The sequence below is a fragment of the Agelaius phoeniceus genome, chromosome 1, assembly GCF_051311805.1.
Source record: "Agelaius phoeniceus isolate bAgePho1 chromosome 1, bAgePho1.hap1, whole genome shotgun sequence".
NCBI lineage: Eukaryota > Metazoa > Chordata > Aves > Passeriformes > Icteridae > Agelaius > Agelaius phoeniceus.
In genome coordinates this window covers 85,624,135-85,696,223 of record NC_135265.1, presented here as the reverse complement: position 1 = coordinate 85,696,223, position 72,089 = coordinate 85,624,135, and the positions used below count along the sequence as shown (strand labels likewise).

Genomic DNA, 72,089 nt, shown 5'->3' with positions numbered 1-72,089 from the left:
CTTAGCAAAGAGGTTAAAAAAGTGAAGAAATGGTTTGGAATTTTAAGGGAGAGGTTGCTGAGTTCATGGGTTTTTTTGTGGTTTGTGTTTGTCTTTATTTTTAATTTGCTGCAGAGATATGAATTTACATAGCTCAAGCCTATTGGACATGACACCCTCCATGATGGAAAGATGGAGGAAGGAAAAGTTAATACTAAACACAAAGTCTCATGTAGTCCTAATCCAATTCTTGTCAGGACTATATGGTAACAAGGAAATATTGTTTTTCAGGTTCTGTCAGAGGATAGTGTATTAATCTATTGCTCTTTCTTTAAAATATAAGAGCCTATAGTTATTCAATAAAATAATCTGTTTGAGTATGTTACTATGTTAATGTTTTTCATGCAGTGTTCACCTGGATAATTTACAATACTAATACTTTAATTGCTGAATAAATGAGGCTGGGAAGTCTAGTCTAACCCCTCAGCTCAAGGTCAGCTAGAGAAGGGTGCCCAGGACCATGTTAAGTTGTGCTTTAAATGTTATTGAACATAAGACTAAAACCTCTCCAGGCTACTTGTTCCATGTTTTTTTTGAATATCAGCACATATTATATATAGCCTAACTGATTAAAATCTGTACTCCTGAAAATGTGACTGAGATGGATCTGTGCCTGAACCCCCTTTTTTTCATTTCGGTACTGGACACCTACTTTAAAGAACACTAAGAAATTTCAGGAAAATACCTTATACCTCAGTTAATAGTGAGACAACAACAAAAGAAAAGCATTTACTAGCATAGTAGAAAAACTGAGGACATTCTAAATTTTATTTTTATAAAATAAAAAAATTACTACTACAATGCTCTATGTGCATATATATATATCTGTATTGGTGTTTCTTTTTTGCAGAAAAAAACAAACCAAAACACAATACACAGTAATAGATAGCAGAGAACTAGCTTACAAGTCACTTGCATTTGTTGTTGCACAAAAATGAACATAGTTGATCAGAATAACTTTAGGGAAAATGTTTTAAAATATTATCCTTTTGACTTCTTGTGTCCTGGTTTGACCTTTTTGGATGTGGAACGTGAATAATGGGATGTGAATAATTCATAGTATCACAGGATTGTAGAATGTCTTGTATTGGAAGGGATCTTAAAAAATTTTAGTTCAAACCCCTCTTCCATGGGCAGGGATATCTTACACTAGATCAGGTAGGTGGTGCAGGGCTCCATCCAACCTGGCCTTAAAGACTTCCAGGAATGGGCATTCACAGTTTCTCTGTTGCAGTGCCTCACCACCCTCACAGTAAAAATTTCCTCCTGATATCTAACATAAACCTACCCCCGGTTTGGTTCAAAACCTCCATCACTTGTCCTATCACTACATGACCTTGCAAAAAGTCCCTCTCCACTTTTTTATAGCTCTTCATTAGGTACTGGAAGGTGCTTTAAGGTCTCCCTGGAGCCTTCTCTTCTTCAGGCCAAACAGCCCCAATACTCTCAGCCTGTCTTTATAGGTAAGGTAATTGCACTAAGCATTCTGAGAGGAGTAAGTTGAAACGTAAAAAAAAAACAACTTCTGAGCAACATTCTGTGATTTCTACCCAATTATTCTCTGCTGAATTCATAAAAATATTCTCCTGTGCATCATTGAACCTATTTGTTTGAGGAAGAAGCAATAAGAAACAGTAAGAATTACAGATTTTGAATATTGGTTTTAAGAGAAAATGCAGAGATTAAAAAAACCTAATGAATTCTCTGGAGACTCCACTGTACACTTTTTCTTTACTTAATCTTCCATAGCCAAGAAAATTGACAGAAATAGCAACCCAAGACTACTTTTGTATAAAATAGACCTCATCAATAACATTTCTATTATAAATTTTCACTTAAAATGGCATAAATAACATGAACACACACTGTACATTACACAGAATTGGTATGCAATTTCTTATTCTCCTTACTATATCATATAGAGAAAAAATCCTCACCTTAGAAAATAATATAAAGCTTTTAGCACTCAAAAGTCAGAGTGGTTTCTCACTTCTGTGAGCAAAATAATTCTGAAATGTTTAACACTCTAGACATACGTTTTTACTTTATGATGATAGTACTTTAAAACAAGAAAGAGGGAGTGGGGAAGGCATGAACTTGATTCCAGACACGTTTGTCATAATTTAGAGGAGTTGCACGTAAATCCAAAGACTGCATGCAAATCAAAAAATCATGAAGGATTTGGGATTTTTCTTTTCCTGAGTCTGTGGTCTTGGGAAAAAAAAAAAAAACAAAAACAAATAAACAAGTCCTTATTTCTTTGGCCTGTTATTCATAGTACAGGAAAGTAAAGAGCTAAACCATCTCCTGCAAGGCACTTTTATTCAGTCTGAGACATTTATAGCAGGTAGTTCCTGTCTGTACAAACAAAGAAGAAAGTTCTATTTAAAGCACTAACTGTTCTCATGATCCCAGTTTTCAATCTCTCAATTCACACTGGAGACAGACAAATTTTTGTATCCTAATAATAATAATTCTGCAGAATGTCATAAGGATTTTTTGGTTCAGACCCTGCTAACTTTTACATGCACAAGCTCATTCAATCAGAAAGATCTCTTCCTGTCCTACTACACAATGTGTTCTTGATCATAAATGAGCAATCACTGAAAGCATTGAACAAAATCTTCCCAGGGAGGGTGTACTTCAGTGTTGCCAATGAACCATGCTAGAGAATCACTATTATATTTTTTGAAACCTTTATGGCTGCTGCTAGAGAAATCAGAGCTGTAAGGCATCATTGAGTTAAGTTAAAACATCCATCCTTATGAAAGGAAAAGAATGGGGGAAAAAAGGCCTGGCCAGTGTGTACCACAGAAACAACTCTGCATCCTTTGAAGTTGAAGCATCTCTGAGACTGACTAACCCTGGTTCTCAGTGATAATGTCTACCACAATCATACCAAGGTTCAAAGGAACACAGAGAATGGAATACTATTTGATTATTCAGAACATTATACGCCTTGTTTTTCTGTATGTGGGATGTGGGATTAGCCAGCACTGTAGGCTTTTTCTGTCCTTTAGCATAAACACACATCATTTATCAGTGTGGGCACTGCAAAATGTAACACAGCTGCACCATCCCCTCCCTTAGCAGGATTAATGGCCAACCCTGAACAACTGGAATGTACAGGCAACCTGACTGCAAACTGACTACATTTGTAAACAGTTTATACACAAGGTAAATTACAGGATTCTCAAATTGTCTCTGAGAACCTTGTATTGTGCCTCCAAAAGACACTATTGAAACTTCTTCAACTATTCTGTACCCTATCCATGTTCTCCAGGTGACCATTTATTTTTCTTGTCTTTTCAAAATCTTTTCCTCCTATGTTCTTCATACCAGTAGTAAAGAGTGAAGGTGAAGGATGATGTCTGAATTAATGCCACTGTTGAAGACTATTCTTTAAAAAACCTGTGAAAGAGACTTGCTCAAAGTATGAAATACAAAACCTAGAAGGTAATTTAAGTGACAGGCTCCAACTTTTATGGAGACAAATGGTCTCCCCAGCTTTTCATATAATGAAATGGTCTTTCACTAAAAACAAAAGATACATAATCTTCAAATGTTTTTCTAATTGGGCCATGCAGTCTAGACAGTTGCTTTGATTTCCTTCTTTAAATGCAGGGAATAGGCTGAAAGAGGTGTCAGATTAATTTAGGTCTATTACATAATATGATTCATTTGACATAAGTTCTGTTTACAGCCTTTTTTTCTCCTAAGAACTCAAATTTTTCTCCATAAGATTAAAAGATCTGTACTGGGACAAGTACAGTTTAATGTCTTCATCAATGATAAAGATAATGGAATCAAGTGCATACTTAGCAATTTGTCAGATGACTCCAAACTGAGTGGGGCAGTTGACACACCTAAGTCATGGGATGCCATCCAGAGGGATTTGGACAAAATCAAGAAGTGGATTGAAAGGGAATTTTATGTGGTTTAACAAGACCAAGTGCAAGGTGCCACACCTGGGTCAAGGTATTCCCTACTATCAACACAGGCGTGGGGTTGAATGGATCAGAACAGAAAATAATTGAGTTTGATAAACGTTGGACTACTAAGTCTCACCTGGTTTTGTCTTTGTTCTAGAAGTTCTATTTATTAAAAATAAAGCCATACATAGAACATACAATGTCTTTTTCTCCTGACTCCCACATTAATCTAAACAGGACTCAAGCTGACTTTTTCTTTTTTTTTTTTTTTAAGGGTAATCCCTTTAAATGAGCATTGTTAGCTTCCCAACATTGTCCAACTGAAGATTCTCAAGCAACCTTGGTGGCTCAGTTTAAGGAAGTTTAAGCTACAGTGCTTGCACTATAGATCTGGAACAGATAAAGGGATTTATAGCAATAAAGATTTTTCTGATATCCTCATCCTGAATCTTTGTAAGCACAAAAACTTACTTTTTATTTTAAAAAGAAAAAAAAAGATGTCTGAAGACACAAAAGATGTATTACGCTTGCAGTGTCCTGTAAGCTGCAGTTTCTTATCACAAAAAGATTTATATCCCATGATCTCAAAGATGCATTGCTTTTTACAGATGCTATTGCAGCCAGGGAGAAGGGAATGGTAAATGGTTTTCCACTTCTAAGAGAGATAACTGGTTTGTAAGTATTTTTGTGTGCAAAGTAAGGGGTCATATTAATCACAGCCACACTCAAAGTAGAAATTTAAGAGGGCTTTCACCTAATATTTCATCAATTGTACTTTGTCATTGAGTGGTAGGACATACATGAGTTTGTGTGTGTGTGTGTCTAAGTCTAAGTCTGTATGTGTTGACACACACATATTCACATATGGATTTGAAAGCGAGACGGTAAGGGAAAGAGGAAAGTAACTGAGGCATCTCTTCCAAGCTTTTTTATTCTATTCTCTAAGAAAATGTTCACCTGCTCATTGCTCTCTGAAAACACTGAATCATTTTAACTGGAACAGTCTTGCAATATATTAACTACATGCTTAGCATCAAACCTCATTCAACCTCAGAATAATATAGGGTTATTATGAAATCCTTCCTTTCAGCACTGTGCAAGCTTTCTGTGGTAATTTTTTTTCCCTGAAAACAGAATTTCCAAATTGTAATGAGTTATAGTTTGATAATAATTATATGATAATGCTGTCATGATTTTAAAGGGTTTAAGCCTAACAAAACCTTCCTCTGCAGAGGGAAAGGGCTTTCTGCAACTACCAGTGGAGCCTGCATAAAAATTGGGAGAGTGGCATACTGTCATTCAGCTCTAAATTCTGATGCTGGCAGTTTTCTCAGCTTTTTGGGGAGTCAGTCTTATTCGTGGCTGTACTGCAGAAATTCATCTTAAAAGTAGTAAATAGCTAAGATCAAGACTGAGAGGCAAGAGGAGGACACGATGGACATATGCCAGACTCAATGTAAATGGAAAGGTGATTTTTACTTAATATCACTATCCAGATATCTGCAAGAGAGATGGGTCAGATGAGCGAACTGAGGTTTTAAACTACTTTGACAGTGCAGATGTCCCTGCAAGATAGAAATTCTCTTTCTGCTAAAACCTCAGAGTGTTTTACTAAGCCTCAAAAAAACCTGTCTGACAATAATTTCAAACACTTCCTTCTCAATTAGCTGCAAAGGTGTTTTGGCTGGGTTTTGTCTGGTTGGGATGGTTTTGGTTTTTTAATTGCAGTTTTGAAGTAATTAAGGAAGAGGTTCAGATGTGTTCACCTGATTATCTGAAAGTAAAGAAGAGTTGTCCTGCTGTCACTGTAACTTCCAAGAAGATTCAAGAATAGAAAGAGATATAGGATCTTTGGAGAAACACATAAACATTTAAGCTATGAGACTTCATTTATTCCACTTCCATCCTATGACAAAATAGGTCTCTTCTGTGGTGTTAGCAGAAAAAATGCATCTATTCGCACCAACTGAGCAATCTTTAAGTCATCTTAGATTAAGGAACACTGCTTCAAACTGCTTTTAGAAAGTGAGATTTGTAGCACCTAGTTGAAATCTTCAAGGGACACTTGACTAGAATAATGCTTTTTCAGGCAGTACATCACGTATTTCACATTTCTCACATATTTCTCATTTTCACATTTTTCATATATAGAGAACCACATTTTATCCTAAAATACAAAGGATTGCTTTGAAAGTGGCTTGATTTAACTTTTGTAGGAAACTAAGTATGAAGCCTGCTGCTACTAGTTTTGCTTATTTTTTGTCTTCTCTTCCCTTCAGACCCACATTGGAGTTCTGTAAATTTATATGGCTATATATTTGTATTGTGCTTTGATGGGTGATTTTTTTTTCTCTTCCTCCATGTCCAGTCACTAACTTTTGGATTAAAAAAGCACAAATATATGCATAGAAACTGTGAGTCAGAGCTTTGCCTAAGTACAGCTGAAAACTAATGTTCTCAAAACTGCCCCTAAACAGAAACAGAGAAAGTAAGATTCTGTTAAAAATACTTGGTTTTAAAATAGCTCTTTATGTTTCAGGAGACTAGAGTGGGGGAATATTTATTACTTTTTTTCTTTCCAGAAGTATAATTTATATTTCTATAGAGACAATACAGCAAAGACCTGTGGAAGATAAATGACATTTCAAAATAAGGAATAGATTTGAATGAAGGGGAAAAAATATAAATAATAGGGATTTAGCCTTTTAAAACAGTTTGACTTACTAAGAAAAGAATATAAAATACGTTGGAGTAAATGTCAAAAACCAAGTTGAACCAGAGATATCTTATGTGAGCTTGATAGTATGGCCCTCTCAGTTGTTAAAGTCCCTCTTAGGAACAATATCATACCTTATTGTAATGATATAGCCAAGTGAGAACCAATCAAATGTACAGTATTAGTGTAAAAGGATGATTAAACTGTGTCTAAAGTTTGTGATCTATTTCTATATGCAGAATTTGAAACCTACATTCCTCATAGTAATGTTGTTGCTTCCAATTAGACATTTACAAACCGTCTTTAACAAAGTTACATGATGAAAAGCAACAGAATGGTGTTTGAATACATCATACACCATGTCATGCTACTGAACCATCCCTGTGCTATCACAGTATTAAAGTTATTGTTTTAATTATTAATTATTGATCACATTAACAGCTTCTGCTTGCTGATATAAATCTTCTGCTTACTGAAATAAATCCCTAATATAGTAAAAGTTTTAAAATTGGCTGTCTTAAGAGGTTTCCTTTACACATTTTGTTGTTTTTACAACCTTTGCCTGTGTCAGAGACCAGACACACTAGTTACACCTTCCACTTTGAATATAAATAGTATTCAGTCATAAATAATATTATGGATTTCTGTCTATTATTAAGAGCCTTTTACAGCTACATCTAAAATTACACATGTTCTGAGGCTGGTTGTTTTGCTTGGACTGTTTCTTTCTATGTTTTTTGTTTGTTTCTTTGTTGATTTTTTTGGGGGTGTTTTTTATCTTTGTGGGGTTTTTTGGGAGGGTAATGGGGTAGCATAGTCTTTGCATAATTTTATCATTATTACTTACTGAAATAATTTGGACTGTAGAGTTATATATTCAACATTAAGTTTACAGGAATATCACCCATACAGTTGAATTCTGCTTTTGCAGATACAAATACTTGCAAGTGTACTTTGTTCTAGGCACGAAAGTCATCCGAGGAACCAAACAGAGGTTTGAGTTAAGCACATCCATTGTATTTCCCATTCTATATATATGTATACATATGGAAGATACTTGCATACAATTTCAGAAACAAACTTAGATACAATTTTATACAAAATGTTTTGATTTGAACTGTGACTTTATACACTTAGTACAATGTGTTTAGCAAGAAAATGCTACCATGTGTCATGAAAACATTGCAAAAACATTTTCATGTTAAAATTGGGTTTTTCTTGCTCATAACTTACTGAAACATTCCATTTTTTCAGTTAAATTTATGCATTGTTCAAAGGAAATGAAGGAAATGGTTGAGATGCTGTATATTTAATAAGGATTAAAAAAAACATATTCTCTATGCATGCCATGCAATAAGCATAAATTCAGGAGTGGGGCTTTTAGTACTTTTGACCCCAGGTTACCTGAAGAAACTGATGTTTAAAGATCAGACAGATTTTGGGCTTTAAAAAAATTTTATTCTGACTCATGTCATGAGAATGCACAGTTGATTATGCATACTGATTAATTATATTGACTATTTAAAACATAATCAAGAATTATGTTTTAATACTTTTTTATTGTAGGTAGCTTGTGATACAGGTTATCTGTGGTTCTTAGACAGAATCCAAACAAGTGCTCACATTCCTTCTGAGACAAAATGTACCTTTCTAAAACATTTTCCAATCTTTATATATTTTTACAAAGAAATATCTGCCAGTGTTTATGTCTGCTGAGAATCAAGAATAACTTTAGGGCTTCATACTCCACAGATTTTATTTTACTGCCACTTGGTATCCTAACTAAATTCAGTATAGCAAATTGCAAGCATCTTCCTCTCTTTATACCTTAGTTTTTCTCACCTGTGAAGAACAGACATTAAAGCCTTTCTACAAGACATGTGAAAGTACTACCTGTGATAGCACTCATGGAACTACTTAGATGTCTGAATGCTGTTTATTCAAATCACACTCCTCTAGATGAAAAAAAAAATCCATAAATTTAACTGGAAATCTTTAAGCAAAATAATTAAGTGTTTAGATAGATGATTTCAGAATACATAGAATGCACTAAAAAGCCACAAATTAGTAGATATAACCTACAGTCAAAATACTTCACAAATCAGAGTTCACAACACAAAGATAATTTTTGTTTAAGGAACTCTTGGAGCAAAACTGTCTTCTCCCCAACAATAAGGGAAATCACAAGGCAAGATGGTGAAAAGGGAAGATGTCCATATAGCTGGAAATGTAATAGTGGACTACTAAAAGAATGGACTGAAAGAAATTTTTTAGGAAACCAGTCCTAACACTATCACTAACAGGATAAATACTTGTTGATCAGCAAGAGCTAATTAATCTGTGGAAAAAAACAAACCTTCAATTGGAGTATATAGCATAATCTCCATGACTCTTTAGGATCAGGTAGATATGTTTAGCAGAGACATCTCTTAATTTTTTTAAGATTATCTGTGTCTGATTTCCACTGGTCCCTTCTGGTGGCATATTTATGATGTTTTTATGTGTTTGGCCTTTTGTTCTAAAGATATTTAAGTACATTGGTGAAGAGAGGATTTCTCTGTGGTTTTAGTGAGTGAAGGTTTTCTGATCCCAAGGGCAAGATTTATCTCCCCTAAAATGCCTAAAAGCCTCTGAAGCTTAGTATTTAATGCAAGTCAGTCATTAAGGCTTCTTCTGTCATCAGAGATGGGAGATTTACCCGATTTTAGACAAGGTTTGGAAACTGGATAGGTAACTTCGATTCCGGAGATCTTACTTGCCCATTGACTGAAGAGGATTGTGATTAGATGGCATTTTAGAGTAGATGCTTAATTTACCAGTGTTTGATATTATGGCATTATGAATTTGGATTGAAATTATGAAATCCCTTCTGTGGAGCTGTCTGAATAGCTGTTTGGGATCACAAAGGAACAGACTGAGTGTCAACATCCATACCGAGAAGCTAAATGTGTCATGAAATGGCTTCTCTTTCTGAAGTCTTCTAATACAGAAGAATCTGTACTCATATGAGGGACTAACAAAAAGGGGCTAACACAGAGAGAGATTTTATGCCAGAATTAGTGCTCAAAAACCCACCAGCCCACGTTTCTCTAACTCTTCCCATAACCTTGTCATTTGCTGCTGACAGGAGACATCATGACACTGCATCAGTAGTAGCACTCAACACAGACATAGTGTTGCAGAGGAATTATAATCAAGTTGAACTTGGAAGGAAGCTCATGTGATGGAAAGTGTCTCCACAGCTAAGAGTATAGCCTTAGTTTCCAGCTTGAAAGGTCAGCTGGTTGAACCATGTCATGGTTTAACACTGGCACAATGCCAGTGCCTCCATGAGAATACTCTCTCCCTGGTTTCTGCTTATTCAGGAATAAGCAAAGCAGGCTCCTACTTAGGAAAAAAAAAAATATTAACTAAACTAAAAGGGAAAGGGGAAAAAAAAGAAACACACAAGGAAAATGAAAACTTCACAAATACATCTCCTCCTCCTCCCCACCAAATTCCCCATACAATACATCCCCCAAACCATTGACTCTCAGTCCAGCACCACCCTTCAGAATACTCAATCCTTAGTTCATCAAGAGGAGAAGGAGTCCTTCTTGTGCCCATGGTGACCTCTTCCTTTCATGTCCATCACTCTTACCACTGAACATGGACCAGAGCGGCTTCCAGGGTTGACTTTAAAGGATGCTTCATCCCACTCCAAAAAGGCACAGTCTCAACTTTGGGACATCTGTCCCTCCCATGTTTTTCACCCCCTGGGGCCGAGGGGTACCCACACTGAACCGTCTTGGTTCTGAGGCATTGCCTCCCCCTAGAATGCAGTCCCTGTATCACAAGGAAACATGGCTCTGTCCATGGCTACACAAAGAGAGTCCAGCATAAGCTACTCCATCATCTCTTCCAACAGAGTTCTTCTCTATTTCTCTCATGGCCCATTTCCTCTTATCTCATCTATATATCTCTTCTCATTCAGCTCCAGGAGGATCAGCATTTGTAAAGTTTCCATCATCCAAGAAAAGGGTTAAAAAATCTGAGGCTCTGTCTGTCCAGAACTCCCATGGCTGCCCAGCCGAGCACCTTCTCGCCGCCCCCCCCCTTCTCCTTCTCGGCCAGCCACTATTAAATTTCAAGGTGGCACAAGCACAGGCACAGGCTCTGTCTCTGTCTCACCTGGGCGGAGGGGGTGGCTGCCCGATGCCTCTCAGCGCTCCTCCTCCACCCTTCCATCCTGCAGGGGCCTTCCCCTCACTTCTGCCCAGGCCCTGGCCTACCTCACCCGGCCCCATGGCTGCCCCTGGGCCTACCTCACCCGGCCCCATGGCTGCCCCTGCCCCGCCCAGCCCGCAGCCCGGCAGGGGAGCTCTGAGCCTTTCCCTGACCGGAACCCAGGAGAGGCTGCCAGGGCAAGAGCCCTGCTTTAACCCCGTGCTCTCAGAGGCGGACCCAATGTCCCAATGGCCACATTAGGTGCCAATATTAAAATCTGAGCATCCATTGGCCTAACCACAGCATCCCAGAAAACATATTTCCTGTCAAACCACCACAACCCCCTGTTCAAGCAGGGCCAGGTAGAGCAGGACCGTGCCCAGATGGTTTTTGTAGATAACTAAAGAGGGAGACTCTACATCCTCTCTGGTCAACTTTTGCTGGTGCTCTGTCACCATCACAGTGAAAAAGTATTTCCTTGTACTCAGAGACATCCTCTTGTTTCTGGTTCAAGACCTTTGCAAATGGTTCTGTCACTAGGCACCCCTGAAAAGAGTCTGGATCTGTCTTCTTTGAACCATCTTTTTAGGTATTTATAAGCATTCATAGAAATCCTTGGGTCCTCTTCTTTAGGTGTGACAAATGCAGTTAATACAAAGGAGACAATGTTTCCCCAATACAAATATCTCCCTGAGTTGCCAAGACCAGCATGAGAGGAAGAGTATATTCCTTTCTGGTCAAAGAAGACACCCAGCATTGTGGCAATGAGTGTACTCTATGATACAGTAGTGAGAGTCACATTTGCATTGTGATTGAATTCTGTATTGCAATTGCTGTCATTTCCTGTGGGTAACTTAAATTTATATTGTATTTTCACAAGTGTTAAAACAGAATCCTGGGTGATATCAACATTCTTCGGACAGGTAAATATCATATTAAACATCATACTCTGCATTTCTGAAATACCGAAAACTGCCTGGTTAGAGGGCTCTGACACCAGGCTAAACAGTCTCAGGTCTCTTTCCCTTTCCTTACATGAAAGGTTGTCTAGTTCCTTAATCTCTAAATGTAGAAAACTACAGTGCAGTAATGGAAGCCAGGAGTTTCTCAATCAAATTTGTATTTTGATGGTTGACTGCAGTGATATGAATTGATCAGACAGGCTGGATGATACTCAATCAGTCCCTGATGCACAGCTTGAGCTGAGGACATTGGCAAACCTTTTCAGTAGAACTGGATGCAGCAGGCTCCTTTATGTCTACTCTGGCATTACTCCCATTTTGTGATCTGGTAACAGAGAAGGGAGAGACAGGCATTGCATGTTCTAGATACAGGCTGTTTGGAAAAGGCTTTTGCACGAAAAAGTGAGTTTGCATTCCTAGAAGTATTTTGTTGATTGGTTGAATTAGAATTAATGTAGCATATCAAAAATATGCTACATTCTTTTAACTTATCTCATTTGATTTCTACATTGTACTAAGTTCTGTTCCATTTTTATACAGTTATTTTCTGTAATTTAATTTCTAATTATGTAATATTAACTTTGCATATTTTTCTAATTTCTAAGATAAGAAAAGCAACATAATTAAGTTATAGCTCTCCATAATAAACAAATCAATCAACACAGATATCGCAGGAGTTTTAATAAATTTTAGTCAGGTAAATGAAAGTACTTTTGAAAGTATCTACGACTTATTCTTCTCACAGATATTGTGTGTTGTACACCTGCATTATGTGTGATAAAAAGGTCAGAGATTAGACTTTAGATTACCTAAAAATTATCATGTCTTGTTCTATGGGTCTACTTTTTATACTGTGATTACTGGAAGCCTGAAAAATATTTTTCCTGGGGAAAATTACTCTCAATAGTACAAGACAAATTATCCAAAATTTAAATCCAAAAAGCAAATGTAAGCAATGATTAATGCATTTTGCTTAAAGAGACAAAAGGAAATGGGGATGGTGCATTGTTGCAGTAACGAGTGATGCAGGGACCCCAGGCAGGTGCAAAGGAGTGCTCTTTATTGACAAAACCCCAGGCCTTTTTAAGCAGTTAGCCTGTTACCAGTTTATGTAGTTTTAAGGCACAACAAGCCCAAGTCAACCAACCACCATACACCAGGATGTGGACAAGCAGCAGTCACACAGCACGTCTCATGTCTGTCACATCTCTCACGTCTCTCTACCCCTATTCCAGCTGAGTCACTCTCCCATAGTTCCCCTCTACTTAGCCTAAGTTACAGGCTGGAGCCATGTTACAAGGCCTTCCCTTTTAAAGCCTTACCTGTTGGTAACAATTCCCCTTCTTTGTTTATGCATTCCACAGCTAAAAGTGTCTGCACCAGTAAAGCCATTATCTAATCAAGACTACTATTGATCATTCATTGCACACGAGATAAAATACATGGGATACATCCCACAATGATTAAGAACATACCAAAGATAACGATGCCATACATTTCTAAATGTTTAAGCCATGCCCCAAAACCGAGGTTGTTGAGCCATGAAGACACCCTCCCTTAAATCCCATTCTCAATTGTATACTATACAAATGAAAATAGGAAAGGTAAAGTTGGAAGAAAAATAGTAATATTTTATACCAAGTTTGGGAAGAAAGGAATTATCTTGGAGAGAATGAATCAATGAAAAGCAGGAATTGCTCCAAAACTTCTTAATGCAATGAGTCAGGAAAGCTAAATTCATATTAAAAATAATTATTTCAATATAGCAAATTAAGGCACTGAGAGGCCTTATTCCCCTGAGAATCAGGTCATAAAGAAATAAGCACAGTAACAGTTTTAAATGCAATTACTCTATAATTTTTGCACCAATGTTATGAGTTTCCACTTTATGCCCATTAAATATCAACCTTCAAGAAATTTAAGTTTAGAAAGTTTAAGGGAAGGACTCGATGTAATTTTAAAGAAAATTAGAATAATGTAGGTTCATTTTCTTAAATAGTGGGAGCAATGAGTCTTACAATACTTGCTCCAGCACTCTGGTACTACCCTATACCTGCAACTGGACTGAAGTTACTTTCTTCCCTGAGATTTTCTTACCAGAACAAAAATGAGAAAGCAGCTACTCTGAAAGATAAAAAAGGGAGTAGGATTATTTTTTATGGCAAATTACTGTTTATGGCCAAGGTAACCATACAAAACTCAGATTTTTTGAAATTAAGAAGATTCTTAACTGGGATGTGCAGTAGAATAGAGGACTGATAACCTGGAATGAGTGAAAGGATGCTAACAAAGACAGTTGAATGAGAAGCATACTGGGGCCAGAAGATTTACACCTTAAAGATTTACACAGAGCAGAGAGGGAAACAGAAGTTCAGAACTGATTGTAAAACAAATGCAAAATGGGAAGAATGTCTCTGCTTTTTTAAAAAAATATCAGGACTATCACATGAAATGGGGAGTCTAGCTTTTTGAACCATCTCTAAGTCAATCTATATCTCTGGGAAGATATTTTGTCTGTCGCAATTCAGAGAGTACAAAATTTCAGGATATCCATCTTCAGTATCAAAGCCAAACAGATATATTTGAAACTACTCAGATATATTTGAAACTACTCAGCAAGACTTAATTTAAAAAAAGGATTTTCCTTGTGTCATGGGCATTCCTCTCTATGTTCTTGTTTTCTAAAAGAAGAGAGTCTCATTCTTTACGTAAGTCTGATGAATTCCTGAACTATGTCAGATATTTTATAACAAACTTATTTCCTGAACTATCTTGCAATTATTTCCAGGAATTCCACAGCCAAATGGAACATTATTTAATCATATGGCACAGAGTAACTTCCGCTCTCTCTATCTTTGTTTAGTTCTGCTTTAAAAAGAGAAAAAACAGAGATGCAGAATCATCCCCAAGTTTCCTAAATTCCACATGTAGTAAAAAGATTAATGCAGTACTAAGATTCGGCTTTTTTAGTACTCAGCTTTCTGAAATGCTGATGCCCTAGATATCGCTTCTGCTCTACTTCATTGCGTCATTCTTTCTGTATGTGAGTATGGATTATTCATCAGATCCAATTTTGTATAAGAAAATACTCTTCTTTGTGGAAAAAGTGTCAATCTCTTTGAATTAAATATGTATAGGGAGAAAGATTTTCTGATTTCAAGCTTACAGTTCCTCTTTGGAATTCCACTTACAGAAGGAGGTTATAGTTTATGTTTTGCTCTCTTGTTTTACTTTTCTAGCTACATAATTGTTAAAAAGCCAGATGAATACTAATCCGTAGGAAAAGAAAACAAATGTCTATAAAACACAATATATTGGGGTTTATTTGAGAAGAAATGTAAACTAGAAGCACAAGATGGACAGATTTAACTTACTTCCCTGGTGGCTAGAAGCAAGCAAGAAGGTAATAAAGGCAAAAATAAAAAAAACAACCTTCATATTTGCAAGCCATTCTATACCTAAAAATAGATGGGCTGGACACATACTTTTTCTTTCTCAGACAACTTAATGGGAAGTGAAAACTTTCTCAGAATCATGATATGAAAGGGAAAATGCACATGTATTGCATTCCTGAGCAAAATGTATTTCTTCTGTATGTTCTCCTGAATTTTGCAAAAGGTTTCCACTTTCAGACACGTAGTAGCTCATAAATTTGACAGCTCTGTATCTTTAGAGTAACATGATATATTGTGAATTTTCAGTTTGTGATTTACCATTGAATGTAGTATCAGTGCAGCTTAAGGCCTTGCTAACTTACATTACAGCTGCAGTGAGTAGATATTGCAGCCTTGAGAAGCTTATTGGTCTCTTCCTGAAATTATTCTTTTTCCATAAGGAAAAGGAACTTCAAGAGAGAGAAGGAATCTGGTCTTCCTTTATTTCTTTTATGAATCAAACCAGCAAATTTATCAGAAATTTAATGTATGAAAGAACACGACAACATCAGAGATAGTATTCATCACCATACTATAGTGCTTGTAAGAGCTCAAAGTTCATAATAAAATGAATATTAAGTACTTTGTAAGTGATATACTTTAGAAAATATATAAACCTAAAAGGATCTCTTTGGGATTATTTTCATCATTCTTCTTTCAAGACAAAGATATCATAAGAATAAGAACTGACCACTAACTTCATATAAATCTGGTAGAAAAATGTCCCAAGAAAAATGCTTGATTAGTTAGCTTAAGATGAACTTCTCTGAATGTGGAGACCTTGGAAAAATATGTTGGAAAGAGGAAAGGAAGAAGAAAGAAAAATAAGTTTAGTTTGCACTTCCTGGGGCTTTTGCTGTTTCTCTGAGTAATGATGAATGGCATTTATGGGTAAGACCCACGCTTTCTCAGCAGTCACAGATGTGTCCATACCAGAGGCTAAGGGTGAGGTGGGGAAATACCCGTTGCTTTCTGTGACTGATTCCTGTTCCTGTAAGATGCATGACGAATGTAGACAGTTTCTAAGGGTGAGACATTCATTCCTGGGTCTGTCTATCATCTCCTGGCATAAATAAATCAGGCATACTGGATCCTCACAAGGAGTTCAATGGATCACTGCACTAGATTTTAGAAGAAAGTTTCTCCATATTGCAATATGCTGTGTGGCCCTTTTCTGTCTTGTTCTTGACATGCACAGGGCTTATCTAGAAGATTTATGTTGTGATGCTGCAATTCTGGCAGATGATATTAGTGATTTAGGAAGGACCTGTTGGGGACGTAAAAGCTCTCCACTCTTAAACTGAAAAATCAATACTGGTGCAAGTCTACTGAGGATTTCTGGATGATTTATTACTAATTATCAGTGTTGGAGCCTCTATTTCCAGTTGTTTCCATGGTTGAGATTTCACCTAGTGTTTCCACATATAGAAAAACATGACTACTAGGAAAATAGCTAAATGTGATGGTTGTCTACTTAGCATGCAAAGGATCTGAACAGCAAAAGTGGAAAGACAAAACATGCACACACAATTAAGATAAACCAAAAACTAATTTGAAGGACAGAAAATTAATATTTAACATTTCTCTACTTCTTAACCCTGACTCACTGTGACTATGTTCTTACAGATGAACACTGCTCACTATCAATCCATCTCACCCAGTTTATAGGATATTAACTAGACATATCTTCTCAAAAGCCATAGACAAAATGAAAAACAAATCAATATTTCTTAAAATTAGTGGCAGCAGAATTCAAATTGTTTAGAGAACAGTCATGCAGCTAAGTACTTTCTGATTAAATTTACTGAATACTACGTCAAAATTTATGTGCATTTCCAAAATTGTGTTGGAAAGCTATAATGTAAAATAACATTTTGTGGGGGGTGGGGTTTATTTTTTTTCTCTTTTTCTTTTTTTTTTTTTCCTTTTTAATCCAGGGACTGAAATAAAATAATTGGTGGAGGGTTTTTTATTTAATTAATGTTACAATATGCAGTTCCTGGAACAAAAATTTTCACAATGAATTACCTTAATGTAATAACTAAGATAAAAGCCCAGGAGTGCCTATAATTTAACATTGAATTACATTTTTAAAAGACAGTCATATGTACTATTCTTTTAAACTTCAATCTCTTAACAAATAAACAGATTATTCACAGTTTTCTGGGAAAAATCAGAGGTGTCTTCCATTCTTTCTTGAAGACTGACTCAGTTGCATTTCCAAGTTATAATTGCACAAAGAACTGTGTGCTGAAGAGAAAAACAGCTAAGTTCACACCATCTAAACCAAGCAAGCAAATTTGACTTAAGGGTAGCAGTTCATGAGCCCTGATGAGGTGCAACCACAGTTCTGAGGGAGTTGGCTGATGTCATTGTAAGGCAACTCTAATTATTTTTGAAGGTTCCTAGAGAGGTGTGTGAGGACTAGAAAAAAGAAAATATCACTCCTATCTTCAAGAAAGGTAAAAAGGAGGATCTAGCAGGAAAATACAAGCCAATCAGATTCATCTTGATTCCTGGGTAGGTGACAGAGCAGCTAATCCTGGAATTCATTCCTAGACAGATGAAAGATAAGCAGGTGATGAGGAGTAGTAACTTCCCCCTGGTAAAGCTAGGCTTTATTATGCTTCACCAACTTAATCATAGAATCAATGAATCATAGAATCATTTACATTGGGAAAGGGTCATTGAGTCCAGCTGTTAACCTAACACTACCAAGCCCACCACAAAATCATTTCCTTAAGCATCACATCTACATATCTTTTAAATATCTCCAAGGACACTGACTCCCCACTTCCCTGGGTAGCCTATTCCAATGCTTGATGACCCCTCCAATGAAGACAATTTTCTTTATCTTCAACACAGACATCCTGGCATACAGCTTGGATCTGTTTCCTCTTTACCTATACATTGTTACTTGTGAAAAGAGACCACCCCCCCACCTCACTGAAACCTACTTTCAAGTAATTGTAGAGAGTGATAAAATCTCCCCAAGTATCCTTTTTTTTGCAGGCTAAGCAACTTCAGTTCCCACAGATGTTCCTCATGAAATTTGTGCTCCAGACCCTTCACCAGCTCTGTTGACCCCCTCTGGAAACACTCCAACACCTTAATCTTCTTTACTGAAAGGTACTGAAAGGCTCAAAGCTGAACACAGGGTTTAAGGTGTGATCTTACCAATGCTGAGTACAGAGGTCCTATATCTGATGGCTGCACTAATTTTGATACAAAATGACAATGACAGGATCTTGGCCACCTGGACACACACTGGCTCGCATTCAGCAAGCTGTCGATCAGCACCATTTTCCTCTCAGCAGTTTTTCAACCACTCTTCCCCAAACCTATATTGTTGCTTGGGGTTTTTAATGAAACATCCTATGAAAAAAGTGTACCAAAAAAACCCTCTTATACTATATTCTTTTTACCCCTACTATAAGTAGGTTTAAAAAACTCCTACTTATACTTCAAGATCAAGCTTGTTTTCTTGTTGTCATTGCCTGACTTGTATCAAAGCCATGGAAAGCAATGGTTGAGCCTCACCATGTACCCTTGATCAATAAGTTCAAAAAGAATTTGAAAGCAGTCCATAGTGGTAATTTTTAACCCACTGCAAACCCATCAAGGCCAAAATCCTATAGCTAGGGATTCAGTCTAACAGGACTGCTAGAGATAAAAGTTATTTTTCTGTGCTGAAAGTCTTAAGCATAAAGTGCCACAATCTTCAACTGCAGCTTTACTGACCCCTGTCCTGGAAGCCAAGGGCTTTGTGTCCTTTGTCCAAACAACACTGTCGCAAACAAATTTAGTCACCTCCAAAAGAGATACACAGAGCCAGAGTGTTGGCAACAACAACTCCAAAACCACAGCTGAAATGTAAAGAGCAAATTTGTTTCACTACCCCACTAACCAGAGGATCTCAGCAGTGACACAGAAATGGCAACACAGGCACCATCAGGCTCAGTCGATCCTGATGGGGATGTGGGCCTTCTGCTTGCACAAATTCATCAAGGGCCTACACATGTACATATTTATCCTCTGAGCCTTTTTATGATCTCTGAGCTTTGATCTTCTCTCTCCTAAGACAGGGAGCTCAAGCATGTCCATGAGAGTGCCTCCAAATCTCTCCAAACATCCATGTTATCTATACACAAAGATTTTACTTCTCAAAACAGACAGAGGATAAACAGCAGTAGGCATATGATATGGGGTTTTCCACACTGTTATTCTCCAGGCTTTGGCATTCTCAGCTGCGAGGTCACTTGAACAAATCTACCACCCTCCTCACCACTCTTCTACTTTAACTACTTCCTGCCAGCAGGGATGAAACAAGTATTTGGCAGTGAGAACTGCTGAGTACTTTCAATCTTATTGTTCTTGAGTTCTTGTTGTTCAATCTTATTGTTCTTGAACCTGCCTGGATGGAGAATGCAGCAGGCAAGACTTCCCTAGGAGTCCTTTTTCCAACCATCACAGAAGGGGTCTGGAAGATTTTTTTTGTTTTGTTTTTAAGCCCTTATTAAAAACATGAAGACAATCTGTCTGGGGTGTTTGGTTTTTTTTCCCCACACAATGACAGAAGCAGTTATATTCACTCACTCAGGATATGAGGCAGCCAGATGTAATTACTCCTGCAAATTTCCAAAGGCTTGCACAGATATAGATAGCAATAAAATGTTATCGAATAGACACGGATATAAGAGGAGGAACACAAGCTGTGATTGTAGGACTGCTCTGAAAGTGAAGAGCCTCTCTGGTCTCTGCTTCTATCAACATAGTGAAAATTAAGCATTCAATAGAAGCAAACTCTGACTTCTCCCAGGCTCTCCTTTCCCCATCTGAGGCTTCAAATAAGATCCCTGGATGAGTAATTCCATGACTGCGTATTTAGGGGCTCCTCTACCACCCCTCACTCTCCAGATCTACTGAAACATCTCTGATTCTTCAAAGGATGTTGCAAAGGAAGGAGAGGCTAAGAAGTTACTCTGGGCTCTGAAAGCACATGTCTATATGTGGTTTTAAACTGCCAATTTTTAAAACAAATTTAGTACTAAATCACTATCCCCTGGTCATAAAGTTTCTGGGGGTAAAGACAGAATCAGCAGATGTGCCAGTGAGTGGCCTGCTTTTATTCAAATTCTTCAAGATCCTGCATCAGAACTATCTACTTCTCACCCATGCGTGTTCTGGAGAAAACAGATTTGTATGGGAAATATTCTTAAGCATTTCTAAAAACTGGAGACACAGTAGTAAGGCCTGTATGCCACTCATGCTTTGACTGCCTCACCACCAGATATCAGATATAGAAAAAAGCCTGACAAAATATATAGAATCAGTGAATTATAGCATTGTTTAAGTCAGAAAAGAACTTTAAGTTCACCCAGTCCACCTGTTAACTCGGCACTGCCAAGTTCACCACTTAACCATGATAACTCAGTGCCCCATGTACAAAAATACCACCAGGAATGGTGACTCATCAACTTCCTCAGGCTTGAAAGCCCTTTTGGTGAAGAAACTTTTCCAAATAGCCAATCTAAATAGGTATTAGGCTATTTCTGGATCTCTCCCAAAGATGTTATACATAGGCTTATATTCCAGAGTCTACACCACTTCCAATACTATTTCATTACACAATGACAAAATGAAATTATGTTATCACAGATATGAATTTCAGTTTAAAAGCTAAGTGAAAGGTTGCACTTCAGTAGTCTGCAATTTGGAAAAAGATACATGTCACTAGTAAAAAGATAATAGTGTTTGGTGAGAAACATTAGGCTAATCTGATTAAACTAACTTTATTGGTTTTAGGAAGTAACATAAATCATTTAATCCTCTCAGTAAAATAATAGTGCTTAACCCAACAGTGTTTGTTGAGGGCTTTCTAATCTATTGTTCACAGAAGCAAGTAAAAAGAAAAGTAAAGTTAATTTTTTTTAAGGATCCCTGTCCAAAGATATGTTTGAAAAATACCTAGGAAAGTAATCATCTAAATTCTGGAAAATATTAGGTAAGACTCATACTTTCCTTGCAGTTTAGATAAATATTTGCCACTTTATTACACTTCTGTCTGACAGTGGTACTGCACTGTAACAATGATGGATGATAGCTATCTATTTATTTATCCACTGGGAAATATAGACTTACCAAATTGTAGTCCTGGGACAGGGAAAGGAATAAAAATGAAAATTCAAGAACTTTATCAAATGTCAGACTCAAAGTTTTTAATTCCAGAGCCTTTTTTTTTTTTTACAACTCTACATTGGCATGGGACAAATAGAAAATATATGAACAAATTCAAAATACATAAAATTTAAAAATATCTGGGTTTGTAATGGATCAGATCAATCAACCTGGAAATTTTCCCTTACAGAAAACAGGCCAAGCACAACAGACTGTGCGAGGTGCCAAGGCAGTGTGAGAAGTTCACATTCAAAGCATCACTGTAATGTTAAAACTTACAATACAAAACTAAAACCAAAAAAAATTCCCCACTTCCCTCAACATCATGCCCAAAAACCTTTCTGGGCATTCAAAGAGACAGTCAACATCAATAAGCACAGGAAGGTTGTTGAAATAGGAAGAAATAGGAAAAAAAATCTGGGAAAGCTCTGGACAACATATACATCCCACTGGTATGTTGAAATCTTTATGTATATAATAAAAGAGAAATCTTGAATATTCTTTATGGCAAGTTACATTCCCAAAATTCTTCTATGCTGATTGAAAATGTGTTTAATTAGTACAAATTACTTATATTTTCATTAAATTAGCGAGTACCCAGCACCAAGACCTCAGCTATTAACAGGAAAAGAAGGGTAGTTGTAAAACGAGTCTCCCCTCCAGGGGAATAAAGGGCCCAATATGAAGACTGGACACAGCTCACAGGGAAGTGTGCTGTCTCCTAGGAGCATGGATAATGGGACACTGGAAAACTCTCCAGTCTACCAAAGCCCTCTGATTACTATCCACTATTAGTTGTTCCAACTGGCAACGACGAAATAACAAAGACAAGTTCAGGGGCAATCAAAAGAGACTTCAGGGCCATAAAATCATTGGTAGAGGGATCAGGAGCACAGCTAATATTTTTTTTTTATACTTCCATGAACAAGGAATAATATTGATAGGAATAGGCAGACCTATCCAGTAAATTCATGGCTCTAAGGTTGATGTTGATGGAAAAAGTTTGGGTTTGTTGACCATGGAATGATCTATTTAATACCTGCTTGACTGACATCTGAAAGGATGCACCTGTCTCAGAGAAGAAAAAGAGTTCTAGCACAGAAGCTAGCAGGGCTCATTGACAGAGCTGTTAACTAGCTTGGAAGGGAGGAAGAGGCAAAACCAGGCTTGCCAGTTATGAGTGATGAAATGGTGTGCCAAAATTTGAGGAAACAAGAACTGATGGGATCACTCAATCTGTTTCACAAAGTGTTGGCTATGTTGACTACAAAGTACCACACCTGAAATGTTTCTACACCGATTCATGCAGCTTGGGGAGCAAACAAGATGAGCTCAAGGTTTTGGTCTGGTCCCAGAGATATGACATCACTGGCATAAGTGAAACCTAGTGGGATGAGTCCTGTGTCTGGAGTGCCCTGTTGGATGGTTACAAGTTCTTCAGGAGTGACAGGTGGGGCAGAAGAGGCAGAAGGGTGGCTTTGTATGTAATAGAAGGGGTAGAATATATGAAGTTCAAAGTTGGCAATGGTACTGTTGAGAGCACCTGGATAAAAATGAAGGGACAAATAATACAAATGTCATCGTGGGACTCTCGTATAGACCTCCTAGCCAGGACACTGATCCCCCCTGACAAATTATTATTTAAGGAACCTAGGCACCCTTTGAAGACAGTGGTCTTGGGAATCCAGAACAGTTCCAGATAACTGGAAGATGGAAAAGATTGCCCTGACTTTCAAGAAGAGCATGGAGGAGTACCTGAGAAACTAAAGGCCTGTTAGGGTCACTACAGCAGCTGGTAAAATTATGGAGAAGATTATTCTGGGAGGTATGGAAAAACACCTGAAAGACAATGCAGTCATTGGTCACAGGCAGCACAGCTTTGTGAGAGGAAAGTCCTGCTTATTAAACCTGATTTCTTCATATGATGAGGTAACCCACTTCAAGGGCAGCCAATTGATGTAATGATTTTGGATTTCAATACTGTCTCCCACAGGATCCATCCAGACAGAATGCCCAGCTCACAGGTGGATAAACACATCATGTAATGGGTGGGTGACTGGCTCACAGGTCAGGTCAAAGGATTATAGTGAATGGGCTAACATCACAATGGCAACCTGTCACTAGTGGGGTTCAGCAGGGCTCCATATTCACAGGACTCCTGTGCTTTTGAGCAACTTCATAAATGACATGGATGTAAGACTGGAATGGATACTAAGCAAGTTTGCAGATGATGAAAGCTGAGAGGAGCTGCTGACTCTCTTGAGGGCAGGGAGACCCTGCAGAGAGACCTGGAAAAATTAGAGGGCTGGGCAATCACTGGCCATATCAAGTTTAACAAGGAAAATTATCGGATATTGCACCTGGGATGGGACAACTCTGGGTGTATGCTGGAGAGCAGTATGGCACATAGTAACCTGGGGGTTCTGGTTGAGGGAAATTTGACCATAAGTCAGCAGTGCCCTGGCAGCCAAGAGGGTCAGGTGTGTCCTGGGGTGCATCAGGCACAGCATCACAGCCAGGCAAGGGAGGGGATTGTCCCACTCTGCTCTGCACTGGGGCAGCTTCCTCTTGAGTGCTGGGAGCAGCTTTGAGTGCCACAGTATAAAAAAGGCGTTAAACTATCAGAGAGTGTCCAAAGGAGAGCAGCAAAGATGGTGAAGAGCCTTGAGGGGAAGCTGTATGAGGAGCAACTGAGGTCACTTGATCTGTTCAGCCTGGAGGAGTCTGAAGAGAGACTACACTGCAGTTAGAACTTCTCATGAGGGGAAGAGGAAGGGCAGACACTGATTTCATCTCTCTGGTGACCACTGACAGGACCTGAGGGAATGGCCTGAAGCTGAGTCAGGGGAGGTTTAGTGTTACAGTGTGATGCCATTTCCTGTTTCACCTATCCCAACCCCCCAGGTGTGCCAACCTCTCCTTTTCCCTCCCCCTTTGCCCTCCTGCTGAGAGCTGTCCATCAATCTTAACATTCCAGCAGGGTCGTCGTGTGGTTGGCAGAAGTTCAAAAGATGCCCCTCAGGTCCGGGCTCATTGGCCTGTCCCAGTGTCTTTATCCCTTGAGCCTTCCCCTCCTCACACCTGGTTGGCCCTCACCTGTCCCTTCCCCTCCCCCTGTCCCTGGGCTTAAAAGGAGATGGGACCATGCGGTCTGGATTCTGTTGGGAGCTGTTACAAGATTCAGAGGTCTGTCATCCTGGAATAAAACTCTGGATTAAAACTCTACGATAGAATCCTCTCCTTTTTCTCTTCACCGTCACCTGAACCTTTTCCATCAGAGGTAAATTGAGTTTCTACTATGCCTGGATTTGTTCCAAGTGCCCAGCTGCAGCATCCAGCCGGCCAAAGGTATCTCTGGGGTGAAACACCACAGCTGCCACCTTTGGCCCAGCAGCAAGGGTCAGACGAGGCCAGGCACATTCCACCTGGAAATATCGGGATTAATATTTCTTAGTTTAGGTTGGATATTTGGAAAAGATTCTTCTCCCAGAAGGTCGTTGGGCACTGGAACAAGCTTCCCTGTTGGGAAGTGGTCACTGCACCAGCCTAAGAGAGTTCAAGAAGCATTTGGACAATGATCTCAGTCAAATGGTGTGATTTTGGGGATGCTGTGCAGGGCCAGGAGATGGACTTAAATGATCCTTGTGGACCCCTTCCCACTCAGCTTATTCCATGATTTTGTGATTCTACAATTTTGTGAAGTAAGCAACTTCACTAAGTAAGGGGATTTTTTTAGTATTTCCAGATGATGATGATGAATGAATGTTATAGCAGTACATACAAGAAGGGTATAGAAAAACATGAGATTTGATACAGTGTATAATGTCTGTAAATATAAAATTTTATAAAATAAAACTTTATAAAATACAAAGCTTTCTCTTTTTCTTAACAGCACTGAACTTATGGTATAAATTAATAACTGTTCCAAACTTAAATTTTGCTTCAAACTTAAATTTTGCTTCAAACTTAAATTTTGCTTCAAACTTAAATTTTGCTTCAACTTTGAGTCCACAGGTTCTTCAGAAATGTCACTACAAAGCATCCATGAAGTTTGAGAGTTCTGAACTATTCTAACTCCACTTAAAAACTTTATGCATAGTTTCCTTTCCTAAAACCCTTTTTGGCCTTATAAATGACTATTTTTCTTCTAATTAATACCAGGCAATCTCCTTAAGTCCTTTGTTTTAATGTGTAAATTATTTGTCAGAGATTTCTTTTCCACTTATGTAGGATTTAAAAAAAACCCCTTTTATGCATAATGAGCTTTTATAATCGGCTGTAACCTTAACTGAGAAATTATAATTTTTAAAATTAGTGTTCTTTAGGGAAAATTGTTTTGAAGTATCACTCTTGAACAGAATATGTTTTAGTCCTGTATCATCTTCTGATTTATCATGGCAATTTTAGGTCTTGCATAATTGTTTTGACCTAAAATTAGAAAAAGTATGTTAATGCTTCCATTGATTAGATAGTATAGCAGTTCTTTCAATGTCACTATACATATCTATATATACATAAATCACAATAATTCTACTTTCCACTCTCTGATCATATCTGGCTGGGATTTAAGATTACTACTATCATTTAGAAAATGTGTGTGTGTATGTGTATATATATATATATATATATATACATATATATATACACACACACATAGATTTGTATTCAGACGTTAAACACCACCATCCACAATCAGAAAATCTAGAATCCTTCTAGATGTACTCACCTACAGACTCATGGGTAAAATAAAGAGGAAAAAGTAGAGAAAGAAGATTTTAACATACTAGAAACACATTTCTTCACATATCTGTGTCTTGACTTCTCTCAAAGAATTGATCCAGGATAATGCTTTTTTGTACTGTTTTATTACCAAAGAAAACAAAACTACTTGTTCCCATTACAGCTTTACCTACAATCATGTGTCTCATTTGCCTTTTTTCTGTTTTTTATGTCCACCTGTATCTGCTGTTGATGGATATATTGTATACCACTAAAAATCATTGTCAACCTGTTTGTAGATGCATTCTGGCTGGTTATACTAATTTCTTCCTTTTTATTTCAGCTTTTTGCTTTGTAAGCTCTTTAAAGAATGACAATGAACTATTTGGAATTCAAACCTGTTTGAATTGGTGCTGAAGTACCAACATAATACTAATAACAACACCATAATATTCATGTCTTTACTATTAAGAGAGGGCTGAACAGAACAACGTGTGTTTTTTTCTTCTTCATAGAGAAGTTAGTTTTAAAGAAGAAAGTAATATTTTGGGGTGAAAAATGATCTCACAAATAGGAAATTTTCAATTGTGCTGGAGTTTTTTTGTGGATACATTTATTTCTTTTGTCCTCAGACAGATTGTGCAAGAAAAACACATAAAACAATGTTAAAATATATTAAAATACTATATAATTTTTCAGTCAGGTTTTACTTGCACAATCTGTAACTGCTGGAATGTAATAACAGTTGTTTCCCACTGAGCTCCCTAGAACACAAACCTTTGCAAAAACAATCATTCTCAAAGATGTGTTACAACTTATTCTTTGTGCAAAAGATTCTTTTTGTTGAGTTTATCAGATGATCATTTAAAAGGCATAAACTGATACAGCACGCTAAAGATCTGAAATTAAGTCTGCAGAGATCCCCTGTGAGGACTGTAAATGACTTGCAGATAGCTCTTCTTAACAGCTTTGTTACCAGCGGGGTCTCAGTTAAGTTAGAATAAAAATTGTTTTTGTATTGTTCAGTAAGGAAACATAAAATAAGTTTTACTTGATACTGTATGCTTTTTTTCCTAAGATAACTTACTGGAGATTGGGAAAAAAATTACAAGTTCAAATTGAGCCTCATTCTTCTTATTTGCCCAAGGAAGAGGCTTTTGACCTATCCCAACCTGCACTGCACAGGCTGAGCCATGAAATGGGCCACAAGATGAAGTGGTCATCAGCAGTGAGGCAGCAGCTGGTAGCTACCTGCATTCCAGTCTTTAGTGATATGACTTCTTGATTAGCAGAGTTTGGACATCTCCAATGAAAGAATAATAACTTTAAATGATTTTTCACTTTGATTTTTCCCTGTGTTCTAGCTATATTCTCCAATGTGTAAAAGAGAAACACTTTTTTTCCATTCTCTGTGATTTTTTGCTATGTCATAAATTTCTTTCTTATTAGCTGTTGTACCAGACAGTAGAGCTAGATTATATAGCAAGGTTTATTAGGTGAACACTTTATGTGGTCAAACCCAAACATTTTTGGGGAACAAATTTAGCAGTAGAGAGGACTCTCCCAGCCATCATTTATCTGCTAAAGTGGGTTCTGTCATAGAAGCAGATTGTGGACTCCTGTTTATCCTGCATGGGCATGTATTAAAGCAATACACTGTGGCTGCTACTCAGAACAGGAGTGGGTTGTTTTTCTCCTGTGAAGACTGGGGTGCAGAAAATACTCTGTGAGCAGTGCATATCACAGAATCCCAGATGTTGTCATCTTACTGCAAAACTCCCATACCTCGTAGGTGATTTCTCATGGGCATCTCCTCACAGGACTGACTCCTTCCTCTTCACAGCACAGCCAACAAACTCCAACTCTCTCCTCACCCAGCTAACCCACTCTTCTGTAGCACTTGTCTTCTTATTGGACACAGCTGTGGCCTATTAAGGGCAGGCCTGTTCCTAATCTTTGGTGATTAGTACAGCTGCAACTCCTCAGGTGTGAGACTAACTTCTGCACTATATTTTTTTTTCTTACATTCTATCCCTCCACACCCAGAATCATTAGGGTTGACAGGGGACCTCATCTAATGGACCTTACAGATCATCTAATACAACCCCCATGCCTAGGTAAGGTAAAGAAATTCCTCCTCATGCTGAGGTAGAACTAATTGTGTTTTAGTTTATGGTCATTGCTCCTCATCCTGTCACTGCACACCACTGAAAAGACTTGCGCCATTCTCTTAACACTCACCTTCAAGATATTTATTTGCACTAATAATCTCTCTTCTCTAAACTAAACAGACCCACCTCCCTCCATCTCTTCTCATGTGAGAGATGCTCCAGATCCTTCACCATATTTTTGATCATCCACTGGACTCTCTCTCTTTAAGTCTTTTACTGAGGGGCCCAGAACTGCACACAATATTTCAAATGTGGCCTTATTCAGGCCAAGCAGAGAGGCAAGATCAACTTACTCCATCCGCTGACCTCCTGCTTCCTGCTGCACCCCAAGGTACCAATGGCTCTTCTGGCCACAAGGGCACTGCTGGCTCATGGTCAGCTTGCAACCCATCAAGATTAGCAGGTCCTTCTCTGCAGAGCTGCTCTCCAGTAGGTTGAGCCCTAATCTGCGCTAGTGCTTGGGGTTATTTCTCCCCAGGTGCAGGACCCTGCACTGGCCCTTGTTGAACCTCACTGGGTTTCTCTTTGCCCAACAATTCAGCCTATCTAGGTCCTGCTGAATGGCAGCTCAGCCTTCAAGTGTATGAGCCAGTGCCCTGAGTTTTGTACCACCAGCAAACGTGCTCAGGTTCTATCTCTTTGTCCAGGTTGTCAATAAACAACTTGAATAAGACTGGAGCCAGTATTGAAACATCACTGACTACAAACCTCCAAGTGGGTATTGCTTTGCTGATCATGACACTCTGAGGTCTGCCATTCAGCCAGTTCTTGATCCACCTCACTCTCTTTTCATCTAATTGCATTTCCCGAGCTTACCTGTTGGGATATTATGGGTGACAGTGTCAAAAGCCTTGCTGAAGTTGAGGGAATTAATACTCTGAGCTCTGTAATACAGATACAGCATGAAGGGCTACCAAAAGCACAATAACTATCCAATAATTTCATGATGGTTTTGTTTTTTCCCTAAGGGTTTCAGTAAAATATCCTGCTCTTTGTAGCAGTGGTTTGTGAGACAGCAGAAATCTGTCTGAGATTGAGAATTTCAAATTAAAATGTCAAATCAGAAAAGGTACCTCTATGCATTAGATTAAACACTCTCCCATCCCTCTCCGTGGCATTTGCACTATTTATAGCCTCTTCCTCCTCTCAAATGATGACTTTTAATTTGACTTTTAGTTTATTTTTTTCCCAGTAAAGGGAGTCCAGCTGCATCATTCAAGGTAAAAGTCTTCACTAGGGAGCAAGGGTTTTGTCAGGTGATGTAGAGTGGGCATCAACACATCTAAGACCGAACTCTGGTTATAAACCTATGTTTTTGAAATAGTTCCAAATTCTGACTTAGTGCATAATAAGGAAATGGGTTAGACCAGTAATATAACAAAGCATGTTCAGTATGCATGCAGTTCATGGGGGACAATTGGTTTAGGATGGTGACTTGGCTCAGTGAAGGATGAATTTTTCAAACATATATTTTTGTTTAACTCTTCTGATGACACTTAAAAATGTAGTTGTGCAGTTCTCCAGCAAAAAAAAGAATTCATAAATATTCCAAAGCACTTTTAGATCTGCATTACACATGTGACAGTCAACTTGGCTGTAGAATAACCCTGTTAATTCTTCTAATAGTATGATGTGTAAAAGATCACAGCTTTTCACATCTACAGAGGAATGGACATTTTGTGGGATTCTGCAGCCAAGCTTTGCTTTCAAATTTTGTTATACCTATGTGCTTAGCTAGCTTACCTATGGTTTCCTTAGTAGTTTTGATAATCTAATGCATAATTTGTATTTTCACTTAGTATATTTCTTCCTTACTTCTAGACAGAAACAAGATAAATCCAGAATTTCTCTTTCCAGCAATGCTTTAGATTTCTGTGTGACCTTGAGAAAAAAATCTTTGTTTTGCTTCATCCACTTGTGAAGTAAGTGTAATAAATATTACATATATTCAGGAGGAATTCAGGAGAAAAAAAATAATTTTATTTTAAACTCAAAAAAAAAATTTGAATTTTCAGGATTCTTTTCCTCCTATGAACTTACAGTTCCATGAGTAACATGGCACGTGAAACAGAAATGTGGCTATCATGAATAAAAACCAGTATGAATAAACACTGCTTCTATGATAAATTCAGCTTTTAATGTTGAATTGTGAAACTGACAATTTGACCCATCTCAAAGATCAGATGGCTTTGCATCTCATTCTGGATTATATTCCTCTTACAGTAGCCAATGAGGATTGTAAACTAGGAATATGGAAATAAAATGCAACACACATTTTTTATAACATAAGCAATACAAATTTAAACAGTCTTAATTGCACATACAGTAGTAATGACTGCAATTTGATGTGAATGTTCCCTGCAATAAGAAACATTTTTGTGAAGTTCTCAGTGAATTATGTACATTATTGAGCATATTCTACAGCTTTGTGTTAATCTCCAGACGACAAAAAAAAAATCAAGTCAATTATTTCTTGTAAATCATTTGTTCAGATAATTTTCAGGCTTTCTAAAAATTTTCAGGCTTTCTGATATTTTGCAATAATTTTTTTCAATATATTTGTATCTTTTAGTTTTACATGGCGTAGAAGGACTTCAAGCATGTTACTTACAATCCAAGCTGTAAATAAGAATTTGGAGATAAAATTACAAATGGATAAGTGGGCAAATACCACTCAAACTTATCCTATATACATAACTGAAAAGTTGTAGGGTTTTTTCCTTAGATCAGGTTAATGATGGCTATTGAAATGTATCTACAACCTTTAAAACTTTCTGTATTTAGCTGAAGTTACTAGTCCCTTATTTATTCCTTTTCAGTGATTAAATCTACTTTCTGTTGGCGTCTAGAGTACAAATAAAATACAGCCACACTTTCTGAAAAGAATTTAGAAATTCTTTGTACTTTTCTTTCTGAATTCTTGAACACAGTGGACAACACCTAAACCTCACTTCAGGTGCAGCTGCAGCATGTCTCCGGTCCCCAGCTCTGAGATCTGGGTCCCTTCAAGAGCTACGTACCATCATCTCTTCCCTGAAGGAAAAAGTTTGCATAAGGATATTGTGTAACTGTATTATCTTAATGTGGAGTGGAGATGTGGTATCTGGCTTGGGGACAGAGAAGCAGACCCTTTATGCCTCAAAGAACCTGCAGAATTTGAGAAGCAGAGGATAAAACTTTCACTTTGAAGAACCAGAGAAAACAATGGGGAAGAGCAAAATATAAGGATTGCTATTGCCATCAGGATTCATAATGTATACATAATTTATACATTTTTAAATTATCCAGTATATACCTCTACACTTGTAACATACTAGCCAGTACATAGAAACAGCAAATACCATGTTTCTTTGAAAATTTGCTGACTATTCAAATTCTTTTGGTAATTGATTGGTGTGAATCTTTATTCAGTTGAAGGCAGAAGAGTACCAAGAAAAGAAGAAGACAGACAATTATATATATCACTTTATTTAAATAAAATCAGAAGATTAAAAAAATATTAAAGATCCTGTATTAAAAAAGACAGAGCTTGTCAGCTGACTTATTTTTTTGAGGAGTGACATTTCTGTATAGAAAGGTATTTTTGTAAAGCTCTGATAAGGTACATCAGAGGGACAGAATTAACGCATCCTTGTAATGAATGTGGACAGCTTCTGAATATCTTTTTTTTATTATTATCTAAGATATGAAAAAAATTATAAAATGAGGCTCTGAAAATTATTTATAGCTATTTCTTTCATCTCTCTTTTGTATTTAGAATGAAGCAGTCAGATCAGAGTATATTGCCTTTGTAAACCTTCTGTGTTTACTTCATGGGAGCACAAAAGAGACAGATTTTAAAAGTCCATAATTTACAGGGTAATTTTAATTGGTGTTGCTGTAATTTGGGGCAGTCATGCAGTATTGGTAATGTGATTATATTATTATTCCTTTATTTATTTGCCACTGAAATGCTGACAACATATATCTCTCACTAAATGTACATGGCAAGCACATCCTGTCCCAAAAGGTAGCTTTTCACTTGAGCTCTTACCAGCTTTACTCATCCTGCACATCCATTTATGCAAAAGGAGTTACCTTATGAAGTGATGCCTCATGGCAAGGATGCAGATGATGTTGAAAACCTGCAGCAGCTGAAAAGCCTGCTTGGTGAATGAAAAATTGGAGACTCCTAACTCATGCTGTTCCCATTGTTGTTTTCTGTCTGCTTTGAGAGTGAGTAGTTTCCCTCTCCCTCAAAATGAGCTGCCCTCTATCCATTTCCGTTCATCTTTTTATAATGTCCACCATTTCCTGATAGGAAAGGCAAGCAGCCTGGGAGCCCTGTGTGGCAGTGGGCACCACACATAACACCTCCTCAGTGTGGCAGGGAGTGGGAGCAGCAAGTGTCCTGGCAGGAGTGGGAGAGCAGCCCCTCTGCCTGGCTGCAGCACCCAAAGTTCCCACCGATGGGGGTATTTGCACCAAAGCCAATCATTCCCTGAAGAAGTTATCAGTGAGGAAGCTGACAATCAGCTGATGGCAGCATGCAGCAACATGTGGGACCTCTGCCCTTCTGTGTTTGGGGGAGCAGGGGCTTTCCCACCCACATGTTGGTGGATTCTGGGCAGCTGCAGGGCTATATGCTAAGCTGGAGAGGCCATGGAAAGCAGGTAAACAGGACAATCCATCCTCTCTGGAGAAGGGACTGGGGTCTGTGAGCCATACCTGCAGTAAGGCTGTGTGTGAGCAGAGGGAATGCAGAGCTCTGAGTGCATCTGTTGGATCAGAGCTTGGGTGGATTACTCCTAGAAGAACACTTAAAATTGTGTTTACTAACATTTTGTAAGAGTCTTGTGGTCTGGTTTAACCATTGAATTGCAGAAATTGATTTTGAAACTATTATTCCCTGACTGCTTGCTAATTATGTGCTATTCATAGATGCAGAAATCAAGTTTTGACGTTGACTGGAGTCAAAGCATGTTAGCTGAACATTTTTTCCCTGAGATTCATGGCATCTCAGTGAATAACCTGTGATTTCTGTGACCATTTTCCTACCCTTTTTCACCATTCCCTTCCTGTTTTATTGAAGTTATGCTAAATCTCCTTTTGACTTTCTCTTTTTTAAATAATATGAATCGAAGCTACCATCAAAAGGGCTTTTTGTGCACCTTGCAAATATAAGCCCCTTCAGAGAAAGCATGCACAGGTATGCAAGTGGATGTCAACTTCCACATCTTCTAGATGTGGATAGCTAGGATATTCTGTCTAAGAAGATGGTAGCTGGATCTCCCACCAGGTATCCTCTTCCTTTAAACACTTTCTTTCTATTTTCCAAATGGAGCTCCATACTCCTTGAGATATGATACAAATGAGAGAAACATGGAGAAAGAAGCGTATGAGCTGAAATTTAGCAAAAGATTTTAGCATTTAAGTATCACATTCTTGTATGACCTGATTATATAGTCACAGAAATGTCTTATTGTCCGAGACCTGTCTAAAAAGAAGGTCAAAAAAAAGCAAATAATTTCTTCTTGTGGGTGAGACAGGTACACGGCCACATGTGCAATTTTATGTGCAACTTGGTAAAACTAATCTGCAAGTACATGTTGCAAGTTGTTCTGCAAAATAGAACATCCATATTTGCTCCAAATATACATTTAGCAGCTAAAAATGAAACTTTTTCCATTTTGGTGTGTGGAAACTTTTCACTAGCTTTCTTTTCAATTGTACTCCTAGAATAACATTGCTTCTGGGTCAATCTTTTTTACTTAAAGCACAGTCTATAATATGTATGCATATACAACAGTTCTCGGATCCCCAGACCTTGACAAACACATTTTCTTCCTAAAAAAAGGCTGTAGATTTTTCAGTGAAGCCTATGTCTGTGACAAATTTCAGCTGCCGGACCATGGCAATTCCAGGAAATCATGCATAGCTTTAAATATTGATATGTTTTTGTTACTTATCCATTTCTATAATGAATCATATATGCTGAAATTCCCAAAGAAAACAAAATGTAGGAAATGTCAGCCACATTGTCTGAAGTCCTCCACAAGGTTAAAAATATCAAAGGTGGGTTTTAATGACAAATTTTGTCAATACTGCTATAGCAGTAAGAAAAGTAAGAAAAACCCATGGAATATACAAATCTACCACATAAGCCCTGTGTTTTTCCAGGGATAATTTATCTCTATTTCTGAGAGTACTTCTACATTAGCAAAAGATTGGTCTTGTTAATGTGATCTACAACTGAGAATGTTACATGACACTTTATCACCAATGATGTATTAACTGGAGACTATAACCTGAAAATAATGAACACAGGAGTATAACTCCACTACCGCATCATAAACTCAAGAAACTATTTTACTTTTCTCTGCAAGAATTGAGTAGCTTGTGAATTTAATTTCTATGCACTGCTTAGGCCTACATTTTATTTAACCTTTTTCACATGTTTACCTTCATTGACTGCTTGCTGTGTTTTAATACCAAGAGAAACTATTTAATCCACTCAAACATTTTCATTAGATTCTCTTTCTAAGTGGCACAATGGACAATTACACCTCCTAGTAAGGCAGGTACTCATTGTTAGAACAATGTCTGTTGTCACTGGAGCACAAAATAGTCTGTGTGGCTCATGAATTGAGCCAGATTCAAAAAGATTTTTAATAGCATTGTAGTTCTTTAATGTTCATAATAAAATTTTTTTCCATTACCTAAGATCTGAGATAAATCCATTTCAATAAATTCACTGATACACTCAATAAGCTTAGAGTCAAATCTCTTTTCTCTCTCTTTTCTTGTTTGGATTTCTGATAGGGTTTTTTTGTGTTATGTTTTCATTTGCAAGGTCCTTTATACATTTTCTGAGTGCTGTTATCTAACAAAACAATCTTTAATTTGCAAAACATATCTAGCAATTTTTTTCTGGTGGTTTACTCTTCTCCCTTTTTTCATGGAAGGCTTTGGACCTCTTCAGCATGAAAGAGTTTAATGGTGAAAAGTCTCTAGATGCCTAGTGATGATGACAGCTGTTTTGTGATCTTAGACAAAATTTTCTCCTGCTCAATTGCCATATTGCAGACATCTCACACTGAGAAAATTAATACTTATGACGAGAAATAATATGATTCTTTCTATCCAGATGTACTTCATGAAGGGAAATAATTAATTACTAAGAAAACTTGTGACTTCAGCTTCACCCCAAGGGTCTACTCCTTCTTAGGCCATCTAAGAAAAATTATGTTTCCTAATAGTGACATAAGGATGTCTGATCCTTTTCATTTCTAGAGGCTTTAAATGTTATTTTAGCAGCTTTGAATACTCCAGGTTTTTCTTTTCCCATTTGAATTGGGCAGGTCATTCTGACTTGCTAGAAAATTAGATTGCAATGTCATAACAATACCTTTCCCAGGTTCTTTTCTGGTTTTGTTTTGTGGGGGGTGGGGTGGGGGGGGACGGGGGGGGATGGGTTGTTTTTTTTTTTTAAATGCTGAATTACATAAACTTCATACGTTCTTACTTCTGAAAATACAGCCCTTCCATTACATATTATTTTAAAAATTGAAGCCTGTTGGAAACCAGTGCAGGCATAACTCAGGTCTCAACATAGAAACATTGCTGCAAGGTATGCACTGTTGTGGGTTTTTTTTCAAATATATGGAAAGGAAACAATGGTAATCAGAAAGGGTGAAGTATGTTTTAGCATAGGTGACAGATAGTGAAGTTCTGCATTGGCTTTTCCATAGAATTTTATTCCTTCTGGGGGATTGATGTGTGATTATAATTACACCCCATGAGAAATGGTTTCAAGCTTGCAATCTAGTTTGCTTTGTGTTTGTCATTTTGCAGCTATAATTTTAGGAGGCTGTGTGTTTCCTGTGACTGTTACACTTAGAATAAATTACATAGGTGGAAGAGAGATGCACTGTCAGTGCTCCGTGAAGAGTAATTTGCCTGGTACGGGCTCACAAGGCATTATCTTACAATGTTATAATTAATCAAGTACCTTTTGGCAAGTTAGTGTCAGCTGCAGAGCAAAAGACTTCTGTCACATCATGACTTGCAAGTCCTCATTAGCTGTATAATAACCTTTAAAATTGCAGGGGCAGACTGACATTACTCAACGTAGCTTTTACCCCTGTGTGCACATGCTCAGCGAAGACCTAGTCACTTCCATAAATAGGTACTTTGCAGTATTAAGAAAAGATTCATAATCTGGCCCCTTAATTATTAGCTTTTTGTCCTGAAAGGCATGGTTGTTCATGAATTGCAAATTTTATTTCTTGTGATTCAGAATATTTAAGTGCTTATTGGTGCAGAACAACAAATTACTGAATGAAGTAATTGTAAGAAATATACCTGTTTTTTACAACAAAAACACGGTTTCATGACTCTCCCACAATTTAAATGACTGCACAGTGTACAATAATATGTACTCTAGTCTGACTTCAGCTCAGTATACAACAGATTACATCTGGCCTGGGGTACGTTACTCCACAGCAAACGTGGGAGGGTTATTGACAGTAGATACAAAGTGGTGAAAATCAATCATACCACACAATAAATTCCCCTGAAGTGAATAGTAAGGGCAAACAGATTCTGCATTTACATCTGAACAACACATCTGAAAGAGGTGCACTGGATGAAAAAAACCTGTATTAGAAAAATCACTGCCAGATCTTCCTTCTTTTCTTGAGCAGAGAGAATAGCAATCACGCTGCAAGCTTTGAGCGTCACAGCTTAGTCTTTGCTCTCTCTTTGATTTTGGATGCTTTCATTTTCTCATGCACAAATAAAAGCACTTTGAGGTGATCTAAGAGGCATATTAAGGGCTCTTTATGAGAAGAAATGTTCAAGACTATGAAAACATGGTCTTCTGAGGAATATTAAATTGGATCTCAATAACAGAGATGTATGAAATCCGAAGATATTTTCAAAAACTTTTGTCAGTAATTTTGTCTGGTTGCCAGTTAATCATTAGAAGAATGTCTCATTTTTGCTTTCCAGGTGCTCTCTAAAGGGACAAAGAAAAAAAATTAAAAAGAAGAGCAGTGTATTTTGTGAAGAGGAAAATGAGAGAATTAAATCACAGTGAGGTATGTGTGCCTAGTCTTGGTTTTCTGATTCTCTTACATGCATCTGTGATAGGTCTTTCATTTTAATGAGCTTCATCTTTCCTGTTTTCCTACAGTCATCGACAGGATTTTTCCAGTGCAGTATATGGGCCACTTGTAAGTGTGAGGAGTGGCCCTCAGACCACCTGTGGGATAGGACCAGAGAATCACCAGGACAGAATAAGGTCTCTGCTACTTCACCTGAGGAAAGATGAGCTGCATTTCCACTGCCTTTCCACACCTATTTCAGACTCATCCTTATGCTGTGTAGGTGAATGCGTATGAGAGTGGCTGGGAGCTACCCTCATTGTCTTTGAACAGGTGATATTGCAGCTCAATGACACCAGGACAGCTATGGGAGCTCTGACACTGAAGATGACTTAGCATACTTTAACGGGATTTTTGCATAAATATTTCAATTTGCAGTTCAACTCAAGCTTTGTAATAACAAGAACATCAGAAGGGTTTTTACACACACATGCACACACACACACACACACACACACACACAAAAACAACAGCTAACATCACAGTGCAATTCATAAATACTGTACAAAGCTATTTTCTGAACCAGTATTTTATTTTATCTACCTCTTTCTGTAGATAAAAATAACCCAGGTCTATCCTGAGAATCTAAACACCAGAGGTCAACTAAAATAACTCAAATTAATTCCCTTATTATGTGCTTTTAAGACTGTTGCTCATATCATAGTTTTCAATGTTTGATGTTTGCAGTGTCGATCCTGCAGGTTTATTAACTCTTAATACCACTGGGTGGCTAAAAAGTAAAGCAAGAACTGAATGAATTAGAAAAATGGGATTGAAGGAGGAAACAGTGTTAGTATTCCTAAAACATGACAATCAAATAGCCAAGAGAGAGCCTTTCAGAGATCACAACCTTGGTATATTTATTTTCTTCAAGTTTATAAGTTAGAAATTGAGGTAGAACAGAGTTAAGTACAGGGGCAAGGCAGATTAGCAGAAAGGGCATAGGTCATCACTGACAGAAAGTATGTGGAACATTTTTAACCAGATTTTTCCTCATCTGTTTATAAGAAGAGAATGTATTTAAATTTATATGTTCAATTTACAGTCTGGAGAGCATATATGTACACATTGATGGTTAATTTTTCTCATTTCTTGTATTCAATACTTTTCTGACAGGGTGTTTTTTCCATCAGCCCAAAGCAAATTTTGATTCTTATAAAGGTTAGTTAAAAAATTAATGCAAACATTTTCATTTTCCATTACATAACATCTGCATTCTTCTTTGTTTTAGGAACCATTTGCTTGTTTCTCTTTTGTTCTCTCTTTTTAACCAACCTGATAAAACATGTTGTTTCACTTGCTAGAGGAGTAAATTCAGAAAAGTTCCTGAAATAATGTCAGTATAAATCCCAGAGTACATTTAATAAATAGAATTGTTCATTTTTTCATCATAAAAATCTACAGAAGGAAAGAGAAGGGAATTGCAAAGTATCGGGTGAGGAACTGTTTTTGCATTCAAGTTATGAAGCCAATATGATTTCATTCATAAACAAAAGCTAAAAGCTTAAAAATCTCTACAATTAATGAGCTAATGGAAGGGAGCCCCCCCATAGCATATAAACCAGCCAATGTGATGTGAAGTTATCTTTGAGTTGTGAGGAATTTTTTAATCTTTCTATGTGTAGAGGATTTGTTCTGTATACAATATACAGCACACCACAAAAAATGGCTTGCGGCACCTAGATTTATGCAGCAGTTTTTAATTTCTGATGTCAAAACTAACAACTATGGCAATCATGGGAATTCTATCATTCTATCATCACAGTTGATCCTGTGATTCTGTGATTGACTCTTTTGGATGTCTTAATCCTTTGGCAATTTTTTTCTGACTGGAGTTGGGTTTTTTTTCCCATGAATAAGTAGATAATTTCCATAATTGTGTATTAACAGACTTGTACTCAATTTGGAAAGTCTGATACGTTCAGTGTTGTGTGCACCTCAAAATCTGTGGACTTTTTCAGAACGTAGCACAGGTGGAAACTGCCCACTTTTTGTGCATTAATATTATGTGGCACATGATGTGATTACTGAAGTATTTAAAATTCTGTCCTGAAGTTTTCCATCCAGTACACTGATAGTTTCTATGTTACTTCAATGTAGGTATTAGCAAAAAGATTCTGACAATTCTATCTCAGTAGAAGCAAACCAAACACAAAAAAAGATAATTTGCTGCATTCACATAAAACTTTGTATCACTGATTTTGCCATGAAAGGAAACTGAGATCTCATGTCACTGTACAACAGAGCAAGACTATATACTTTGCACACAAGATACTCTCTTTTTCACATACTCTGATGAGACAGTCTGCACCATCCCTCACCTGTGTATAGACTAACTTTGTATGTTGTCAAGCTGAGCTGTAGTGGTCTGTGCTCTCTATGACAATGTTCAGTCTTCTCGTTTGATTCATTTCACCCTAGAGTAGCTAGGAACGACTTGCTGGTGCAGAAGACTGAAGATCTCTTTTAGCCCCATACCCTTCTGCAGAGATTTTAATTTCAATCCTTCCCTTCCCTTCCCTTCCCTTCCCTTCCCTTCCCTTCCCTTCCCTTCCCTTCCCTTCCCTTCCCTTCCCTTCCCTTCCCTTCCCTTCCCTTCCCTTCCCTTCCCTTCCCTTCCCTTCCCTTCCCTTTTCCTCTACTCTCCACAAACACTGGACTTCAAAGTGAACTTTTCAGATGTTAATGCTATGGGAGCTCCTTCTGTGTAGATTAAGACTAATATTAATTTTATTCACAATAGAATGTGCTGCAGGAAGCTGGAAGGTTTAATTGAGATTAGATTAACTCAGAGACGAAGTATCAACTGATGACACAGGAACATTTTTTCAGAGTAGGGTACCCAGGCTTTGGGCTGAATATTGTTTGCATCTCTAAACTGTAAATCTTATGCTTATATAAGATCCTTCAGAAAGTCTAAATCCCTTTACTGACTCAGAACTATCCTCAGTGCTCACACTGAGAGAATACCATGAAAATATACTTGCTGCATGCTCTAACAGGCTGGTGACTTTAAAAGAGCACAGCAAAAATTCATGGATTTAGAGGAATGTCTAAATATATCTTGATGTTGCAGAAGCAGCTTTCTGGTATTTAGATGATAATTAAATAAAACATATCATTCTTAATGTTGCCATTTTTTTCAATGTCTTTCTGACTGTAAATTTTCAGGGAAAGAGGATATATATGGTTAAGTTGTCCAGGTAGGTAGAAAGAAGCTGATGTGTCCATACCAATGACACACACAAACTCTAGTTTCATTATTTATGTGATTAAATTATACCTGTGTTTTCTGCCTACATTTTATATAACATACTCAGTCTTAAATATTATTCGTCTCTTCCATACAACTACTGTGGATAGAATAAAACAACTTCATAATAAATTTGAATCAACTAGACAAAATCACAGATACAAGGAGGATTGTATAGAGCTAAAGCAAAAGAAGACTGAGAAAATCCTCAGATTTAAATACAATTACATCAGAATTCAACTCAGATTGTGAATATCCAACCTGTCATTTTTGGTCAAGGTCATCGTTCTCACAGATTAAATAGATATTATTAGGACAGATATTTTAAAATCAGTCTGCCTTATTAAAATATTAAAAGCTGAAGATAGAATTCCAGCAAGTGGAAGTCAAAGTGAAATAATTCTAGAGAATTGTAAGTATTACATATTCTAAGCATATTACACATTCACAGCAAAAACAGGGCAGTAAGAACACAATGCAGAGAACAAAACACACAATAGATTAACCATTTAACTTCTACTTAGATCTGATATAATTTAACCATTTTGTTATAAAGCCAGGAATTAAAGTATGGCAAAATAAATTGCTATATTTCTTCTGTTGCTATTATCTGCAAATCAATATCTTGGCACTGCAAAATAGTGAAAACTTCAAATTCCCTTGATTCCACCATGACCAGAAAGCAATCCCTACTTACATCAGTGGTTGCCAGTCCATTAAATGTTTTCATGCTGTGCTCCTGAACCTAGCCAAACCTGAGGCTGAACTCAGCACCAAGGTGTAATTTCCTCCATCAGATTGTCTGAATAGGCAGCTGTACAATCTGCCTCTTGTGAGACTTGAAATCTTTAAAAAGCATGCCTACATGTCCAAGACAGATTTATATGTTTTCAAATATTGATTTATCAAAAAAACCATCTCCCAAGATCTATACCATATCAAAGAATGGATGACTGTTTTGAGATCTCCTAATTGTTTCTGTCAGTTCTGTTGCATTTATGGGCCTGTAGGTAACTGCATCTGAAGAAGAGATAGTAGACTGGAAACAATATTTTACTGATTTCTGAGCCTGGCTTTTTATAGGGCCTGAAGAGATGGAAAGCTGTTAGTTTCAGGACTGAAACTAGGAAAGTTAATGTTTTCTTGTAAGTGTCTTTACCAAGTGAGAAGGATCAATGCAGCCATTCAAATGATCTTATGAGCATCACATAAGCTTTGCATGCTATTCTAGATGGGGAGAAAGACACTCATGGGTGGTAAAACAGGCTCCATCTGTTTTAGCTCAAAATGTAGATTTTCAGTCAAGTAGTGAATTTTGTTTTAATGGTGGAACGATATTTCCTCCAAACAAATTAGGGAGAGTAAATGACATAATGGTTATGAAAAGCAACTCCTCTGGAAAGTGTAGGATGTCATACAAGTAATAAAAAATCCCAGTCTGATCTGCTGCAGCATTAGGCATATTATTATCATTGTAGTTATTCTTAGTGTAGTGGAACCTACAGGAAAGCTTAATCTCTTTAAGCAGGTTTATGGGACTTCAACAAATTTGAGTAATGCATAATTTCCTGGAGGAGAAAAATTTAAAATATAATTGTTTTGTTAAATCCTTTTCCAATAGTCCATTTCAGTTTTGATATTTCTGATTTTCTGTTAAATAACAAGATATATTAAACGATTGCAGAAGAAATAAAAAGCATTTTTTTTTAGGTAAACACAAAGAAAACTGTTTCCTTTTCTAAAATTTACTTGAACTAGCTATCTTTGATCAATACCTTCTTTTTTTTCAGTAACTGCAAGTAGTCAAAATCAAGTATTCATTTGCCACTACCCACCTCAAGTCAAATATTTCTTCTGTGACTTGTGAGATATTGGCACATTGGCTGTTGCAACGCTATTTCATATTGACTGCATTTGAGTGAATAATTTAAAAATAATACAGTATTCCTCTGAGTTAGTTTCTTCCCCTTCTGCAACACGTCCATATCCATGTCATTCAGATGTATTTTTCATCTGAATACATTTTAATATATCCATATGCAATTGAGCACCTTCATTTTGAATGTCATTGAAAGCTGACCTGAAGATACTCTTGAAGACTTTAAGAGACCAGTCTTAAAGCTTTGATATGTTCATTATGTGGTCATGGGAGCACTTACCTGCTAGCTGATCAATAACTTTGTCTCCTATTTTTGTACTAATCCAGCTTCAGAAAACTCAGGTTTCTAATTAAATGTAGAATAGCCCTTTCTCACCTAACATTGCCCTGGTTTTTTATTACTAATTCAATGGGCCAAGAGTTTATGAAGCACCCGAAGGACCAAATTCAAGGACTTTTTTAGATTTATAAACTTAACCTGCCTTTCCATTAGATAGCCAAACTCATTAGGTGTTTAAAATTTGTATATTGAAAATATACAAATTGAGCCGCTGATTTAAAGTAAGAACATCTCTGTTTTTCCTGTTTCTCATGATGGAGCTAAAACTATTTTCTCTCAAAAGCTCCTGTTTCTTCCATCAAATTTAATACAACCCTAGACTTTCATTCTATGCACTAAACAAGCTAAAATGTTGGGGTAAGCCAGGATAACTGTGGAAATTGGACATTGCTCAATAGCTGGGAACTCGGAAGTAACAGGAAAAGAATATGATAGAAAAAGATCAGTGTTAAGAGCAATATTCATTCTGTATTCTCAACACCAATCTTCTTGTTTTCCTAGTTTGAGTCATCATGGTAAAAGATGGGGGCATTGTATGAAAAGCATTCCTTGCTTGAATACTGCTTTTTAGCCTGAAACAAAACCCTGGACAATGTCAAGCCAGCATACACTCTGAGTGCAAAATTGTTCATCTCACTTTTTGCCATTAAAACAGAATAGACTTGCAGCTCTCTGTGGGGGGAAAAGAATGCTTTTTTTCATAGATAGAAATCCTCTTTTCATAGACTGACAGAGCACTCTGTAAGAGAGGTGAAGCTACCAGAAGTCAAACAAAATGCGATATGACCAGCTGCTTTTGATTTTCTAAAGTATTCTTCCATAGTGCTAACAGAAAGATTTCTTGACTTACAGTGTTTTATTGCATCTGTCAGTCCTTCCTTTGAGTAGTAGGATGCTACAACCATATTCTTTACAGGTATAAAAAATATTTACACTACTAAAATTTTAAAAAGAAAAATCAGTTCAAAACATCTGTTTTAATAGTGCTAGCCTTTGACTCCACTAGCCTTCAATATGCATTTACTTCCCAAGTTCCACTTGATATTTTACAAGCTGCATTCATATTCATACCTTTTGACTGAGAGTGTGTGATTTAGACACCATAAATCCTTTCTGCACTTCCCTGGTGAGTCAGTAGGCTTGTTTTCTGCCAAGTGGCCATTTTCTTTAAGCACAAAGAAAATGGAAAAGTTATTTAATTAAATAGATGTTGACAACAAAAACAAAACAAAAAACCACCCCAAAACAAAACCAAAACAAACAAATCCTAAAACCAGAACAAAAAACAAACCAACCAAACAAAAATATAAATAAATAATTTAATAATTTGCTTACTAGATGAAGACTGACACTTTCTCAAGGGTTTTTTAAAAAATAAATTAGAGTCCATTACTGCAAAAAGGACAAGCCCCAGTTATACTGGTTTCTAAGAAACTTCCCCTCCCAAAGTGAAGCCAGAGACAGAGAATGGCCCTTCCATGCAGAGAAAATTGTATCAAAGGTCTCAACACTTGATTCCATTCCTCCCAATTTTGACTATTCAAACCTGTAACATCTTTATACAACATCTTTTACTGGAGTCCAATCTCCAAAAGGGAATGTCAATATCTCCAAATGATCAGAACAGCATATTGCAGGGCAGGCTTTGGGTCCCTCCTAAGCACGTCACCTGGATGTCTGTTTGAGTTTGGTGGTAAATTTTTGGAAGCATGGAGGAAGACAGATCTTCCATTCAGTCAAAGTTCAGTGTAAAACTTATTCCTATTGATTATTTAGTTATAAAATAGCTATTAATGGCCACAGCCTCCTGTCTCATTTTTTAAAAAGTTAGGAAAGGCCTTCAAGCCTTATATTTCATTTTTTATAGTAAACAAATTATACAACTTAAAAACACCCAATAAGCAACTTACAGAAATGGCAACCTTTTGCCCTGCATCTCAAGTTAACCTATGTCTTATTTCCCACAGTTTTAGGATTCTGTTTTATTTCATTAACTCTAACATTTACTTACACAGTTTCTTATATTTATTCAGAAATACCAACAGTATTTCTGTTTTGAACCAAACTTGAATAATTTTTTTCTTCTACTGAAGACAAAAATGACTATCTTATGCTTTCATATGAAGCTTTGTTTCAATTAAACCACCCTGAGATGTGAAACAATTGTGGAATTTAGTACATACAGTTTCCCTAAAGGCAGAAATTATTTTGTTATGTCCTCTCTCAAATATATGAGGGAAAAAATTGAGATGTCTATCTGAAGAAGCAAAGGCTGCAGGATAGTTCATTAAAACTTCTTTATTATAAATAAATGGTAGGTTTTCAGTATTTTTTCAACTCTAATATATGTTTGCAGCTTTTCTGTTTGTTTATAATGACAAATATTGGTAAACAAAGGATAAGTGGATGTAATTGTTGAATTTATAGCTATTGAAAACTAGCATACACTGTATGTGTTTTAGGAAACTATTTGATATTTATGAAGTCCCAGTTTTCTATGAATATAGAAATTCTATAATTATTGCTGTCACTATTTGCTCTTTCTATGCAATTTGCTTTAATTTAAAGGAATTTAAGGTTTTGGTTGCATTTAGAAAGTGATAGATGCTTACCATATATTCCTCTGGGTTTATGCTGTTGTATATATTTTTTTTAATCATTATGAATCTATCATTTTATCTATTTTGAATATTTTTAAAAGTGCCTGATTAAACTGATAGTATCTTCTTCCCAAATTTCTCATCCCATCTATATTTATACTAGATTACACTGCATTATATAAGACTATATTTTTACCTATTCTTAGTTATTTCTTAAGAAAGAGTATAATTGGCAATCACTACTGAGACAAATTGCTCTTTGATTTTCTAGCTATGATGGTCTTTCAAATATTTAGTGGGATGGATTCTTCAATCACAGAATGACTCTACTCCTGCTGTCTTCCCAGCCTTGACTGTGCTATCTAACAGGGCTTCTCAGCTTTGGGATCTACAACCATGTTGTTTTATCTCCACAGGGAGATGAGGTTTGGGCTGACATTCCAAAGTTAGGCCTACACTCTGGGATGCACTTCAGCTTTTCTTTTTCAACCGGTGAGTGATGGACAATATTTTTCACAATTTTCCTTTTTAACTGCTTAAGTCAATTGCATTTTTTTTAAATGACGTGTAAGTAACTTCTCAGAAAGCTGTGAAAAAGCTATGAATCATTTTCTCTTGGAGCAACACTTGTTAGAAAGACAAGTACCTTCATACCGCTGCAGGAAGGAAAGACCTGAATTCTAACTTTGAAACTTGTACATGAAGGGCAATAGATGTTCACACAATTAATGAGGCGTGCTTCATTGATGGCTTTGATATAAGAAGGCTTATAAAACTGTCAAAAATGATTCAAAGAGTATTTTTTACAAGACCATGACCTAAACCACACATCATGTGTTATGTTTAGTAGGCATTCTACACCTCAGTTATCAAAGGAACTATATATAAACTTAAAATAAAGCATTCTTGCTGTATAGGAAACTGATTTGACTCCAAAATAAACTCATGAAAGGGAAGATATAAAATCATTTGGTATGTAATTTTATAATGGAGAAATGAAATATTGAGTTGATTCACTGACAAGACACCTATATGTTCATGAAGGCATTTACTGCCATTTTATACTTAGGTATGTAAAAAAGGTGTGGCAATTAACTAATAATTAAATCACACTAAAATTCTAGCTAACCATCTAAGAAGCTAACTGAAATAATGCAAACCAAAATTTCAACAATTTCTTAATATTGTTCTTAATTTATTTGAAAATTTGAGTAGGTAAAGGAGGGCAGGTGATAGATCACTTTGTCAGCTCTAGTTTCTGTCCTGACAATCTGAGATCTGATGTTGTCTTGAGCAGTCCTCTGAGGCTGAAATGACAAAAAAAAGATCAATAACTCTACCTAGCCAAACAGCCACAGATTGAGTCAGGCAAATATTTAGGTAAGTAGTCCAGTAATTCTACTCCTACTTCATTAGTTTATGAACATGAATAAAAAAATAGGATTTATATCAGCATGCTGCTGTAATACAGAGATCAGTTATGTTACCTGAAACACAGATCCTAATTTGATCTAATCTTCAGGGACATCTTAGAAAATATATTTACTTTGCTACAGGTATATTTATATATCTAGAAAAATATGAAGCAGAAATTATCATTTTAAAAAGTAATATATTCCCTTTTTATGCCTAAAATAAAGTAATTTACCAATATATTTTTCTTAAAGAATAGCCTGTAATGACTATTTTAAAAATTGAGTCATCCTTATTTTTTTTATATCAAAAATAGTGTCACCTCTCCATTTCATGGAGATGAAGATGCTAAATTCATCTTCATAATCCATTGGATGAATTCTGATTCTAAAAATGGATATGGCTTCTAGATATCAGCCAGCAATATAAAAGAAGCATTCAAAAGGAATTATTGCAATCTGAAACAATTGCATGCTGTGGGTATTTTTAAATTGCAATAAATAAACATTCACATTACTTTTCCACAAAACTTAAGAGTGAATAAGAAACAGTAAGTTTAAAAGTAACTAAAACTTAGTTATGTATCAATATATGAATGTCTCAAAGATATGTAGACATTGAAAAAGGAAAACTAAGTTTCTGTTCTCTATTACTAATGTCCCTGCCTGTATGCACACATGTGCTTTTTTTAGTCAGGAAGGAAGATGTGGAAAATAATATATAACTATTATTTCCATAATGCTACATAGAGGAAACAATCAAAATTATATTTTCTCTTCCATATTCACCATATAAATTTGTATTTGTCCTCTTGTGTCTACCCAAAGAAGACAGATAGAAAAATTCAGCTATACAGTGAATTTGTGAGGAATTCCTATGAAAAAGTATTATAACTAAAATCTAAAATTTTAGAAGGATATCTCTATAAAATTTGACCAAAATAAAATGAAAATTTAAAGGGAGCCTCTTGATAATGGTCCTGTTTTAAATATTTCCACAGCTTACTAGCATAGGGAAATGAATATGTTATCTTTCTCACACAATTCATTTCTTCTCTGTGAGGCTCATATCTTTTCCAAAAATGTATGATACAAACAAGAGATGCATTTCATTATCTATTCTGAGACAGTTTTGGCCTTGTTTTTGCACTGCGACATGTGTTGGATATTAAAAAGTATTTCTCAATTGGGAAAAAAGCTTAGAAAGGGATTTGATCAAAATTTCTTTGATGCTTACTGTTCTCACATTCAGACTTCAAATCAGGTTTTCTGAGTGGTGTGAAGAACTGAATTGTGTGAAGAACATATTGAAATCAATGAAAAATTTTCCATGATCTTCCTTAGGATTGTTGACTTCATTTACTGAATCAGGATTAGTAATCCTGGAAAGGACAAGGCCATCTTCAGAGGTAATCCTGGTGCCTCACCCTATTTGGTTGCATATTGATTGGACAGTCACAAGCAGAAGGTATTGGACAATGGCTCAGTGTCTCGATGGACACTGCTGGCACGTGCCAACCCTCAAGGGTCTGTATTGGGAACAGTGCTCTGTAACGTCTTCATCAGAGACATGGAAAAGTGATTGAGGGCATACTCAGCAAGGTTGAAGATGACACCAAGTGGAGAAGGGCAGTTGACACACTCCTGAAGGACAGGATGATGTGGACAGAACAAGGTTAATTAGTGGGGCCATGATGCAAGGTGCTGCACCTGCATCAGGGCAACCCCCATTATCAGTAAAGAACCAACAAGTGCACGTTGTTGGTTCATGTGCAACCTCTCACCCCAGCAGTGGATGAGAGGTTGTACATGACCCCACAATGTGCACGTGCAACCCAGAAAGTCAGTTGTGTCCTGGGCTGCATCCAAAGCAGCGTGGCCAGCAGAATGAGAGATAAGATTTTGTCTCTCTACTTGGCTCTGGTGATACTCTGGTGATACTTGGAGTGTTGCATCCAGCTCTGGCATCTCCAGCATAGGAAGAACATCAATTTGTTGGAAAGAGTCCCCAGGAGGCCACCAAGATGATTAGAGGAAGGAAGTACTTCTACTATGAGAAAAGACCAAGAGAAAAGAGAGGAGAGGAGAGGAGAGGAGAGGAGAGGAGAGGAGAGGAGAGGAGAGGAGAGGAGAGGAGAGGAGAGGAGAGGAGAGGAGAGGAGAGGAGAGGAGAGGAGAGGAGAGGAGAGGAGAGGAGAGGAGAGGAGAGGAGAGGAGAGGAGAGGAGAGGAGAGGAGAGGAGAGGAGAGGAGAGGAGAGAGAAGCTCTTACTGAGAATTTTCAGTACTTGATAGGGGCCTACAAAAAAGATGAAGACAAACTTTTTAGCAGGTCCTGTTGTGATAGGACTAGGGGGAATCGTTTTAATCTGAGTGGGCATCTAAATAAATTAGATATAAGAAAGACCTTTTTTATTACGAAGATGGTGAAATACTGGAACAGGTTGCTCAGAGAGGTGGTGGATGTCCCAGCCTTGGAAATATTCAAGGTCAAGTTGAATGGGACTCTGAGCAGCCTCATCTATTTGAAGATGTCCCAGTTCATTGCCAGAGGGTTGGACTGGATGATTGTCACAGTGTCCCTTCCAAATCGAACTATTTTATGACTCCATGGCTCTATACAATATGTGTATCCTCTGAATGAAAAGAAAATATTTCCACTGGTATAATTTTTATCTACATATTATTTACTTAAATGCTTACTATTTCTTCTGAGCATCATTTGAGTCTCTCTTTAAAAGCATGAAAATTTAAAAGCTATTCAAAAGCATGAAAACATTAGAAAATAAAATTAATACATTTCTCAGGTTTATGCTCCTGGTTTATGGGTGTGTAATAGAGCAGAGGAGAATTCCAAAAAGTTCATACTGACAGACTTTGAAACTGATTTTTGTAATGGAGGAAACTCAAGTTGAAACACTGGGATTCGGTTGTGATAATTAACAGTTTGAGTTTTATTTTTAGTATAGAAAAATTTTCTAAATCTGTTGGAGCTTATATGAAAATTACTAGGTTTGGAAAATTGACCACTTATTATAAAAAACCCGCAGACATTTTGAATTTCTTTCTTTTCCTTTGGATTCTTTGCAAACTAATAATTTACAATTTTGTTGGATCAAAAATATAAAAATGAGAATTTCAAAAACTGCTTTGATATTTCAATCCTTTTGGGAACAGCAAACGTTGAAAAGGTTTGCTTTATGTTTTTATGATTTTCTAGAGATTATTCAGTCATGTCCTATATTTTCTCCCATCTAATGTGGATGCTGAGAGAGAATTGATAATATTATAAGGTCCTGATCTGGCAAAACACCTAAACCTATGCTTAAATGTAAATAGTTCAATTGAAAACACTATTGATTTCAAGAGGAATAAGTTAAAAGGAAATACATATTACTAGCTAGGGAGTCATCTCAGCAGAAATTTTTACTTCAGAAAGACATTAGTCCCTTTCATAAAATCATGTAAATCTCTCCAGAAAATGCTGTTTGGTTCTATTTCTACAATTACTTTTGTCTTTCTCTGCAGACAACGAGACATAGAATGATTACATGTATATTTACTTTCAACCGAGGAAAAGAGAGTCCATCAGAGGACAATGTTGTTCATTATTTACTGTTTTGGACAAATTTGCAAAGCATTGCAAAACTCAAGTCAAGAGAAAGTGATTCATCTTTATTTTTAATGCCCTACTTTCCCAGGAAATTCCAGAGTAAAAAAAGGTCTCATCTAGGCAGAGAGAGGGAAGAAAATGAAAATGGAGAAAGGAAAAGAAAAATAATGTTTCCATCTGTCAATTAGAGATTTCTTCTACCATCTACTGATTTGTCTAATGACAGTTGCATGATTATCATTTCACATGTGCTTTGGACTGCCAGTTGTCTTCATGGAGTACTCTTAATGGTGTTATTCAAGACCATAAGCTCCCTATGTGGAACATTCATGCCTTCACTGGAAACGTATTTTGTAGGCTTTTAATTTTCCCTCTGAAATTTCCACTGCTGGAAACCATAAATACACCAACAGTATTGAGCTTTTCTTGAGTGCAGAAACATCTTTTTGCACATATCAATTCAAGTGTTCAAGAAAGCATAATTGTTAGACTAACATCCAAATTATTTTACCAGTGCTTTTTAAAAAAAGAGATAATAAGAACAAACGTACTTCACCACGGCTCTAACCCAAAGCTCATTGAATAGAGGCAATTATGCCTTGATCTATCAACAAAGATACTATCTGTACTGATAAGGTACTCTCCATCCAATTAAGATTAATTTCTGAACACAACATTTTAATACTAAAGCATAAATGCACTCTAGGTGATGACCAAATCATTTCTCTGTGCAATTTTATAATGTTTCCACTCTCCCATGAGGGAAAATATCCTGTTTTTCTAATCTATGATGAAATTAACCTGAAGTCACATTTAAATTCTTCACTCACTGTCCCATCAATATTCTTCCCAGAGTATCTTAGAAATACAGTATTAACATTGAGCTATTTAATTAGACCTCCTCAGGAAGCATTTTGACAGTGTAACAAAAAAGTTCTAGCATGCTTTCACCTTTCTGTGTTTCAACCTACATTAGCTGATTAGAAAAGAATTAGCTAAAAAGTTCCAAGGAAATAGAAGAGTATATTTGTTCTGAACATATTATTCAAAACTAATTCTGGTTTTTAGAACAGCATAAGAATTTGTTGGGGTTTTGGACTAACAAAGCATTAGCAAATTAAAATCAAATTAGGGAAAAAAATCATAAAGTAAAAGGTCATTTAAAAGCTGTTTTCTTCAGTATCCAAAAAGTAATACAAGATACAGACACATAATAGGGTAGCAGTATTATTCAGTACCTATGAAATACAGATGAGTTTATTAAAGATGCTTGATGTTAAGTGTCTAACAATTGAGAATCTTTATGTAAGCTCAGGTACTGAACAAATATAATCAGATTGGTTCTTAACACTTTGTCTAAAATAACTTTCGAAATCCTTTAAAAAATACTAGGTTTAAGTTTTGCAAAATGTTTGTCTGTTCTATATTGAAAACATTCTTATCAATATTAAAATTTATGCAGAAGGGATATGTAGACATATTCAGAGGTTAGTTTTTGCTCATAATTTTCTCCTCTCTGTAGATTCTCAAGTCATCCTCATCACTATAATGCAATTGCTTTCCAGTAGAGTTTTAAGCACTCTGATAACATCTGTCACATATAGTTCATGATCCCTCTCATCCTCTCCCTAGGGAGTGTGTGTAGAGCACTGAGTCATTTTGTTAGAGTTTGATTTGGAGGAATTTATTTTTCATACATTGCTACATCATTATTTAGGCATGTAGACAGTCTGACAGAGAGTCTTTATCTCATGAAATGATGTGTATTTAGTAGTTTACTAGATGAATATGAAAGATGCTTTATTAAGTATTTTTATCTATTTTAGGGTAGTTGAACTGTAGCTGTTACAAAAGTCAATTGCTCAGCTAATGTGCTCAACAATATAAGAAATGGCTGGAAGCCTATAAGAAGGCTGCATGTCTCTTAGCACCTTTGGCATTTTTACAATGCAGAAGAGTGATTATAGTATAATTCCAGTCCTTTGACACTTCATTCACTATAGTTCAAGTTGATTAGCTTTTCTGGCTGGGTTACTGGTTTCCCTCCAACTTTTATGATATTACTAGTGATGCCATCTGTTCCAGGTATTTTTGCTCTTAAGGTTTCACAACTTTCTCTATCTTCTTTTTGAGGGCATAAGATAAGATTTTTTCTTCATGTCTCTTTATGTCATAGGAAGTGGTGAAACTTGTCATGTTTGTCTCTATGCATTCTTGTAGAGCTGCTGGTAAAGCTCATCTGCTCTCTGCAGGATGCTATCTCTCCCTCTGTAATTACTCTTTCATCACTGTCTGAGAGGGACATCTGGTGTCAATTATCTGTTTTCTTCTCATCTTGCTACAGCTGTTTCTTTTAAGAGTATTTTAAATCTTTTCTGTGATGCATCATGTATTTGAATTCTTTGTGATCTTCCATTTTCAAGGTCATGAAGAACTTGTAGTTGCAAGCAATCATTCTTTCTCTCTTTCAATTCCATTTCTTTTATCATGAGTGTCCTATATGCATTTGCGCTACTAAACTGATCATGATGAACCACTGTCATGATATTCAAAGGTACAATTATAATGAGATTTATTTTTCAAATAACTTCCTTGACAACACTTTTCTCCCAGTACAGTTCGATACCTAATTTCATTATTTCAAGATTTTTTTTTTCTAGTTTCATTGACTTCAGTAACAATACTTTTATAATATAGAAGATAACAAGGCTGAAGGCTTGAGTCTGAAAACTTCAGGTAAAATACACTGAGAGTGTACATGGAACCTGGTTCTAGCACATTGTCCCCCAGATATCCATTAGCAGAGCTGGTGCCAGTAGACCAGATGCCTGTCTTCTATACCTGGTCACAATGTCTTCTTTATGTTAAGGGTAGGGAGCTAACCCTCTGCCAAATAATGCTGATGTATCTTGTTCAAGTCCAGAAACTCTCTTACACAAATTTGCCAGAAAATTCAGACAAAGATGGTGAGAGAAAACCCCAAAGTGGAAGCATTTTTAAGATTTCATCAAAACACAGCTTTGGATCTTGAATAAAAGTCTGCTTATCTTCAGTGGGTCAGAAACTCACAAAGAGATACTAGGCATTCAAATCTTCCAAGCTACATGTGTAGTTGTAGGACAATTATTGCCTCAAAATAAAAAGCAATCCAAGCCTCTCCCTTAGACAGATTATTACCTCCCTTTTGTCTTTTCTATCCAAATGAGGAAGCGTTATATTATTGCTTTGTTTTGGCCTTTTTTTTTTTTCTTCTCCTGATTTACAAAGTGCCAAGGACATAGGCTGCTTACATTTCCCATATTTGGTTGAAGTGCTATATAATTGCACTGCAGAATATGCCAGGGCAAAGAAGAAAGATTTATTTATTTATTTCAGGACCATTTTCAGTCTTTTGTGTACCTAGATGAGAATGATAAATAGCTGAGGATATATACAATCTCTGGTCATGAGAAGCAATGCTGTGGTGACCAGTGACGAGCTTGAATAGACATACATATTTTCCCAAATCAGCCATCTGCTGAGAGAAGTAAAGATGCTTAGATGTCTCAAAGCTATTAGGTGCTTTTTTTTTGTGGTTTACAGAGTGTTATTTTAACTGAAGTTTGGTTATTTCCTGGGTCCTATTTGCATTTTAAATCCAGCAAACACAGACTTTCAAGATGTGCTGGTTTTGGTCAGGATAGACATAAATTTTCTTCATAGTAGCTGATATGGAGCCATGTTTTGGGCATGTTCTGGAAACAGAGCTGGTACCATGGAGATTTTTTTTTTGTTACAGCTGAGCAGTGCTTACAGAGACTTAAAGCCTTTTCTGCCTCTGACACCACCCCAGCAGAGACTAAGCAGTGGGCACACAAAGAGTTGGGAGGGAACAGAGAACGCTCCAGCTGACCTAAGGAATGTTCCATATCATATGGTGTTATCTTCAGCAAATAAAAGATAGGGCAAGAGTGAGGAAGACGTTTAGAGTGATGGCATGTCACTTTGTTATGCATAATGGACCCCTGAGTTCCTAGGGATGGCAGAAAACTTTCCTGCCGGTGGGAAGTGGGGAATGAATTCCTTGTTTTACTTTGCTTACGTGTTCACCTTTTGCTTTTGCCATTAAAAAGGATCTTTATCTCAACCCCCAAGTTTTCTCACTTTTCTGATTCTCTCTCCCATTCCACTGGTGGCAGAGTGAGTGAGCAGCTGCATGGGGCTTGGTTGTCACCTGGAGTTAAACTAGAGCATAGGAGAAATCAATTAACTCTCAGAAAGCTGAGTGTCCCTATATGAAAACCCAGATCTCTGACTACAGGATGGTTGCAGCTTTACTATATAGAAACTAGAAAGAGCTGGATTTAACTGAGACTTTTATTAACATGTGATAATCATAATTTTATTTTGTTAATGTTGAAATCAAGAGGATTATTTTGAAAAAATGATTTGTTAAACATTTAAAATTTCAAGAAATGGACCTCTCATTCAGGGGATGAGGAAATTCTTTTTCTGCACTTCAGAAATATTATACCGCTTGTGTCGTATATTTTGAAATATACTTGAAATATACACTCAACAAACACTCTAGTTAGTTTTCTTTCATTATTGTTGTGTACTTCATGCACTAAGACATCAACTTGCTTCTAATTTCAGATTTCTACTGCTTTATGTGACACAGGATTCAGTGAAATCTGTTCTATCAGTTATACAACATGAGTATTCAATATTTTTGCCTAAGATTTTACTGGCAATCACTCTCCCATGTCTCTAAACCTCTCATAATAGAAGAAGAGCAGTTCAAGATAATCTGAGAAACATGAACATGCACAAGTCCATGGGACTTGACAAGATGAATCCCAGGATCTCAGGAAAATTGACAGATGTAGTCATTAAGCTACTTTATCACATTTGAAAAGTCATGGCAGTCAGGTGAAGTCCCTGGTTACTGGGAGAAAAGAGAATATTACAACCACTTTCAAAAAAGATAATAAGAAATACTGTGGGAACTACCAGCTTCATCTCTGTGCCTGGCAAGATTATGGAACAGATTATCCTGGAAGTTATGATGAAGCACACAGAACACAGGGACAAGGGAGTAGAGAGAACCAACACAGCTTCACCAAGGTCAAATTCTGCCTGACTTATCTAACAGTGGCCATTCAAGATGGAGTGACTTCATCAGTGAATAAGTGAAGAGGTTTGGTTATCATCTACCTAATCTTCTGTAAGACCTTTGATATGGATTCTCACAATATTTTTACCTCTAAGTAGGGAAGATATTGATTAGATGGATGGACTGTTAGATGGATAAGGAATTGGTTAGAATAGCCACATTAAAAGAGTTTCAGTCAATTTCTCAATGTTCAAATGGAAACCAGGGGTATCCTTCAAGGGTCCATATTGGAATGAATATTATATAAATTCTTCATCAATGGCATTTTTAGTAAAATTCAAAGCATCCTTAGAAAATTTGCAAATGACACCATGCAAAGCTGCTGCACTTGGGTCAGGGCCATGCCCAATATCAGCTCAGACCAGGGGATGAACTGATTGAGAACATACTGGCAGAGAAGGATAACTTTGTTAGTCATATATTCAAACTAACTTCATACCAAAACCTGTTTTTTGACAAAAGCTTTGGTGATTCTTTAAGCAGTAGAAAATACTCATTTGTGACAGAGGCTTCATGGGTTTTGGCTTTGTTTTTATTGGTTCACAGTGCACATCCAACCATTCTTTGTGCCCAGTGGGGTCTTTGAATCACAGAAAAAGCTGAGCACTGCCCCCCCCCTCCCCCCGCCTTATGAAGAGATACATCTTAAGCTTGAAGTAGTGTCTTATCTAGGCCAAAGCTATATCTAATCAAATATAACAGGATATGTTAATCTTAATAAACATATTTACCTTCTGTTGTCTCAGCCTCCTCTACAGCTGTGGTTCAGAGTGACCATCATCATTTCACAAATGTGGAATTAGAGCACAGAAAGAGATGACATGCAACAAAACTGGAAACTGAAGCCTGGTCTCCTGAAACCTAAGTGAATGCCTGCCAAAATCCAAGTTTCTAAATGATTTTTGCAGATTCATGTCCATAGCAATACTTGTGATAGAAAATATAACATTTAAACCATAGGTATGAAATTAAATCTAGAAAGGGTGTTCAGTTCTTCTAAGAAACACAGGAGAAATGAAATTTCCCTACCAAATAATGTGGATCTCAGTATGTATTTCTTGTGAGTGTTATGGAAATGAGCAGGGAAATACATAGAAGAGATACAAAAATATGCTCTTTCCATCAATTCTAAACATTTTATACTATAATAGACAGGGACTTTTTAAGGAAAAATCACCCAAAGTCCAAGATCCTTCTTGGCCGTTGTACACAGTAACCTCAGGTAACTCGGGTGTTATAAAATTTAATTTCTATTTAAAGAGCTAAATTGGAGCCTCCTGTATCACCTTCCTGTTCAGCTGCTTTAAAAAAGAGGGCATAATGTAAAAGTTGGGAAAGGTCTACAGAAACACTTAAACTCTGCATAGAGATACCTAAATTTTCCATTACAGAGTGAACTCTGTAAGTAGATGAAAAGAAACCTACTAAGACTGAATATTTTTCACCCTTTTGGCAGAAGGTGTTATCATTAGTAGTAATGGGTGGGACACAGCCAGAAAATCAGGCAGATAACGGGTTAGCAATAATTCTATTCATTCCTTAAATAATTTCTCAGAAAAATGTTTTAGAAAGATGTTATCATACCACTTGCCATACAGACGTGGGGTTGGTGAAGGCAAAACCTCTGAAGTAATTCTATACCATTTCAAAAATCTAAAAAATACATCATTGGGGTAGTGTTCACCAGATGAAAAAGTTCTTTTTCTTGAACCATAATTTGCTTTGACTTTCTTTGACTTTGACATAACTTTTTACGTTATGTCTTTGTAGCCCATTTGGACACAGTATTTGGAACATCTGCCTTGGAAAGGGTGGGGTTGATTCTGCTGTCCTGGAAGTGAAGAGTTGAGAAGAGAATGGGGAAAAAGGGGACAACACAATGGGAAAAGTGAGCTAGAGACCCCAATGAACATTTGAGTTGTCTGAAACAGATAAGTAAAGCATCCTAGAACAAGGAAATAAAATTGGTTGTATATCTGTTTTCCTGTGTGTCAACCAGGTGTTGGGACATTGACATTCATCCCTGCTACTTGCTACTCATTGTTTATTCAGGGATGGTAGGAGCAGCTCCATGCTTAAGGAGAGGAAAAGTGCTAGACAGGAAAATGGGAAGTCACTTATCTATGCATCTTTCTTCTGTTACAAGGCCTGTATAATTTATAATTCCCATAAAACATTTACAAAGCTACTAGCCTGTTTTGATCAGGAATGTAACTTTAGTAATGTTAGTTAATAAACACCTCTAAATCTGTCTCCTTTGACTGAATACAGTCAATAGGATTTCACAGTAAGTAATTTCACCAGGCTCAAAGGTATTGAAAAGTATGTTAGACCAGCTCTTTAATGGTATATTAGTGCTCTGTTAATCCTACCTATAGTGAAAATCCTCATAACACATATGTAACTTACACTACCAGCATTTTTGGGATGTGGTGCAGAGTTTGGCAATTTGATTGGATCAAAATTTAGTTGTTCAAACCTGGTTATCATCCTTAAGGAATAATATTGAATAGATACTGTGAATAGCTTGCTATACCACAGTACAAGACTTGCAGCTTTTTCTTTCCTTTGAAAAAATTTCAGCATTTTTTTGTATGGAAACATTATTTACAGATTGCCATGTAGCAAAATATAGATGATTTACTCATATTAGTAGTATGAGAAATGTGTATTAGAGTACCTACTAAATGAGGATTTTTTTTTTCCATGTCTGGTTGTTGCTTTTCTTGTGTTATTTTTTCTTTAGATTACAGTTATATGCAACTATGCCCCTTCTTACAAGACATTTTTGCATCCCATTACACAGTGAAGTGATACCTCTTTTACAATGTTCTGCCACCAGTGCCCAACAAGTAGCAGAAAGTCTCTATGATGTGAATTTACTGCTTCATATCACTCTGAATTATCTCACAGTGGGTGATAGACATCTGCACATGAACAGAAACCTCCCAGAGGCAAATCTTTTCATTACATCTCAACAGCCTCCCAGCCTCCACCAGTCTACAAAGCAAAATTCCTGTTTGATCATGAACTCAGCTCTCTACAGGACAGGACATATTGCAGCACTATCACACAGTGGTTTAACTCTGTGCTGTTGTCAGGAGTACTTTGGCTTTCAATATGTATTAGAGGAGTGAGGGGCTTTTTAGCCTGAAATGCAAAGAGACATTATTTACTTTTAATTAGGCACCACCTACAAATAAATCCAATTTTGAGAGGTGAATGTTATCTATTTTCAAAGGAGTCTTTCTAATCCAGTTCAAATAATTAATCCTTGATTTTAAATAAACTCTATTGATCAACTTCATAAATATTCTTTTGTCGAGATTTTTTTCGTATTCAATTAGGTCTTTGGACTAAATGAGATGGCATCCAAACACTTTTCAATCTGTTGATCTAATTCTTCACTTATCATCCTCTCTTTGTCATCCACTTTTATATTCAGATAAATTATTGGTCTATGCTTTCCTAAACATCATATAAATGAGCATAGATAAAGTAAGATATTTGATTTCATTTTTTTGAAAAGCCTTTTATAAAAAACAGACCTGTAGAGAGAAAGAAGGGGGGAAAAATTCAGAATAAACTGAAAGCTGGTTTCTTGGTTTATTTCATTAAATATCTTTCATAAATAATATCTTTTTCATAATAATATCTTTTTCAAATTATCAGAGGTAGTAATGCAGCTGTTTTCAGTTTGCTGAATTTCTGTTTCTCCATAACAGCAACAAAGTCTTTTTTATTATATGTTGTGTAATCTCACCTCTAACACCCTTCCCCCAACTCCAAAGCAGGGAAGTTTTTGGTCAAAACTAGTAACTTAGACTTCTTTTCAAATCAATGATGGGATAACAGAAGTTCTGGGTGTGATTCATTCCACCTTGCTTGGAAAACCATCTTTTGTCAGGATTAATTACTTTCAGGAGGATGCCCTTCTCACTCTGTTTAGAATCCCAGAAGATGAGAGGCTAATTTGTACGTCTCAATCACCCATAGCCAGATGATGGTGGAGTCAGCCAAAGACTCTTGTTAATAACAGACAAGAATTGTTAGCAATAAGAAAAGACTGTTAATATTAACATGGTGGGAGAAAGAACAAGGTATGGCTGGAGAAGGGGAGTCATGCAGAGATAGGGCAGCACTGTTCCGGGACAAACATCCTTGTTCTAGTCCATAGAGACAACAAAAAAAAGGCAGTAGAAGTGTAGGAATGAGGCCAAGAAGGGGGAACAAATTGTAGGGAGATATCAAGACCACCCAAGAATCCCAAAACCTTCTTAGTAATTTCCTACAATGGTCTTAAAGAATGGACTTCACATGATAACAAGTTTGCATAGAAAGCAAGAAAACCTATCTTCAAGGCAGAGAAACCTACTCATGAAAATACCCCACCAAGCCTGGGTGGTGGCCCCAGGACCCTGCACATCCCATCAGTGGGATGCAGCTGGATCCACGCTGAAATCAGGATTGACATCGAATCAGCTGGATTGACACTGAAGTCAGGACTGACATGCCCTCAGCTGAATCAACACTGGAACCAGGACTGGTGATCTCTTTTTCTCTCTCTTCTTCTCATCTTATTTCTGTTTTTCTCTCTCCTTATTTAGTTCATAATTTCCTTTCTGTCTTCCCTTTCACCCTACCCTTTTATTCAGAACCCACTGCTGTGTGTTTATGTATGTGGCAGGGACAAAGATAGCAATTTCCATGCCAAGTGTCCAATTTACTAAAAAAACTTTTTGATTGTTTTTGGACCCTGTGACTTTTGTCCTTCCTTTCAGCCATGAGCTTTTATGAATCCTAGGTGCTTCCTTCTGCTTAAGGATGGGACATCACAGTCCACGTAATTGATCTTTGAATTTATTTGGCTAAAGGTAGATGGAATGAATCTTGCCTACAATCACCAAAAATAAAGGTTATGTTATCCTTAGATTTGCTGGTCAAACCTGGGTGTAATACACAGCCCAGTTTCATGTGGCACAGCTATGTGACCTTCATTTAGCCTTTCTGAAGAGTAGTATTAACTTGCAAGAGCTTCACAGAATCAAAAATATACATAAACTCTATTTTTTGTCTTCCTAAACGGCACTCCTATTCTGAGCACAGAAAGCAAACTAGTATATTAGATATGTCATGTGTTTCCTCCACTGAAATAAAAGAAGTGACTCACTTGCATAAAACCACACAAACCAGAAAGGAGTTGGCCCCTTTCAAATCTATAATTGGCATTAGGAAATTAATAAATTTAAAATTCACTTGTATATGAATTGTGATATCACAGTGGTTCAGGAAAATCATCTGATCTTTTTAATGGTATTTGAAATTTGACACCTGTAAAGGATTGCAAAGGCATAAAAAGGGGATTTGGCATACAAAGGTTTAATTCCCTCAGAAGTTTACATTGAAAGTCTGGGATAATGGAACCTTGGAAAGCCCATAGTACTAAAATATAGTCCAAATTAAGACCACTTGGGATTTCTGAACCCACCATTCAGAAACTGCCTTCCTCTCATTTTAGCTGGACACCAGCATCCTAGCTACCTACCCAGAAATTGCAATCCAGAATGTGTATATAGGCCATACCCTTTTGAATGTTAACTCTGTTGCACTTTAATTTGGCAAAGCCTTTTTTATTTACCCTGATCTTTCCTGCCAAATAAGTATTTTATAGTGTCTGTGGAAATAAAACAAACTGGTTTTGAGAAGGTGACTTTTGAAAGTTTAACTTTTACTTCTTTAACAGCATATTTTTTGCCAGCAGACTCCAGATTCCAAAAGGCAGGATAAAAAGTATAGGCTGGAAGAATTTAATCACAGTCAATCAGTCATAAACTTTTTATCATAAACAGCATCAGGACCATCTAAATCTTAATAAACTCTTACTTGCACAAACACTACTGGAAAGCTGTTCTAAACCCTCGCTGTTATGATGATTTAAAGCTTATTTGTGACTTGCTGTGTACTTGTATATAGCCTTTTTTTCTTCCTTGTGTCAATCACCCTTTGTTTTTCCTTCCCATTTTGGAATGCAGACTTGTCCTCTTAATGTAATATCATCTGCTATACACAGGTATCTTTTTAGGATAAAAGTTATATCTAATTTTATATATTATTATATTAAATATGTTTATTTATTTTTAAAATAATTACAATTCTATATTTTTAACTTCTGATCTTAACATTTATAGTGAAATAATATTGCTATTAGTCAGTAAATACATGTCCTTCCACAAAAAAATTATTATGAGACAACTTTATAGCTTTCAAAGCACTCTATTCTTACTGCATACACCTCTCTTTCTCTATAATAATGATACCTTAAAACATCAGTGAAAGAAACACTCCTATTTTTGTACAAGACCATCAATGAAAACTTTAACTAAAACAGACTGCATCATGAGTAATATCTGTACTGATTGCCTGCAGCCAAACTTTTATCTATTTTATAATTCTTGAAAAAACTGACATTTCTCAACTCTGATTTATACATCTTACTCCATGTCCCAGCTCAGGTAGTGTGGGTGTGACTGCCAGAGTGGCTCCTGGATGACCAGACAGGGAAGTTTTTTTAACATTCTGTGGGGGACTGACATGTTCATGGTAAATGACACAAAACAATTGGCCATTTGCAGAGATAGCAGCAAGCTTGGCTGGGGACAGGCTTAAACCTCCTGGCCAAAGGGGAGGAGGGGAGGTTTTGGGGATGTGTTGGCAAAATGTCTGATCTGCATATGGCAGAGGGAGTGAATGCCCACCACCTGGGTTTTGAACCAGATAGGTGGGTCTTGAAAGGAGAGTGATTTTTATAATGGCAGTTCTCCCTTACACAGCTGGCTCAGTAGTAAAACTCTCCTCTGGGCAGATACTGAGATATCCACACACAGGACTGGGTGTGTTATTCCTTTCTGAGGGGGCATAACTGGTTCAACTATTCTGATTCGAGAAGCAGCTGTCACATCATTAAAATGTGTCACAAAACATCAAAGACCCCCTGAAGCCTTCCCACACTGACTTTTGGGGCCTTCCACAGGAGGATTGTGTATGATCCACAGTGTTGCAACAGACAGTGTAAAACTTCACCCCGGGGAAGTTCTTGGGTGTTTCCATGTAAACTTAAATGTATATTAACCCATTGAACTCTGTGTTTTCCAAGCTTTTCCACACTCCCAAGAGATCAAGACTATGACCACCACTTTGACCATTCGAATTGCAAGAAGCAAGTCCTGCTACGAGATCCACAGATGGTGATATCTTTCTACTCTTATCTTTTGTTGTTCTTTCTTCTCCTTATACATTTTCTTCAGTTTTATTCTTTATGCCTTTATATTGCTATATTACTATATATATAATAATAACCAAAACACCAATCATTCAAGTTCATTTCACTCTGACCTGTCCCAATGGATCTATTAACAAGAACCTGAGTTAATCTCATCCTCAGGGGCAGGTCATAACATACTCTTCACTCCTTTCTGGTTATTAGGTAACTTTGATGTTAGATGTTTGGTATGGCATCTGATATTATGCCATAATGTGTTTGAACTAACACGTAAAAATGAATCATTGGATGCTGAGATACAATATTTCCTCCTGAATCTTAGCACCCATTCTGAAAAATCCATTTAAAAGCTAATGAAGAGCTGGCGGTATGACATTTAAACACATATTATATTTAAGCCTTGAAACAAATGCATGTTGAATCAGTGATCTTATTTAATAACATTTGTATCCTTTTTGTTCCTGTTTAATGATGATATTTAACCTAAAATTTTCTAGATCAATGCCTCTTAACTTCAAACTTTACAATAATAAATAGCAAGATTACTGACCAAGGAAAATTAAATTTTAAAAAATTAGATGCAATGTAGTAAGTATTAATTGAAACTTAAACAGGCTTTTTCCACAGTACAAAGAATTATGTTTTTAGTATATGCAGACAAAATTCTGAAATGTCAAACTCTTATTTTCTCACTTACCCTTTGTTATATATCTTTCACAACTTACTGCCCAATATGTCAGGAGGGTTAATGATGCTACATAGGTGCAGTATATAAAACTAAAGAGGCTGGTAATCCGATGAGAGTGGAAAATCAAAGAATGTGCAAAACCAGCCTTAATCAGTATTACAAATGGGGAAAATCTGGTAGTGGATAGACAAAGCTTTATTGGAGCCTATCTTATAGCTCATTTCATTTCTACCTGAGCTTTCATAGAAAAAAAAAAAAAAAAACTTGGAGAACTCCAAATGTGTTAAAAAATAGAAATTCTGTAGACATTGGAAAATGAAAAGAAGACATCAATATTGGAAATTACTCTCCAGTCCTCTCTTTAAAGTTCTTGACTAATGAGCCTTTGGCACCATCTTGACAAGTACAAAGAGTCCCTTTAGTGTAATAAAAGTATTTATTTCTATGGATAAGCCCCAAGATGTAAGAGTACATTACCTACAGAAGTTTTAATTTCTGGCATATAGAAACAATGTAATGAGATGAAAGAGACTTCATCCAGAAAGCTGCTCCCACTTCAGAAATTGAGGCAAAACAGAGTAATGTCAGGGCCAAAATGGAAACCAGACAGGTATTTTTTCCTCAAACAAGCCCTATAAGAGTACACACCAATGCATTGCAACTAGAGGTGTTTACAAGGTCAAGGAAATGGATATCCTGCAGCATGAAAGATGTTATCACCTTGAATATCTAAAAGTTATCAGACTGTATCATATCACTTGGACAATAATAGAAAAAATCAGATTTAATTGTTCACTATTGCTTTGTAATGTAGAGAATTTATATGTGTATGAGCTCTGTCAAAATGCTCGAGTGGTTGAATCTCACTCATATGCCAGAACTTGAAAGTCCCGGAACATGAGAAGCTTTTTCAACTAAGAAAGGTAAGAGCTTTATTACTGGCTTCTGAACAAAAAGCTTAAATACTTCTTGAATAATATATGTGACTTTCAGTAATATTTTTTACATACTCGCTCTTAGGCACATACACATAGATGATTTTTAAAGCTCTGTTAGCCCACAGGATTTGCATAAGCTTCAGAACCAGTAAGGTTCCCCAAAAGTACTTTGTCGCACAGTATATTGGGAGCATAAATCATAGAGTTTGAGCTAATGGCTGTACTCACATTAGCACTGAGTGAACAACAACAGGGCAAAGTGAGCTGATTTCATGAAAGCTTCCCGGCCTTGTTCTAGGCTAAGAAGGACACATGAAAGAGATTTGATGTTACTGCAGAAAATAAAACTAGATTGCAGTTTTCCAGGATCAGAAAACGAGCTTCATTTCAGCAGCACAACATGAGCACATGGGGGTTTTCTTGTATGAACATGCTCTCATTTTAATCCAAATGGAACTACTTTAGAAAAAGTAGGCCTATAACAGAAGCGCCTTTGGTTTTGTTTGAAAAGTGTATTACAAGCAATAAATGCAAAAAGGCGTTTGGCATATAAAAGTTATCCTGTTGAAACTGTGTTCTTGTGAGAACAACACAATAGCCCATTAAATGTTCATTCTAGGTTACTATCCCTCTAAGAGTTATTAGGTGAGGTTTCTTTAACTCAATTTCAAAATGTTGTATCAAATAGTGTAATAAGTCTAAGATTCTTACATCACTACCCTGAAACTTTAGAAAAAAGCTTTTCCCCCATTCATCCTTTGAAGAAACTGGGTTTAATTTTAGTTTTACTCATTCTTTCAGCATTTTGTTAGCATCCTGATCCTGTGACAGATACAGAATTAGCATATGGCTAACATTTCCTCATCCTTAATCAACAAACTTCAGACTTTCATCAAACAATATCTACCCCTATCAATATTTACTCTCTTCTGCAAATCATTATTTTCTCCAAACAAGGTTTTGGTTTCTCTGTTGCAAAAAAGAACAAGATTTTTATGTTAAAAAAGCCTTCTTTTGTGGGAAGGTAGCTTCCAATATATAAGAACGATAAGAAGGCTTTGTGGTTGAGATGTAAAAACCAAAAAATATAAAAGTATACTTTTTTTAATAACACCAAGAAAACTTTGTGAAAGATCATCCATTTGTTTCAATATTAAAAATTTAGTTTCCACCTATACAGTAGTTTTCACTTAAATCTGTCATCACAACAAGGAAGAAAAAAACCTTACACAGATGATGGCCCAGTTCTTTCCTTTTAACTGTCAGGTTTTGACACCTCCTTTTTTCATCATACTTATTGGTCAAAAGCAAAATACTTATAAAATTAGAATTATAATATATCATTGTACTTCAGAAATTATTTATTTAGAGAAACAACTTTAGTAGAGGATAAATCCACATAAAGTTTACTAAATTCAGAGACCTTTCTAACTACATAATGTAGATGGCTGCTTAAAATTTTAGAGAAAAATGCCTGGATAATTCTGTTATAGTGCAAGATATAGTAAATTTTGGGGAAGGACATGATTTTCCTTCTCAGATATTTAAAATTGGGCCATATGTCCCTGGAGTTAATGTATGAAAAGAATACACTTTAAAGAAAACACCTATGTTGATGGAAGTTACTTGATATGTCTTTGGTACATCATTTGTAGCAAAATAAAATCTGAAATGCAATGTCAATTAATGCACCTTTTTCTGATTAGTTCTTTCTTTTCAAAGATATATTGTGTTGTAATGAGATGTGTTAGTGATACAGGAAAAAGGATTTCAAATATGATAAATATAAACAAAAGAAGGTTAAGAAAACACATTGCTTATTCACAATTCTTCTTCCTGAAGCTTATAGTTCTTTACATTAAATTCTTTTAGCACGTCAGATAGCTGTAGATATTTTATGCTGAAAATTTGATTTTTGAAAATGCAGAAGAAACTAGAAACATAGAAATACAGAATATGAGTGGAGCTTGTGATCCTAAGGCATTTCTTTTTCTTTGAAATCTCTGTAGGTTCCAGGGAGGATATTTTCAAAATGCCTAAGGCTCAGTACTTATTGTACTTGTGAGACTAAACTGGTTCGTGAAAAACTCAGTGTAACCACATACTATTTAACTGAAGAAGCAGCAGATTCAAAATATTTGGAAATTAAAATTACTGACGGCAAAATTACCCTGCAGACAAACCAACATGCATGCTGCAGTATTCTACAGCAACACACAAAAAAGTGTCAATAGCTGATATGGAAGTAGTAGAACAAATGTTGACTATCCTTTGACTAGGATCAAGGAAGGTAGAAGAGCCCAGAGTGTAAAAAAATATTTTGCAGAACACTTTTCTCTCTCATACTGTATTAATGCTTATATTTGTTTCCTCCTGCTTTTTGTTGCTTTTGCGCCTTCAATTCTTGCTTCTTCTGGCCCATCCTTTGAAAGGCAAATAACATGCTTTGGAAAAAGTGATGCAGGATGAAAAATTTTTTGCTCAAGCTGTGATATATCAGATATTTTGTATTCAGGCGTTTTGAACTTCAATTAATAGAAAAACCATCCCCCACTAGGGTACAAGACTTTATTGGTTCCATGTTTTACTAGGTTCAAAGAAAGGGAAAAAGTCCTTAGAAATGTACCTGTGACATACTACAAAATTATTTCCAGTGGTGCAATTTCAGAAGAGTAACTGACAATGCAAGCTGTGTTTCTATATCCTTCCGTATCAAGAAAAGAACATGCATTATCCTTGTTAAAAATTATGAAGGGCTGTAAAATGAAAATCAGAGTAGTGAAATTATAACTAAAATTAACAAATAACATCATTGATAGATTTTAATATCATTTTTTACAAAATGCATTAAAGTTAAATGGCTTGATTTTTAATGTTTCATTGTTACTTTGCTTTTACTATTGCTAACATTTTATCTTTTTGCATAAGAGTAAAAACTAAAGATTCTGTGGCTTAAAAAAAATACTGCATATTAAGTGAAATAAATTCTGGTCTTTCAAGATCACACCCACCCAGAAAAAGTCTCTTCTTACTTTCATTGGGGTTAAGAATGATTTGCTTTCACAGGTATTCAAAGGAATTCAAAGTCTCTGCTGCCTCAACAAAAATTTGCTTTAGTGAGGAAAGAGAGTTTTCTATGTTTCCATAATTTTTTTAAGCAAAAAGAATGTTGTTCCTTTTTCTTCTAAAGCAGGCCTTCTTTCAAAGTATACCAAGGACCCCACCAGGTAGTTTCCTGAGGAAAATTTTACATTCTCCTGATCTTGAAGCTCAATCTATACTCCAAATTTTACTTTTTTGTGATCTATTAGAAAGTATAATGTTGAATTAAATCTGTGGTGTGATATTTGCTGGAATTCCTGGTATTAAAAAGTTGCTTTTCCGCTTTCATACATTACAGAATAATTTATTACAAAAATCATTCATAAGGCATGACATTATAAAACCTTATGAAAGTATGTCACATATAGATAAATAGATGAAGTTGGTTTAGGAAAAATTTCAGTAGAATTTCTTACAACTGTGCTTAAAACCACATATGTTTGCATGCAGATACAAACAGACAAGCTCTTTAAGTGTGATCATGTAATAAATAAATAAGTTCTCCTTTTATAATTCCAGCGACCTTTAACAGTTTTAGCCCAGAATATTGTTACATGAAACTCAGCTTTCGATCCTTTTCCAATCATATGAAATAAAAGGAGAGATTTCAAGTTTCATGGAACATTCATGTAATTCTTCTCTCATATTGTTGAATCACTGACTGTTACAAACCTATAAAGTCCTTTTCTCTAGAGAAAAATATACAAATTTCAATGCAGTGGAGCAATATGCAAGATTTCTTCAGCTGTAGTTTCTGGTGAGAGAGAGATGGTGTGTTATAAGAAATAGCTTCTGGCAATGACAGCAACATGAAAAATATTTCTGCACTAATGAGGAAGGGAAATTAGGGAAAGGGCAAATTTACAGTTATTTATATGTTAGTTCTGTATGCCACTATTCTAATCAATATTTTAATTTATGCTACACAGTGAATTATTATCAGAGAAATCATTGGCATGGCACCTAGGAGAAGTTTTATTCAAGGTACATCTGTCAAGAGCTCGCTTTTCAGGGGGCATATTGCATCTGTAGTAGACATATTGCAGTAATGTATGTAATACATTACTACAATAGACAATATGTAGTAAACAATATGCATCTGTAGTAGACAACTGTGTTTCATTTTATTGCCCGTAGATTCACAACAAAAATTTGTGGTGATTTTTTTACCTATACATGACAAAATCATCTGTGGTGAAAGATGGTACAATGAAGCTAGAGACAAAACAGTCATTGGCTTTCATAGAGTACCCTGGCTTTTTCATATTTCAGCCAAAATAAGGGTTTTTTTCCCCGACTCGAAGCAGAGCAAGGGTATACCCAATGCCAGGTGAGATCTTTTTATCAACTCAATGCACTAAGACAAAAAAATACAGTTCCCTTTCAGAGTCCCCAAGCTCTTAATCTCTAATTCACTTTCTTTTGGTGCTGCACTTCCTGAAAGTTACATTATTTGCCCATGATGGCTCCAGGTCTCAATGGACTTAAAGGACTTATGACTTCAGGCATCTTTTTATAGAAACAATTCTCAATAAGCTCTTACTAACTGTGAAAGGACTCCTCCAGAGTAAATTCAATCACTTTTTTAGAAGCATTTTTGTAATCCATGTAGAAATGCTAACAGCACCTTCCTTATATGTTACTACTGAAGGAGTGTAGAATTGTTGCTGAGGTATGTCTAAAAGAGTTAATATTTTCTTTTTTTTTTTATTCTGATGTAATTTTTGAACAAACTAGTAGTAAAACAACAAACAACTGCTAGAACTTTAATTCTAAATTAAGTTGTACCTTGAAGGATTAATTTTGATTCTCAAGTTCAAATTTTCATGAAATTGCTTAGAAACCCATGTCTAAGGTAGCATAATTTTGTTAACAGCTGCTGAATCTGGGAAGTTTTAGGAAATAATTTTTCATCTTTGATAATGTTATGTTCAACCAAGTTTGCTTGCTTATTTAAATTACTAAATTAACTTTCTGTATCTCCATAAAACAAAATACCTACAGCATCAGGTATATGCATAAATTCCTAACTACTACTATTAGTGGTAGTATTCAAAACAAACTAGTACTGGATTAATAAAATTTATTCATAATTCATCAAATTTATCAAAAATGTATTATTTTGCTAAAGAGAGAAAAATATTCACTGTTCCCCAGTAGGCGAAATTTACAGAGTTGGAGCATTGGGTATTGTAACACTCAGTGTCAACCATCTATTTTCCCCACCTACAGAAATGCAAGAGTTTGTCATTGTAGTGTCATTTGTGTAGGTGATGGCCTGAGGCTCTGTCACCAGGGTGGTGGTTTCTAAAGCAGAGCTGTCAGCCACATCTCCTGCTGTGTAAGCCAAGGAATGGCAACCACTTCAGCCTTTGACTCAATATCTAACTAGACATGCCCTGCCAGCACAAAATCATCTGTACTAAAAGAAATTTAATTTTGCAATTTTCCAAGTTTGTTCCAATGTGCTTTCATACTTTTCAGGCATATTCTCTTCCATATCACCTTTTCCTGTGGTTTGAATATGATATTTACACTCTCATGTGTGTGTGTTTATCCAGCAGAATGAGCAAGCAAGCAACACTGGTATAAGGAGAGACAGCATGTATTTTTTGTCATTTTATGGTTTAATAAGAAAACTTGCTTTCCCAATGTATTCAACTCCCTAAATACCCTTGTGGGCAATTAAAAAATGCTTTCTAACTGCCTTTGAGTCACAGCACACTTGACAAGTTTGGCAGATTCCTTGTCAGTTGCTGAACCTGATAGAAGAGCAGGTAGTCCCAAGCTTACGCAGCTCTAGTTTTATAACTCCCAGAGACCCTTTTTCCAAGAAAGATCTATGTGCATATTCATTCTAACAGCTTTAAGAGCTTGAACACCTGCTCCTTTTAAGTGTCCCATCTCATGCCATTATTTATAAATACTCTGAAACACAGTATATAAATCATTGTTGGTGTATCAGTGAAAGAGGTTAAAAAATGTCCTAAATACAAAATAGGTGCATTGAATAAGTCCTTGAAGAAAACTCCCTTTCAGTAATCAATAGACTGAATTGGAACAACACTTTCAAAATACAGGTTTTTATACAATAAAATAGAGATTTGTTTTGCATGTAAGCTAAGATTAATTAAAATTCAAGCATTGAAAACAAGTATCCTTCTCTGAGATTTCCTGCAAAACAGAAATATTTGTTGACTCAAGATTAGAATAGCAAACCCATTAACTAAATTAATAACCCAAATAATTTAAGATCTCTAAGATTTCTAGTGGGAGTTTTAAACAAAGATCTATTACATCTGTTTGACATTCACACTGCTGCTCTCATTGTGGTTCTTAGAAAAAATATGTACTTTTTCTCAGACCCAGCAAATAGCTGTTATTAATAGGCTGAGAAACAAAATATAAATTGGATGGTTAACATCCCAGAAAGTGGTGCTATTGCAAGTTAGCATAAGCAGAGAAAGGTTTGTTGTATTCTACTTTCAGGGTATATGGAAAGTAGCAACATCAAGTCATAGCCAACTCAGGGCAGTTTTTGGACAGAATGATAATAGCAGAATTGTTCTTGATTTATTTCTGTGGCAGAAATTGCTTATATTGAAATGTGTCTCTGAAAGAATTTCTTTGCTAGCTATTTTCAGGAAAAGATGGAATTTTGATTGCTATCTATGGGCAGAAAATTCATGTCTTTGTTTTTATCACTTTCCTAGCTATTGCACACAGCTACAGAGAGGCCTGTATTCTTATTTACCTCCCCACACTTTTAAAAGACAGAGCATGAAGATTGGCAATAGCCAGGAAATAGGCCATAAGGGACAGTTTTTTTCTCTAAGAATTGCTTTACATCGAGGGAGGCTCAACACCATCAGTATCCCAGGCAACCCAGTCCTGGAGGCAGCCTAGGGAAGAGAGCCAGGGCAGAGAACTGAAGGTGAAGCTCATGGAGTCTTATGTCAGCTTTCTCAGTATAAAGAATGAGTTGATAAATAGCAGAGGCAGGTGAAATCCTGACAGTGTGACTTCATAGGGACAGCAAGCACCTGAGTCCAGCCAATACCATCTATATCCCAATGTGAATCATACAGCAAAATACAAATGAACAGCTCAGGAGGGTCGTGGGGACAGTACCTAAAAGTCATACCTGTAAGCAGAAGAATTCAGTTCTATTCATCATATCCAGACCACTTTCTTTGGACCTAGGACCTTGAAAGGCTTTGAATTCCTTTTAAATGCATCTATTCAACTAGTTATTTTGAGACTCAATGAATGAGGTTTGGAAGCCTACCTGAAACAAAGGAAATTTACAGTTGTCAGCAACAGCCAAAG

General features: G+C 36.5%; 1 long non-coding RNA gene across 1 annotated transcript; it reads left to right on the top strand.

The window, feature by feature from the left end:
* The first annotated feature begins 36,981 nt into the window (after positions 1–36,981).
* LOC143694701 (uncharacterized) lies at positions 36,982–40,887 on the top strand. Its single transcript, XR_013183355.1, has 3 exons — positions 36,982–37,252; positions 37,348–37,436; positions 37,532–40,887. It is a non-coding gene; the product is annotated as an uncharacterized LOC143694701 (long non-coding RNA).
* Positions 40,888–72,089: the final 31,202 nt, after the last annotated feature.